This window comes from Amphiura filiformis, chromosome 15, assembly GCF_039555335.1.
Source record: "Amphiura filiformis chromosome 15, Afil_fr2py, whole genome shotgun sequence".
NCBI lineage: Eukaryota > Metazoa > Echinodermata > Ophiuroidea > Amphilepidida > Amphiuridae > Amphiura > Amphiura filiformis.
The window spans coordinates 30,132,608-30,193,555 of NC_092642.1; the positions used below are offsets into that span (position 1 = coordinate 30,132,608).

Consider the following 60,948-nt stretch of genomic DNA (forward strand, 5'->3'; position numbering starts at 1 on the left):
AGTTTTTATAGTACTTCAAATCTCGGACAATACTCAATAAAATGCAAATCCATTCGAACTAATCACAAAGGCAGCTATTTTCAGACATATTTGACGTTATAATAATAGCTGCCATGTGCATGTTTCTCTATTTACAGCCATTTCTGCATGGAAAATGGGTCCATCGCGCACTACAAGCTTGAAGTTTGTGCATGGAGGTGTTTTTAACTTAATGACAAATAAATCAGGCAGCTATTTAGTTTTCATTACGTTATACTGCACATCACTGTGGCTGCCTTATGAATAACAATGTAATAAATGTACTTTTACCATTGCTTTTTATTTATCAGTCCATATATGGTACAAGTTTGGTAAATTAGGTAGTATCATTCAGTTTATGCTTTCTCAGGTTAGGGGTGGTGCAATAATTATGTGTACCGGGGTGAATTCTCAAAATGGTCTGCCAAAAATCTTGCCCCCCCCCTTTGGCCGTGCTAAAAACCTTTGCCCCCCTTCGACGTGCCAAAAACCTTTGCCCCCCCTTTTGACGTGCCAAAAATCTTTGCCCCCCCTTATACACATACAAGATTTTTGGGACCATGAATTTAAAACCTTAAATTGTCTTAACATATAATGCGAATAGCAATGCTGGAAATTTTGCATATTTGAACGTGTTCTTATGTTTCCCTCACGCCTTTTTAGGGCGTAATATAGAAACGGTGCCCAAAATATCTGTGCCAAAAATTGCTTGCCCCCCTTTCGACCTGCCAAAAATGCTTGCCCCCCCTTTTGGCCTGTTAAAAATCTTTGCCCCCCCTATAATTCATTTATATCAAAATGTCTTGATAGTGATGGAGCAAGATAGAAAATGGACACCTAATCTGAGAAAGCGTAAACTGAATGACACTATCTAATTTACCAAACTTGTTTCATATGGACTGATAAATATTAATTAGCAATGGTAAGATAAGTACATTTATTGCATTGTTATTCATTGAAGTATTACGGCACGGTAACGCATACGCACTGCATATATTTATGCAGGTTTCCTTGAAAAATCTTTTCTTTTAATTTTCTATGTATACCCGTGCTGTATGTAAAATTTGTATTGTATTTTTGGACCAATTTGGCTGCATGAGTATAGCAAATGTGTTAACTAAGGTTTGCCTATCATACCTTTAATAGAAATAGTTACGGTACTTGAGAACTAGGCATGCTTGAGAGCTTCGAAAATCCGTTTGGGTCAATCTGGGAGAAAAAAATCCCAGGTAATGGATTCTTCCCTGATGGATTATAATTTAAAAAAAAGTAATGTGGAAATACCTGCCCAACCATATACTCTTGATGATCCTGAATTTCTTGTTGATGACACCAAATATTTTTTTCAGTTGTTTCAGAAAACTACCAAATGTGTAAGCTTATTTAATTTGTAATTTTATGTTCAATTTGCTATTTCAGATGCTATTGAAAAGGGATCCGAATGCGGCAGGAATAGCAACTCATCAATGGCGACTCATCAAGAAGAAAATGCTGTACATATCAGTTATGCAAAATGAGGAGTTCAGAATTCAGATTTTACGCAAAGAAGAATGTGAAAAAGAACCTTGCTAATTTTGACTCGGACTGTTAAAGATCATGCAGATCTGGATCATGCACATAAAACTTAACTTTAAAGACCATTTTTCTGATTCATGATTTCAAATGGATCCGTCAAAACTTCGCACTAATTATGTGTCGTACTAATTATTGTTTAGAATACATGAGTGGCAAACTTAAGACTATTTTTCTCACTATTTGGCCCCAAAAAGTCAGATTGCTCTTTCCGACCGATCAACAACTTAATGTGAAATAATCTGTATTAAGGTCACAACAACTTTATGTGAAATAATCTGTATTAAGGTCACATGTGTTTGTTTTTGCATACCGTATTTGAATTTGAATTTGGTATTAAATTACTCGCAAAATATTTTACAGGTCAAGCTACAAGTTTAAAAATATTGGTTGAGAGGTAGTCGGGTAAATAGTATATCAATAAATATTGGGCGTAAAGCATCCAATTCTGTCATTAATATGTTTTCATCAATATTTTCAGTGATTTTTGGTTTTCATTGGGCAAAACTTAAGCTTAATGGAAAATTAAGCCTCTCCGTGCCCCTCACCTTTGTGGTGCAGCCATGTGATCACATTCTGGCATACTTTTGACATAACCAAGAACTACATGTCAAATATGTATCAAATTTATTTTGACACAAATTTGACATATCAAAAGTACCGGGTATGTCAAATATGATCCTGTTTGACACAATTTTGCACAAATCTGAATATTTGGTGGCATTTTTTTGCCCTCAAGTGGGATTTCCAATAACTTGGCACTGACTGGAAGCTGTGCATGCACCTGGGCAACAGGGTAGAAAAGGATTCCCTGTGCTGGCTCACCTCGACGGCAGCTCCACCACTGCATTCACATCAGTGTGTCAAATATGATCACGATTTGATACAATTTTAACATAACCAAGTACTATGTCAAATATGTATCAAATATATTTTGACACATATTTGACATATCAAAAGTATGTCAAATATGATCCTGTTTGACATAATTTTGACACAAAATAATATTTGACATGATTTTGACACAAATGTGATTTGACACACTTTTGACATAGAACTATGTCAAAAATATGTCAAATTTTTATACAAATTTGACATATGTCAAATTTATGTCAAATTTGTGTCAAATAAATGTCCCAATTCTTATCGTTTTTGTTTGACATAATTTTGACATATGTCAAAATTGTGTCAAATTTCGGTCAGGGCAGACTCTGGTTATACGTACGGAGGGTAGACTTCCGTCTAGCCCCGGCGATGAGAAAAACAGCTTCTGATGAAAAGTATCCCTCCGCTGCGTGTTCCCTGGTAAGGGCCATGCAGCTAACTGCAGGTGCTCTAGTGATAGACTGGTACCTCCGCTCCGGGCATCCGGAGTAGATCTGGTACTGGGAGTGCCAGCGGTCTTGCCGCTAGCAGAATGACAATGCAGTCTTCCCACCCGATCTTGGCCACCACCCTCATGAGTAGTGAGATCGGAGGGACTGCATAAGCTGTCATCCTCCCCAGTCTATGGACAGAGCGCCCACGGTGAATGCTTGGGGTCCGCGACCCTTGAGCAGTACACCGGCAGTGGATGATTGCGATGAGATGCGAACAGATCTTTCGAGGGTGGTACATCCCTTGAAGATCGTCTGAGCGACTCTGCGGAGCAAGGGACCATTCTGCTGGTCCCGACACCCTTCCTCGTGACAGATTGTGCGCGAGGATGCTGGTGACGCCCGCGATGTGTATCGCTCTCATCGTAATCTGCCTGAACTTGCACCACCCTATCAGGTGTCGTGCATGCAGGCTCAATCGTGGTGGCCCGGAGTCCCCTTGTCTGTTGGGGTAGGCTACCACGGTTGTGTTATCCGTCAGGACAACGGTATGTGATTCCACGATCACCTCCTCGTAAGCGAGGGAGGTTGAGGTGAAACTCTGTCTCTATGGCCCCATAGGCCCGAGACGGAGTCTCGTGGATGTGGACCCCCAGCCCGCTTTGACGCTATGGTCGTCACTACGTGACATACCGGGGTGCAGGAAACCTGACACCCTGGGTCAAATTGGGCTGATGGGTCCACCACCAGAGTTCTCTCGCGCGATCTCCGACAACGGAACCGCGAGGGATATTGGTGACGACTGGGCCTGCAAGCAGGCTAGAAGGTGTAGTTGGGTAAGCCTAACGTAGAAACGGCAGTACAGTACGAGGTCTACCATACTGGCCATTAGGCCTACCACCTTCATCCATGCCACAGCGGGTTTTGCCCGAGACTCGGCCAAGAGTCATGCACACCGCACCATGTTCGCGTCACCCGCCGGGTGAGAGCACATGAACCCCTCCGTGAGGGTGATCTGGGCCCCTACAAATAGTGGTGTTCTGCGTCGGGACCACGCTGGACTTTTTGAGCTGATCAAAAATCCAGGGTCCCGCACCCACGGACTATCAACCCCATGAGACCCGTAGTCTTCAGTGGAGTGCGTCCGTGATATGAGCCAAACGTCCAGGTAGCAACTGATGTTGACACCCCTGTGCTTCAGGTACGCTGCCACCGCTCTGACCAAGAGTGTTAACACCCTGGGAGAGATGGACAGGCCGGATGGCCGGTATCAAAACTGGTAATTTTGATCCTGTACCTAGAAGCGCAGATGCCTCCGATCTTGAGAGGCGATTGGCATATGCAGATAGGCGTCCGAGAGATCTAGCGATGCGGTTCCCATGCCCCTGATGGGGCAGGCTAGCACCGAGGCGAGAGTCCCCATTCTGAACCTCTTGGGCCTGAAGAACGTGTTCAACAGCCTGCGGTTCCGGATGGGGCTCCCGTCGCCGGTCTTCCTTGGAGCCAATGGCTCCAAGATCACCCGTAGAACGGGGGTAGACAGGACAATCGCCCGCCGTGAGAAGCTGTGTGATCCCTGTCAGTAGTGCCCGACGCTGGGGGCCGTCTGACGGCACTACTGTGGACCTCTGAAATGTGCAGACGAATGTGGGGAGACTGGGTTGCCAGTCTGTAACCCCCACTCACCACTGACCATACCCAGGCGTTCAAAGAGATGGTTTCCCACCTCTGGGTGAAAGCCATAAGCGGTCGCCCACTGGGAGATCCCCTGTGGAAAAAACCGCTGAGCCCCCAGGAATGCTCTGCCTAGCTTCCCATGGAAGAGCGCTTGCTCTTCTTCGGGCTTGCCAGCTGTTCCTGTGCTACCCTTGCGCCTCCCAGAAATGGGTGCTGCAGAGGTAGTGGGCTCGGGTACTGTTGGTGGTGCACGGCCTGCTGAAGTCGGAGCTCCTACCCATGGTAAGGGCAGTTTCCGACCTCTTCAGAGTGCTCCGTTGGTAGCTTCTTTGCACGGTCCTCCACCGTAGCGCAGAAGCATCCAAAGAGAAAAAGGACCCTGCCTTTCCATCGCGTTGAGCGATTGGAGTGGCAGGCCCCTCCCCCGACGCTGAGTGGACACCCTATGGGCTAGGCCCATGGAGCTCTCGTTGAGGCTAGCTGTTAGCACCGCTAATAGGCTCACCTCGCTGAAGAGCTCAGATGTTGTCTGAGCGTGATACGCTTGCGACATCTGGGTCCTTCTCGGATCCCCTCAGGTAGGTCCGTGGTCCTCCCGCGTTACGCGCAGAGGAAGCGTGCAAGCACGCGGCGCCATAGCTCTACTGAGCTCGACAGCCCTCACGATATCTACCCGTGAGGTTTGCCGGGAATGAGAGTACAGGCGTCCCCTGTGAGGAAGCAGCAGCTGAGCATCCTACTGAAAGGATCCCCTGGTCCTCCTCCATGGACTCCCCCTTAGGGGGTGTCCGGAGGAAGATCAGTGCTGTTGCTCCCCTTGCGGGGCAGCGGGGAAGGAGATTGTAGTGATGTCACTACCGGACTCAGCTTCCGACTCCTTTCCCTCGCCCCAAGTCTCCGTATCATACTCCGCTCTTGACGGTAACTGAGGACGGGCATCTGAAAGCGGGTAAGAAGGCATAACCACTGTGTGGCTCGCCGACTACCTGTCAGCAGAAGAGGGAGTACTCCCGCAAGACCCTGAGGTATCCGCCATGGCACCACTGGGTCCGCACGCTCTCGCAGCCGTCGTCCTAGCGCTTAGCAGCACGGGCCTACCCTGATCAAGATCTGGGTTAGCCCCATGCCGGCTGGCCTGGTCAACAGCTGATGTTGGTACTGCGTGGCCATCGCTGGCGACACTTGCCACGGTGCTAGGCCGCGGAAGAAACACCCTGCGGCCGGTACCACGGGGCATACCCAGCCGGCAGCTGACCCTGAAAGGATCCGCCACCAGGGTAACCCCATGGTACTGCAGTACCAGCACCGCCTCCCCCCTTGTTGCCACAGAGACTGTGGCGACTAAGGCGGGTGCTGCGGTACCGGTGCGGTATCAGCGTGGGTACCCGTGAGGGTTCCCAACTGTGGACCGCTGTACCCTCGCCACACCGCGTTCCCTGTTTGGGGATCAAGCTGTGTGCTGGCGTGGTACCGGCGCTGTACTAGCATGGGTACCCGTGAGGGTTCCCGGTTGTGTACCGCTGTATGCGTGGTTCCAGCGTAGGTGCCCGTGAGGGCTCCCGGCTGTGTACCACTGTACCCATGCCTCACTGCGTTCCCCGCAAGGGGATCAAGCTGTGTATGGGTACCCGCTATACCGGCTGTCCCTTGGCTAGAGGGAGCTTGCCTAGTACCACGGGTAGCTGAGCGTGCAGATACCCCGATCAATCACCTCGCCACCTGAATAGGCAGCGTCAATCAATGGAGCTATGCCCTGTTGATTTGACAGTGATCGATCAAGAGAGGGTAATTGACCCATTGACGGTAATGGATCACCCACGCTCCGCTGGCTCTCGAGGACATAAGTGGGTTGTTGATCAGCTAGGCTGTTCAAGCTACTTACTGTACCCTCTAGAGCTTCGCCTAAGGTCGCTGTGTGTGGCGGACCACTCACGGCAGCTATGGGCGGGTGCATAGCGGCTACCACTGAAGTCAAGCCGTAGCTCGCCTTTGTAGCTGCCACCGAATGCACCTGGGTCGCTGTCCCGTGAGAGACTGCGAGCCCAACCCCTGAATAATCGCCAGCCAGTCCCTGTGGACAGCCAGCAGCTATTCTAGGGCCCAGGGTATCACTCGGCGGTCCCGCCATGGAACGCTGCCGTGTGACAACCCCAGTTGGTTCTGCTAAGACTACACCCACAGCGTTAGCCGCGGTATCGTCTCTGTTGAACCCATGCATGCTAGGGTTCAACCCAGGCAAGCCCGGGTACCCTTGCATGCTGCCCGTCGCTGGCTACTACTGTGGCTGTTTGAGCCCGTAGATATGCCTGCAACAGACGGGTGTCCTCCTGCTAAAAACCCGTGAGGATTTTCGCTAGAGGACTGGTATCCTCCTGCTACAAAACCCGCTAGGGTTTTCGCTGGTGGTTACCGCTCTGCTGCCTGCTACTTTGCTCCGACGTATAGTCAGTGCTTTCGCTGGCTGCTGAGCCTTTGGACGCGCTTAGCAGTCCCGAAGGAACCGCTTGCTTGTCCGGGACCGGAGCCCCTTAAGCAGACCTGCCATGACCCATAGGGGCTGTCACAGCAGAATCTACCGTGATCGACTGGTATCCTCCTGCTGCAAAACCCGCTAGGGTTTTCGCTGGTGGTTACCGCTCTGCTGCCTGCTACTTTGCTCCGACGTATAGTCAGTGCTTTCGCTGGCTGCTGAGCCTTTGGACGCGCTTAGCAGTCCCCGAAGGAACCGCCTGCTTGTCCGGGGACCGGAGCCCCTTAAGCAGACCTGCCATGACCCATAGGGGCTGTCACAGCAGAATCCACCGATCGACCTTACCAGTGCCCTTGGTAGATTTCTTCTTCGCCTCTTATGGCGATGACGGAGCCTATCCCAATCGTCAAGCTGGAACTCGGAGAGTCCTAAGCAAAAGAAAGACATCTAGAAGATCGTGAGCACTCCCTGTGGGTGAAACAGAGCAGGTGTGGGTCCCGCCCGTCACCAGGGAAGGGTAAGCCCGACAGGGCCGAGGCGTAAGCGAGGAGAAAGGGGGGGGCACTACCCCCCCACACGCGACTCAAGCCCAGTAAGCAAACCTGAGCACGGAGGCTGGTCGCTAACGTTAGTGGTAAAGTAAGGACTGGCTAACTTTATTACTAAAATGTCAGACGGGTCCCTACCAATCCCCACCGTATGAATATCTGATTAACTCGTCTTTATTGGACGGTAATGAAGACATAACGATAGAGTAATCACCCTAACATAGCAACAATAACCTACCGTACATGAAATACAATGTGTATGTACAAACATCTATTGTAACTTACAGGCTGCAATGGTTGTTTTACGTGGGAAACAAAATGAATGGCGCCAACGAGCGGCCATTTTGAATTGCTCGTGTGTCCCGTGATACAAACGGAGGCACGATATGTAGCTAAGTTTTGGATCGTTTTTGTCACTTTTTCGCCAGAAAATGCTGTCAAAACTATCCTCACCGAACAATACCGGTTTGGTTTTACCTAAGGTGTGAAACTACAACCGTATATCCCGCCTTGGTCGAGAAATTGATACACAGTGCTATGAACAATCGATAGGCACGTCTGTGTCAGTCGGAGACCAAGGAGGATAAGGACGATCATATGGTGTGACGTCACCTTTTGGGTGAGTCCACCGGGGATCGGGGGTTTTGTTATTTATTCATTTATGTGGGACAAAATGACTATTGGTTTTTTCCGCATCTCGGGATCGATGCAAGAAGTATCTTAATCAACATCGGAAACGGTAAGATCGACCGGTGTACTGAGTCTGGTGCATTCATGTATTTTGTTGCACTTGTACTTGCAGCGTATCGATTAAGTATCCAAATCGCCAGAAATTTCCTAGATATATTAATATTTTGATAATTGTGTACAATCGGTGCTTTTTGTACAAGTCCTGAAAAGGTCTGTTATTCGTCAATCGCACGGTCATCTCAAAACGAGGTTCTACCCGCAAAAGCGCATGCTGTGTGTGTGGATAACATGTAAGAGCACATTTTTGCTCATGCGTTTGCAGAGAGAATCTCGATTTGGTAGCATGATGGTGGATTGGTACGATGGGCGAATATAGAGCAAGCAGAGGTGTATCCACTGTTCATGAAGGCAACAAGGATGGGGGACATGCAGGGCTAGAAGTTTGGCAAGACTCCCAAGAATTGATTCTCACAAAGATTCTCCCAAGTAGAAGATTCTTGTAAAATTAAGCGAGAAGGATTCTCAAAGTATGAATAAACTTCTAGCCCTGCAGTGTTTGAGATGGGGGGATTCTCATCTCTGTAGATAACTTAGTAGCACAAAAAAGACACACAAAGAAAGACAAATCACTCCATGTCAATTATCACATTATATTTCACAATTTCATTGCATAATTATCATCATTAAAGGTTGCGTATTCCAGCTACCAACATCCCTACATATTTTACACATAATAGCAAAATGCACTTTCAGCCCGAAAGTTGATCCATTTTTATATTTAACGATCAAAATTACATCATAATGATTCATGTTCATTATTAAGTGTACAATTACAAATAAAAACACATGCTGCAATTTAATATATATTTGTGACCCAACACAAATACATCGTCCGCCTGCTACGTTCATTGCTTAAGTCATTTTTTGTAATTTTGAGAACAAAGAATAAAATGTGGTTCAAGCATGCATCAGTTACGTTCACCCTAATTAATTCGGAGTATTCTGTTTCATTTGTATCACTGTCATTTGTTCTTGTGCAAAGATTGGTGAATAATGTTTAAATGCATGCTTGAACCATATTTTGTACTTTCTTCTCAAAATTACAAAAAAATGACTTGGGCAATTAGTGTAGCAGGCTGACGACATGAGACTTTGCAGGTATGCAACCAGTAAGGGAGCAACATCCTGGCTTTTGATCAAGCAGGATCTGAAAATCTTGAGCGGATTCTACATGACATGTAATTTTGCATTTTTACCACAAAGTAATTTTCTGAGGGGCTAGTCTGATTCTTTGGTGAACCCAAAAGTACTATTCCATCTACAATTTCAGCTCATTATAAATTATTGAGCAATTTTGCCAATATGCAATAACAACCCTGAAATTGTAGATGGAACTGTACTTGTATCATTCATGTCATCTATCATACCTTGTCCATGTTTTATATCATGAAGAATACATTAGGCTGCGATCACATATATATAGAAGTATACTATTCAGGTATACAGCGCACGTTTTGCAGGTGCACACGTATAGATTAAATCAAGCAAGGTAATTTCATAGTACCGGGTTACATAAGATTAAGAGGGCACTATTCGAAAGGGCAGTATACTTGCATAGTACAGTATAGTATACGATTCTAATTTTAAAACTCAAACATATGTGGGTAAATTAATTGTTTTTAATAGATGCACTATCTAATTCTGCACATTATGACACCTCATTGAATGCAATATGACCTCAAGAAGTAAAGTTACAAGCATTTGATAATAGACGAAGGTTCAGTTTTAAAATTGGCAAACTGACCTATACTGGCCTGATCGAATAGCGTATCTAGCGAATACTGTATACTTCTATGTGATCGCAGCCTTACTGTGCATACAAATTACAAAGGTGTACATATTGTAACACAACAATTTGAACTGCCCATAAACATGATAAAGCCATAATATTGTGTTGGATCACTAAAGTTACAATTCTCTGCAAACAATTTACAAAATATATTTTTGTAATTATTACATTTAATATTAGATCTATAGATAAAATAATGTATCCTTAAACCAGTCAAAGCAAAAGGGAAAATAATAATAAAATTGATAAAGCCCAATGAATAATACCACGAAATGGCACAAATTATAGGCATCAATCCTGGGTGGGGGGGGGGGACATGTCCCCACGTTTTGGCAAAATGACCTATTTTTTGTTCTTTTCAGCCACTTTTGGATAATTCAGGCCAAATGATCCCCACCACATTTCAAAATGGATTTACACTAAAATGCCACTAATTTTGTTAAGGAGAGATCATTCTAAGATTAAACTACTCAGTATCAATTATATTTCTTTTATGTGGAGGTAGGGGTCTGATTTGCAGCAAAATATATCTAGTTTACTTTCTTCACAAGTAATCTCACACACTAGTTAAAATTGTGCGACATTTTATGCTCTCAAAATAATTAATAATTATTATTGATTTCCTTCCTCTGACATCACTTGGCTACATTACTATTCAGCCTCAATGCAACAATGTTTGCAAAGGTTGCATTGCAAACTGTGCCAAGGTCTACTGAATAGCAATTAATTAATTAAAAATTACTAACTGTTGCTATAACTTCCCCCAGAATCAAACTGAATTTACAGTGATTCATGTTTTTAAGATAAACATTAATATCGTGTAAAGCAGATTTTCCCTTGGAAATTTTACTCCAGAACAATAAATGAATCCATCAAGAGCTTGGTTATCCAAATGATGTTGAAATGGTTACAGTGGTAGTACATTTTGTTAGAAGAGGAAGCCCTGCCAGAGCATATTTTTTAGTAAACCAAACCAGTTTGGTTATCAAATTAATCAGTGACAAAGTTATCTCTGAATTTGACTGGTGCTTATTAAAATACAATAACATATCAATTAGCACCTGTCAAATTTATAGATAGCCTTGTTACTGATTAATTTGATAACCATGCAGGTTTGGTTCACCCCAGAAGAACTGCTGTGGCGGGGCTTCCTCTTTAAATGCAAGTGCATGAAACAATGAATTTCTGTGCAATAGTTGCCTTTCGTACATTTGTGTGGACCTACATTCAGAAATGTAAGCAATTGGCAATATAGAACATTTTCAATTTAAAAAGACATTTCAAACATTTTTTATTTTTTTGTACCACTCACTTATAGACCATTCTTATAATTGGCATGTTCCTGCAGTTGATAAGGTGAACAATGAACATCGATATAATCATGTAGAATGTGATACACTTCTTGACTTTGCTAGTTTAATTATTTTTATAATACATGTGATATTGATGTTCACCCCATCCCCATCAACAGCAGGGACATGTCAAATTATAAGATGGTCTATTGTGCAAAGCATTTTGATCAACCATCAAATATCATACTAACCAAAGGGGGTTATTTTGCATACAGTATGGTAGATTTACTGTAACCCAGGTGCTTGCACCTGGGTTACTAAAGTATGTTAGTGTATACGTTATAGACGTACATGTGCTATATATTCTTTTACATATTTATCAATTTTAAAGTTACAATCACAGATTTCACAAGGTTTCATTCATAGATCATGACTAGATTTTTTTGTGATTTTGTAGAAAACAATAGAGAGCAGCCATACATATTGTATTCTGTAGGTCTTCCTGTTATTGAGGAAACCACTGACAAGACAAAAACAAAACTGATATTTAGGTTTGATATGATTGTGGTAATTTTGTGGTTTACAGTTACACTGCAAATTTATCACCATAAAATGCCAAACATTACTTCACCAAATAAAATCTATTGTTACTTTAATACCGGGTACTGTTTTTTGTCTTGATCAAAATACATACTGGTACCTATCAAAAACTAACTTAACATGCCATTGAAGATGCGGTGGGTATCTACCCCAATCTACATAAAATATGCTTGCACAATAGCCTTTCGTAAAATGAGATTTAGAAACCACTGCAGCTGTGTGTAATATTATCATTATTTTTCTCAAGGTGAAAATTTATAGGTCAAGTTCAGAGCTTTTAAAACAGGTACATGTATTCACTGTATTTGTCACTGGTATATAGCTAGATACATGGCTAACTCCAGCGTGACAGACGGGACATTTAGATAGACCTTTTTTTTTCAAATGCCTCAACAAAAAAATCTACAACACATATCCCAAACTTTTATACTCCAAGTCAAAGAGAACATGTCATAATTTAATTTAAAACACACAAGATGAAACCAAGTGATTCAATGGCTGTATGGTTGCAAATTGAAATACAGCGTGACAGACGGGACGGAAAAAACATCATTTTTTTAGAAAAGTACCTTCTTGCAAAACTCTATCTGTTCTCAAGTGAGATTTATTGAAAAATGCTGTCAAAATTAAATATTGGTACATAAACTCTCAGTAAACATCATACTCAAAAAATACAAAGCTGAGATTTTTATACCTGGGCTCGCCAAAGTCGTGACAGATGGGACGTGACAGACGGGACCATTTTGTAACATTTTTTACAGTGTTCTTTAGAGCAATGGCGAAGTTGCTCAAATATACTTTTGTGGGATTTATTTTCACACAGATATTACAAACAACATCTAATCATGATAAAATATTACCTTAAACATCATTTGAGGCCTCTCATGCGAAGGGAGTCAACCTCAAACAGCCAGTACCCATAAAAATGATCAAATTTTAGAGTTTACAATGGTTTGACTGCCAGATGGAATTTTAATTGTCAAAATGAGCATTAAATCATTTTTTATTGGCCAAAATTTAGTGCAGAATATGAATCTCAAGTAAAAATCTAAAAATGTCTGACTTGAAAATTTCCCCCCATTTGATTGTACATGGTAAGATGCTAAAATGTGACAGACGGGACACATTTTGAGATGGAATATCTTCTATACTAAATGTCAGTGAACAATTTTACTTTTTTTTTTATATGAGGCCTACTTGATAGGAGATAGGAATTAAGTTTTGAATAAAAAATATATTAAAATATAGAAAATAAACAACTTTTTGATGTTTTTCTGTGACAGACGGGACATTTTAATACCCATATTTGAAGGCAGTAGTATACATTTGTAATGTTACTGATGGGTTTAAATTTTGTTCTGGAATTGCAGTAAAGATATCAAAGCTGATATTAAACCACTAATACATATCTTTTGTGCATGTACACTAGGATCTGCAATACTCATAAGATCAGCAATTTCCTGCAAAATTAGGGATACACGAACCTGTTCCAATTCCCCAAACTTCAAATTGTCATAAAAATGTATAAAATTATGCGAGGCAAAAAACAAGATTGGTTTCTGAAAGCTTTGTTAGTCTACTTTACAGGAAACAATAACTTGGAAGCATTGAATGAACTTTTAAAATTCATGCAAATGTACCATTTCTGTGGAGTTAGCCACATGTAGTTGTCCACTGCCATCTGATCGTAGTGAAAAGTCAACAAATAATTAATCTCATTACCGGTAAGGATTTCAGAAGTTTGCTCAAATTTGAGGATTGTTTTACAAAAACGACTATAATTTAAAAAAGAAATTGTTCACTGAGACCACTTTTTGAATTGTTTATAGCAAAAATGATTAGCATTGCTAATTTGACCCAGTTTTACTATAGGCCTATGCAGCATGGTTTGTAGCTTGCAAGTTATTTTGTATATTCTTATCACTTTTAATTAATTTCATCATTATATTTCAGATTCATGTTAACACTTTTCTAGTGACCATAAAGGCATTAGTCAGAGGGGTGTCTTTAGGGTGTCCAAAAACGGTCAAAAATACCTGATTCTACAAAATCAGGGTGTCCACTTCAAAATCAGAATTTTAGGGTGTCCAAATTGAAAACACTAACAGGGTGTCCAAATGACACCTGGACACCCCTCTGGCTAATGCCTTGGAAAGTAGATAACATTAGATTTCCAATAACATTTACTTTAACATTTGTCCAGTGATCATCAACTAGAAAAAACAGTTTTTTCTATTTGTAGAAAATTTACAAGTCAATATTTCATTAACATTTTTGAACATGTCTGTCAACTTGTTGACGTTCTTGTACCCATGTTTTACAAAAAAAAATCCATCTAATCATATTTATCGCATGATTGAGTTTGGTTTCCATACACTATGCAGGCATAAAAGGCAGTATATTTGTCCATCTTATGTATGCATAATTTGTCTGTTGCAACATCTTGGACTCTTCCACTCGAAAAGGAAAACAATACATCAAACAAAGCTAATCATAATTGAGCAGAAAGGTCCTAACAGAACCAAAAATCAATATGGATAAATGCTTGAAAACTTTTGGCAAACAAACATGCATGTATGATGATGTAATTTGTAAACATTACAATTTCATTTTGAATGGATTTTTCAACCTTAATGTAGTTAATGTGTACCGGTATACACAATCTTATAGAATTTCACACACAAGTTGCACCAAAATATAGTAATAATTTGACCCAATTAGTCACTGGTAACCAGGGTTCGAATTCGTTTAAAACTTTTGCGTAGCAGTTTTTGGCTAATTCATCATAACCCGGATACTTCCATATACTTAAGCACTATAAAAAGTGCTATACAAATGCAAAATTGGGTAGCAGTTACTTCAAAATGTGGAGCAAACTGCTATGCGATACAGCCGAATTCGAACCCTGCTGGTAACTGAAGTGCTCCATGTACAAATAAATTCTATCAAAAAAATGTCTTAATAAATTGACCTTTAAAACTGTTCAGTTTAGGATTATGTACATGTAGTTTGAATGTTCATAATTTTCAATTATAACTTTACTTGAGCATTATGCAGAATCAGAGTATTAGACGTACAATATTGTATGCAACATATCTACGTTATTTAATCTATTGCTATTCTATTTCCAGTAATGTTGAAGTTCTAACGAATGTTTGATGACGTACAATCAATAATATGTTACGTATAATATCTGGTAGAAATATATTATCGATTTGACGTCATCAAACATTCGTTAGAACTTAAACATTACTGGATATAGAATGGCAATAGATTAAATAATGTAGATATGTTACATACAATATTGTACGTCTAATAAAAAGTCTGCATACTGCTTTATAATGTTCCCCCTCCCGCAATAAGTGCCTGGGTGTTAATTTGGTCAAAGAGTGTACACATAATTGACACATTTAATTGATTTAAAAATCTTACTTTCTCTCCAAGTGATTTAACATCATGTGCATGGGGCGTCACTCAGTGTGTAGTGAGGAAAAAAACTTACAACATTGTCACATTTCAATGCAGCTCTGACAGTTCCTTGAAAGATGCGGGCTGCAGGGGGAAAAATGGATGATTCAGTGATCACCTACATGTAGGACCTTCAACAATGCCCAGAAATAGGTGACACTGTACAAAGCAAAACCAACCAACTAAAAAGATTCATCTAATGGTGCACTTGGGATCCTTTGCCTTGGGGTAAATTTCATGTACAAATAGAGAGCTCCCTCCTCTGAAATCCAAACGGCCATCAGGCGAGTCTTTGATTAAGGTACCAGTACGGGTATGGTCTCTCAGAAAAATGTGTTTTTTTTACGAGTGGGGTCTTTGAGATCAAGAGTGCACTAAAATGGGAAAATTGATGAAACAGTGTCATTGGGTGACAGAGGGATAAATCCATGGCGTCTTTGAATAAACTGTAGCAAGGATATGTAAATTGCTGTACACACTTAATTACAAAATAGGGCATCCATGTAGAAAAATCAGATTATGCATTTTACACAAATTAACTAAACAAACATCTTTGAAAATAGGTGACAAAACAGTATGCACAGAAACTGTGCATGTTAAAATTGAATAGCATGATACTACCTAGGGAAGTTCAACTCTATTTAGGTTAATTCATATAAATGCGCAAAGACATGTTTCATAACACATACCGTAAATAGTCTATAACCTTCTAAAATTGAAAACAGGAAGTCAATAACATAACAATTATTGTACTAATTATAGAACAGGCTCAAGCTATGTTGCTTTTTGCCAAGTGCCTTCATTAAAAGTTGAACACCCTATAATCACATCCTAGTGTATTAAAATTGAAATAAGTTTGTTGTTGTATGAGTAATATGACACCCAATAACTGCCACAACTGGTTCTCACCATTGGTACATGTATGTAAACTTGCGATCTTTTTTGTAAAATATAAACATTAAATTATATTAAAGAATTTCTATGGTACGGTATAATATAATGATCCTACTGTGTCAGTTCGGTCCACTTTTTGCGTCACTTTCAATTAAATAGATTCTTATTTCTTATGGTCTTGTTCCCAGTGAAACACTTCAGTGAGCTCCACCAGCAATCATAGCTCAAAACTTTTTCAGAACAATCTCATGGTTTTGTACCCAGTGATACTGTTCAGTGAGCTTCATTCTGCAATCATAACTCAAAATTTGACCTCAAGCTGTGGAGTTACATTATAGCTATTTGTACCCCACTACATCCAAAGGTCATTCTAGGAATGGAGAAACATATAGGATGAAAGAACTGTGTCCTGGCAGATGAGTTTGTTTTAAAATTAATTTAAAATCCAATATATGTAAAGTCTGGGTTAAAATGCATACAAATATGAAGATATATACGGTATATTTGTTCCCCCAAACCAAATTTAGGTCTTTTGGGAAAAAAAGCTATGTAGGCCTATCGTCAATATAAAATGTCCAAATTTTCAATTGATCACCGGCTTTTCATCCCAGCTACATAAACTTTTAAGTACATCATTAGAAGTACAATTTACTTTTAAAACATTTGCCATAAAATGTGTATTATATCGGCAATATTGCAAATTTAAAAATAAAATGAAAATATTTGATATCATCAGGACATTCCTCGTTTTAAAAATGCTATCCCAGCCCTTAAGTTTCTTCTTGAAAATTTGAAGGAAAATTGATTATCATAATTAACCAATTTATTCTTGGCAAAACAATATCTAGGCAAATTGCCAGTAAAGTGTGCAATGGCCTTGTTGGTTTGGCATAGCCCACTATATGTAATGTATTCAGGTGTTTATAATGTTTATTAATTTCTTTTTATGTGAAGTTAACTTTGTTTTTTACAGTACATGAGCAAACTGGGAAAATTATTAACTCCCCCCCCAAACAATAATAATAACAACATAATTGGCAGTTGGCTAAATTATAAAGATATATACCAGTATAGTACATTGTATATACACAATCTTCATGATGCTACTGGGGAAAGATTGCCAGATAATGTGGTTTACTTTACCGGTTAATATGCTCAGTAAAAACGGATCAGTTTGGGGCAATACATTTAACCACCTCATATTATAAGGTAGACCACACAAACCAGACAGTTTCATTTATGTACAGTTTTTTGTATCCCATCATGACCTGAAGAGTAGCTTGGATTCTGTCAATCAATTTCAGTATGGTACTTCAATTCCGGCATACACCACACACAACCCGAATTCTAAGCATTAGTAGAAACATGCCAGTTGGTGCTGATTTGATTGTGGGTTACCACAGGTAAAACAATGGCTAAATCAATAATGCATTGCCAATTTTTTAAGAAGTTGATTTTGAGAGGCACTGGGAGGCTGATCCATTTCAAACTAGACTATATAATAAAGATATCTGAAAATGACTTCAATTCAAATGATCCACCAGTCACCCCCGGATATCATAGTGAAAATAGGTACCAGTACCTTGTATTGGACAAACCACCTCATTTTTAATCCCTTGTAACAAGTGAGAAATTATCTTTTGTCTCTTCTGGTTACACAATCCACTTCAAAACAAGCAGCAATTCAAGACATTGCACTTCAAAAACGAGTATATTATGAGTACTAGTACATCATACATTATGTACATGTATGTAATTCAAGATCTTCACCCTGACCACTATTTGCATGGAGGATTATACAAATACAACATGTTCATTGAGGGGAAGTAGTCAAAACTACTGGTCCCTCGGTGTTGGATGATTTGACTACTTCCCGACGCCAGCGGAGGGAAGTAGTCAAATCATCCAACACCGAGGGACCAGTAGTTTTGACTACTTCCAAATGAAAACATGTTGTATTTGTTTTACTATACCTCATAAATATTTTCACTATCACGGTAAAATCGTCAAAAAAAGTTAAAACACACACCAGTCAACGTGCCGGCCGGCATGTTAAATAAGTTTAATATTTTAGGATTTCTGTTCAATTAATATTTACATTTTGACCTAGGCCTACATTATTTTAATTTTCTTTTTAACTTTCCATAAATAACATTTTGTTTCATAAAACGTCTAATTCGTGTGTTATTATCCCTCGGTAATCTCAGCAAAATAACTGCAGCAGACGCCATTTTAACGATAAACGCATCTGCAGAATCGCCGTTGTGTAGCATAACGCCACGCCTGAAGGAACGGTGTGGTAGTAGGGTGCGGAAGTTTTACTACTTCGCGTGCGGCGTAATTGCACAGGCGCGGGAAGTAGTCAAAATACCGCACTCGGACGCCATGCGTTATTAACCAATAAGATGTCTGGATTACCTCATTAATATTTATGAGGTATAGTAATATCTTCTTGCTTATTGATGAGTGGCAACATACCATAACATTGGGTGGAATTAGTACTTGTTTTGTAGTACCTGGTTTTGCTACTTGTGTTGTGTTGCTAAGATTTACAAAACTAATCCATCATTGACTCATTGTTCAGGGAAACATTTAAAACGAGGTGGTTTGTCCAATACAAGGTACCGGTAAGTTTCCTTTCACAGTGAATGTGGCTTACTTGTGGGGATTTTTAGCTGGAAATGGATTACACACGTATGCTCCTGGGTAGGGCATGCAGAATTTTATAACATGTTTGTTTTTCAATCTCACAGCTCTGCAACCCGGGAGGAATGGAATGGTACAAACAAAAACAAATAATGGGATAGCGGTAGCATGTATGCCTTCAGGGATCATTCCCATAGACTGGGGAATGTACTTTGTAATCTGAAACTTACTTGGGGTGGGGATGTGGGTGGGGGAAGTACTCGAACATATCAAGTACCAATCCCACTTCAGTCTTCAACAAGTTGAGTTATTATACCCTATAACATGCAACAGGTTGGATATAAATTTCCACTATGTTGCAAGTCTTACAAGTGCTAGATAAATTTAACAAATAAACACCAGAATGCATTGTTCGCAGCCAGCACACTAGACAAATCATAATATTCACTCTAGGAACAAAATTTGCAATTTTTCAAATCACTAAAACAAAATAGAATGTCAGTGTGCTGACAAAAACTCTTCTAGTTTCCTAGGTATTGTGTTCTTATACGGGATTTGGTACTGGACGATTATTCTGGCTGCAAGACACTGCAAAGTTGTATAGTTTATTGGCGATATATCACACTCTCCTTTAACTAGTTCCATTGGAACTTTACCAGCAGTGTTACGAGCATCTATATGCCCTCCGTGTTTGAGCAACACTTTCATAATGTCGCCTCTTTCAGTCTTTGTCGTGTTCACTGCTGCTATGTGAAGAGGGGTATTCCCATCAAAGTCTTTATCCGAGACATTTGCACCACATTCCAGCAGGAGTTGTACGACGTGTACATCTGGGAAAGAACACACTGGATAGCGCCCCACCGAGGATGTGCTTTTGTCAACAGCAAGATGAAGCGGACCAAAGCCCCGATTTCCGTAAGGCTTCAGTTTGAGGAACCTGTAAGTGGCACATTTGACCTCATCTTCTTCCTCTTCACTCCCACCTTCCAAGCGAGCTATTAGGCACATGAGATGCATGATTATCAACAATGCTCTATTGAAGTTAATCACCTCTTTCTCTGCCAATGGGCCATACACTTGATTGGCAAGACCACGCTCAATCTCGTTGATCCCTTTCAGATACACAACAGACACAGTACTATATGGGACTTTGTCATCATAGACCCGTGTACCATTGCGCTCTGACAACATGTACGCGAATAACTCTGCAAAGGACAGTAGACTGCTCTGTGTCATCGGGTTAAGAGGTTCTAATGCTTGCTGCTGCATATCCAGAGCATACATCCATAGCAAGATACAACGATCAAAATTGCCTGAATCGGCATAGACGGCTCCTCGATATCTGATGTAGTATGTGGTATCTGGATGTGACGGCCCAAGGATTCTCTCCCGTATTAGAAGCGCTTGCATTCGCATCTCGTCTGGATCGCCTATCAAATTATCTAAGTCCTTGGAATTTTCCACTTCTGTTGAAAATTCGTAAGCTGCAACTGGGTCATCCGTTCTCTTTTTCCGGACAACATTGCACGGATCCCTATAACGTTCTTCCATTGCTTTTGTCCAGTATTTTAGAGCGAGGTGTGTATCTCGTCTCTTATCTACAAAGGTTGCACCAATTAATTCTAATGCATCAATTTTCTCAAACCTAGGTATGTCTGGTTGTGTTATAAGATAGTCAACTATGTTTGTGTGTCCTGCAACCGCTGCTGCTTTCAGGGGGGTCATTCCATATGCATCAACATCCATTTTGGCACCATTTTTCAACAGTAATTTCATTATTTCTAAACTCCCTGATTCGGCACAATCATGAAGAGCGGTATTTCCTCGTATACTTTTTCTGTTCACATCTGCCCCTAACTGAAGAAGATATTCTGCAATTTTGTAATGCCCCTTGTAACACGAAATCATAAGGCACGTGTGGCCATGGCGATTGGCCAATTCAATGTCCGCTCCATGGTTAACGAGATACTTGACAATCTCAAAATGACCATCAAAACAAGCCGTCAAGTGGCGTTGAATTGGAAAATGTGGTATGGTTTACTCTAGCCCCATGCTTGATAAGTGTCTGCACTGTCATGAAATGTCCCGCAGCTGCTGCACACCACAATGGCGGAGCACCATCTATTGTTTCACCATCAAAAGTTACTGAACCAACCTGTTCTACATCAGCTTTGCATTGCTCAATAAAATAATTCACAATTTCTACATGTCCATGACGGCATGCTGCTATCAATGCTGTTGTATTTTCTACTGTTTGTGATAGTAGCCAACTCACTTCCTCCTTTGAAAAAGACGATAGGCATTCTTTTATACGGGGCAATTTACCTTCACGAGCAGCGTTAAAAACATGAGTTTTGTAATACTCAGGCGCTTTAACAGATGACGACCATGGTGGTATTATTGCTGTAGGCTTTGCCATTATGATCTCATCTACTACTATATCTGAGTTTAAATCAAAACATGCCCATCGTAAGGAGATATATACACTTTTGTTCAGCGAAATTTCTGCGACGTAGTTGATTTGTCATTCGGAGAATTCAATATGGACGACAATTTAACTAATGTGACCTATGAACTATTGATCCGGTTTATACGAATGTAATATTTTGATGTATTGTTTTAATTTTTGCTGAAAACGTATCATTATATCACCTTTTTTGTGTTAAATTATTATTTATGGTGTAAAAAATTAATTATTTTATATCTGTATGTAATAGTAATCACGAATACTTCATTATTTAGCAATAATTACGGAATAAACTAACCCGGTTTGTACTCGTCTACGCCAGTAATTTAGGTCAAAGTTCAACGCAAAGACAACGACAAACCGCGAAAGAAGATATCGGAACAGATTTTGTGCTACATTTGATCCAAAATGGCCAGTGAAAAGGAAGAAGGGGAACTGTCAGATGGAGAAATTGATGAAGAAGTTGAACGACAAACGGCAGAGGTAAAATAATGTTTTTGCAAAGAAGTAAAACTAATTAAAATTGGGATTATGTATGCCGGAAAGCATCGGAAGTGTCGAATTCGGCAGTCCAGTCATGCCAGTGTCTGTCATTATCCTGCATGCATGTAACTTTTTTTTTTTTGGTGGGGGGCTGGGAGTTTTGGTCAGGCGGAATTCTTTTTTAGCTGCCGGAGGCGACAAAATGTTTTGTTTTCAATTTTAATGAATGTATACAAATGTTCATGACATGAATCATGTGTTTATCGCGTGACGTCGCGTGTGGACATGGACTCACATGTCATGGAATGTATGCCTGGTCGAGCACCCTCACAGACCCGAACGTAGTGAGGGTGTTTGGTATATCCGCCATGTTTCAAATACATGGATGGCCAGCATAATGTCCTGCAAATTTAAGCTATATGATATGAGAAGCCTATTTTGGTTGCAAAATGAGAACACAGAGTGGCTTATCTTTAACCCACATTCTCAATCTCTCATGCCAGAGGTTAAAATAAACGGTCCCCAACTAATTATCAAAAGATCGTAAATTTAATTTCTTGAAACGTGCCGGCGAAACGATTTGTATACAAGTAACAATCCTTGTACCGATTAATCGATACCGATCATTCGGCTTCATTCGGTTTCATTCGGCAAACCACGTGATCACTCAGGTGAACTAGGATTGGACGATCGATTGCGTTAAATTTTATCCAGGTTACCGGGCCATGCCTAATGGCGATACTCGCGATGGAAATATTTTTCAACCATGTTGCAAAATGATCGGAAATACACCATCAAGGCGACTCGATCGGTAAGCATCATTGAAACTAAGCAATATTTAGTATTTCTTCTTTTGATTTTTTCGATAAAATTGTAGTTTACAGTTTTGATTAGTTTGATGAGAGTGGATTTCAAAACCAGTCCACTAGTAGACGCGTTGTAATTGACAGTTTGACATTTCCGCCGGAGAATAATGTGAATCCATAAGATGTGGCGATCAATTTCACAATTAAAATCTTTCCTTTGGGGCGATTTCCATTTCTTGCTATCATTTAAAGCCTGAAAGCATCAATACTAAAGATAGGCTATCAGTCGCTTGTGCAGATATATGACATTGGATTCCATTTCTTGTTATTGTTCACTGTATGGAAAAGCCTGTTCTGTTGTATCTTGTATTGGTTGTATTTCCGACGCATACATGGAATGATGGACATAGTCATGGACGGTCACATGGTCATGAAATGATGAATGATGGTGTAGAGTCGAGTTGAGTGCATTTTTTTATCAAGGCCATGGCCGCCATGGGAATTAAAGTAGTAGATTTGCGCCCACCGCCCGTATGCTCCAGACCAAAACCTACCGCATATTTTTTCATTATTTACAAAAAATTTCATTATTTACCAGAAACAAGAAAAAATGGCTTTCAAACATAAAATCAGCAAGTTTGAAGTTGGTAAAACAGTCGTAAAAAACGTGAAAATGAGTCTGCAATGATGTTGTTCACCCGTGTTGGTTGTTCACCGCGAGTCCCGGGCGTGTAGTTCAGTACAACAAGCATGACAGGCCAGGCAACGCCGGTAGCCAGCAGCCATCTTGGAAAAAAACCACCACATGAATATATGGTATTTTGATCCATAGTGTTCTAATAAAGCCACAGAATTCCATGATTTTTGGCCACATAAGTCATCTAGTTAGCAGCTACCTTGGGTAGCATAATCATCTTTGGGAGTTACTGCGTTCAGTTTTAGCAGGCTTAAATGTACATAATATTGCCATTTTGAAAAACTATAAAAAACAGTAACATTTTTGTAAACCCTGTGTTTTCTTCAGTTAGTTCATGGATAATTTTTCTTATCCTGAAAGTACGGTCAAATGTTCAGTAAACACTGCCACATTAGATTTAATTTTGAACAGCCCTGTATTTTTGAGAACCGGACTTCGATATTTGTCGTTTCGGAGGCTTCATTTTCCGTTAACAATTGTTAACAAACTTTGTGGGTATAGCTTTGGTTCATAATTCTTGGTTATTTCTTCACTTCTTCTTGATTCATAGCAGTTGATATCTTAACTTGAAATGTGTAACAAAAATTAGTCGATTTGCAAGCTTTTAAATTTTTATAAAATCTTGACTTCAAAGAGCCGATTTTCCGTTAACTTTTTTGAAGCCTCCGAAACAAACTGTTCAGCAAGCTTGGGCAAATATAAATAAAAGAGCTCATCCAATCTATTTATCAAAATGTAGCAAAGTAGATCCTCAAGTCACTTGTTTTTAAATCGTGGAGATATATATCACCGTTTGAAAATGGGACCCAATACAAACTTTCCGTTAACAATTGAAGCCTCCGAAACAACAAGAAGATTAATTATCATCTATGCATATCTAAATTGGTGTGTTTCATACTGATATCTGCATTGTAATTGTTACTTGATATGTGCAGAATGTCATAAATTAAAAAAAATGTTGATATTATGGTTAATGTTTGAAAAATGTACTGATACCCGAAAAAGCCTGTTTCGGAGGCTTCACATGCAAGTTAACACCATAGGCCTACTTAACAAATGGGTGAAACAATTAACATGTGATAAATCTACAATATCTGCCGCATAGAATCATTGATTTAATACACACAAGAAAATAACAGCTTAGATGATCCCAACAGTGTTGTTTTCAAAAAAACTACTTCTGCAATGTTTAACCATTGTTAACATGAAGCCTCCGAAACAAAAAAAATGACTTGCTGTGATAATTTAATTTTTGTCACAACTGAAATTCAATAGGGGCCTACTTAGAAGCAAAGCATGAAAATTGGTAATTGAGTGTGATCGGAATCCGTCCCTCACGTGAGGGACGGATATCAATAGATTAATTGCTGTGTTTAATTAACCCTTGTTAAAATTTATTCCTTTAAGTTAGGTTAATAATATAACCCTTCAACCAATAGTTATTTCATGCATGAAAATGTTGCCACATGTGTATCAATTATTTCACTATACAAAATTTTCACGTGTGAGGGACGGAAATCAATAGAATAAGCAATCACCACCAAGAGTAATGTTCCATCTCTCCAAAAATTAAGAAATTTGACTCAGTTTGTTTTCAAGGCGTCTATGAAGCGGGTCCAAAGTTTATGTGAGGGACAGACAGTTTCTATGTGAGGGACGGACAAATGTTACAAAATTTCAAATTTGGCAAGATTTCTCCAAATCCACCACTAATGCTATCCTTGACATCTAAATGAAATGCAGTTGTCAAAATAATGCAAGTTCAGGTGAAATAAGATATGATTATTCCCGCTAAATACTTGTGTGAGGGACGGACAGCTTGTCTGTGAGGGACGGACATATGATGGCCTAAATATCTTATTCAGTGTGTATTTCACTTTTAATTTCAAATTACACAGAAGTTTTACTTCATGCTGTTTGTTTTCAATACCCAATTGTAGTTTTACTGATAAAGAAGCAGTAATTTACAATAATATTAATCTTAATAAGTTGGTGTGAGGGACGGACAGACCCTCTTTTTTAGCAACAGGACCTTCAATTCCAAATATTTGGGAGCATGACCTTCTGGGATTGGCCTGAATTTGTTTTAGACAGACTCTCTGACTGGGTAGAAGAATTGGGTTTAATATTTAGTGGCCAAATCTTTTCACTCAACATACATTGGGACCTGTACATCCAAAATAAGTTGGTGTGAGGGACGGACATGTCGGTCCCTTAATTAATTAAGGACTAATAACTCTCAGATTTAAAGATTGGTAATTTTAGCTTCTTTATCTCTAGTAAGGTGAGCACTAATATTGATAGATAGGGTGTATGCTATTTTAATTCCTTAGAATATTTCTCAGAGAAACAACTTTTTGGATTTTTATCCGTGAGGGACGGACAAAATTTCTAGCATTCGCTTTCCATGACTTCCAACTCTCTTCTGAAAGACATCTAATTAAAAATCTCATTGATATTTCATGTGGCAGGGGTTGCACTATTGATATGCAAACAAAAATATTTTCACTCAACATACATTGGTACCTGTACATCCAAAATAAGTAAGTGTGAGGGACGGACATGTCCGTTCCTCACATTAATTAAGGACTAATAACTCTTAGATTTAAAGATTGGGAATTTTAGTTTCTTTATCTCTAGTAAGGTGAGCACTAATATTGATAGATAGGGTATATGCTAATTTAATTCCTTGAAATGTTTCTCAGAGAAAAACTTTTTTGGATTTTTATCCGTGAGGGACGGACAAAATTTCTAGGGTTCACCTTCCATGACCCCTCCTATCTTCTGGAAGACATCCAATTAAAAATCTCATTGATATTTCCTGTAGCAAGGGTTGTACTAATAATCTGTAAACAAAAATTGACAATAGCATATAATCTCTTCAGTAAGAGAAGTATTTTCATAATAATGCAACATAGTGTCCGTCCCTCACGCTACAAATAATGCACGCAACTTTAGCGGCACGGAAAACACAAAATTTGCAACAAATTTTTCTTTTTTCTTTTAGATTATTAAAATATAATCCTTTCCACCAAATTAAAACCATTTTTTATGGAAATTTGAATAAATCCTATTTTTTCACCAAATGTTACCCAATTTCCGATCACACTCAATTGTGATATTTTTTACCTATTTTTTCATGTCAACTTGTAGTATTTAGCCAAATATTTTACTTTTATGATCACCTGTGTTGTTAACTGAAGCCTCCGAAACACAAATTGCTTGAATTGCCAATTCTAAAAAATAACTCCAATTTCTGTGAAACTTGGCTGGGAGGTTCCTTTCATCAAGTAGTATTTGTACATGAAGTTAGACATTCAAATTATTTTAGGAACCCAATTAAAACTTTAAAAAAATGTTTAAGGTTGGGAAATTTCCATTGTAAATGACACTTGATGTTAAAAATTTTTCAAAACTGCAATTACAAACATAGCAAAACATGGTATAAAATGTAACTTATAGCTGTTGACTTACTTTGGAATGGGATTTCACATGTATTCCAGCTTTCATGTCATAATTTTCTGAGCTTATGTACAATACATTTTTTTTTTTTTTTAACCAAAATGTTATGGAAATGTCAAATTTTTTATTGGAAATGTCAAATTTTTTATTAGAAATCAAAAGGTTAAAAGCCTTGAAACAGTATTTTACTGGAATTTAAGTTGCTTCTATGCATGATTTCAGTAAACAGAAACATATTTAAGTGGTTTGAAATTTTGACCCTAAAAATCAAAAGTTACACCCTTTACTGTGAAAATGACCATATATGCCTGACCCCTATTAAGGTCACAATTTCATTCATAAAAACATGCCTGGTCAATCCCAACCACTCCGAGCTACCGATTAAGACCATGTGAATGTGACATGATTGGGTTCATGAATATTTAATGAGCAGGGCGATACTGCCTCAAACGGTAAAAAAGATGACGGGATCACCAAAATTCGATGCTATGCACTTTGCATGCTTTGTGGTGCCTGGCGTGCTAACCGGCTCCTTTACTTCTAACTGTGTACAGCGTGAATGGGGGTAGTTCGTTTGTGCCTAATAGAATAGAAATAATGAAATTTAATGAATAATGAAAAAAAGCCGCGTGGGATTTCAAAAAGTTCTGTACAAATCTACTACTTCAATTCCCAATTTAACATTTTAAGTTTAGAATAGATTAGACTATAAGGCCGTGTGTTTTGAACTCGCCACCCTTAGCGTTACATCACAAATATTATGAATTTTTACACCAATCAAGTTTCAAATTAGAATATCTACACAACTATCAACCCTAAACTAGCAAAAGTATACATTTTTGAAAAGCTGAAGGCATAAGCAATTCAAATATACACATTTCAACTCATTGTACAGGGTGACCTTGAAGTTATACAGGGTGGAATAAAAAAATTCCAAATAAAAAATGGGTCCAGGGGTGTGATTTTTCCGGATTTTTCCGGATTTCCGGATTTTTGGGATTAAAAAAAAAAAAAATCCGGATTTTCAAAAAACAAATTTTTTTTTTTTTTCCCGCTTTTGGAGTGGCCCTGGACCAAGAGCTAAATGCTTAACAGAGATGTCACATTTCCGGAATTTTCAGTTCCGGATATGAGAGAATCTCCAATTTTAAAATGAAAATTTCTTAGAACCCTGACTGGATGATTTATAGACACACTGTACTGTGCAAAAATGGTGATGCAATTTCTCATGTGTATGTGAATGATATGATACTGGAAGTATCTATTCAGATAATAAATGTTTTGATACTATAAAGTGAAGTATTTTAACAGTTTCACATTTTTGCATTTTACCCCATGAAATTGCATCTCCAGTGGTGCTCAAGTGTGTAAAACCCTCTGGCTTTGGGGCCGCCTCACCCTGATCGGGCGCTGCCCCTGATTCCCACCAGGGGCCCTTAAGCTGGCCCCTGGACCCCCCGCCGCAACAGGCGAGAGCTACGCTCGCGTCGCTTCGCAATTTCATTGCTTTGGGTTTTTTTTCAGAAAGCACCAATCACACCCCTGTGGGTCACTTAATGCATTGCTTATTACTAACTTGCAGTTATAAACTGAAAGTAAACAACATTGATTTGGTTAGAGGTTAGGGGGATCCTACTGACTGGGGAAGAAAAAAAATCACAGCTGTTTGGTAATCTCAGAATACAGGGTGTCCCAAAATATGTTCAAATTTTTTTACAATTCAACATATTTTGAACTGAAACATTTTACCCCTAACCCATACAGACAAAGTAAGTCCATATTTAGATTCCTCATCAAATTTACTCTCAGAAAATGTATACTTTGACTATGATAGGATAAGTAATTAAATATTTACAGCAACTTTTAGATTTTGAAGACATTCGCATTGCTTACTACAGTGTTTAATATGAAAACGGGTAGTTTTGTACGTAAAAGTTTGTATTTTATAGACTAAACCAATCATAAAGAGTTCAAAATGATTAAAAACAATTAGCATAATTAATAACCTTTCACAAGAGCTCTTAACCATGCCTGTAGCCCATATGGATGCAAAGATATGATCAGTTGATTCAACGTGCACACACAAAATCTATATTTCTCATAGACTTTGTACATACCGCCACCGCCACAACCGCCACCGCCACAACAACCACCTCGGCCATTCTGAACTCAAAAAATTATAACTCCACTATCTTAGCTGATAAAAAATTCTCCTTTGGAGGTCTGTTAGGTCACTCATTTAGCTACAAAATGACACCAAACACACTACAATACCTTTTGTTTAAGCAGAGATATAACAATTTGAACGAGTCTCGATTTGGAAAAGCGTAACAAAACCACCATTTTTGGGTGGCGAGTTCAAAACGCGTGGCCATAATCATGTCTGTCTGCCAGCACAGTAGTGCCGGTGTCGGCACCGTTTTTTGATGTTGACATGTCGACATATTTTGTATCTTGACGTCATAAGAGTGTCGACATACATTTGGGTTCCGAAAAAGTACCAGGACTTTTTTTTTTCATGACTTTTGGAATATTTTAAAAATTTTAACCTAAAAATATCTAGAAACACCGTCGGCAATTTCAGCAAATTTCCAAGATGGCCATCTTCATAGCGAGCATGTAGCGATGAAGTGTACAATTTACACCGGAAAACAATAATACTGCCAAAAGTATGCCCCCTGAAGGCAATCTGAAAAATCTTGGTGAAATAGTAGGTAAAAGATAAGATTTGGCATTGCATTTTGTTGAAAATACATTGGAAATGGCCAATATTTTGAGTGAAAATGAGCTTGCCTGACAAAGTTTTTAAGGAGTTTGCGCATCCAGGGACTCTTTAATTTTTGATTTTGCCCATTTTGGACTCCTTAAATCTCAAGTTGAATGTGACCAAAGGGTCCGATAAAAACTGTATGGACTCATTAATTTCACGATGCACGGAGGCATATAAATCATCAATTAAAAATAATTTTAAAAAAAGATCGGTAAATCTTTTGAATCACCATAGGCCAACAACACTAATAATTTCACTGGAATATTTGACAAGTTCTGAAGTTTAGAATTTCGGACAGATGGACTCCTTAAATTCTCATCGGACCCCTTAAATGTTGGTTTTTCAGGTACCAAAGGGTCCAGAAAAATTAAATTGGACCCCTTGATTTTTTGTGCTCGCGCTACCCCTGCTTAGCACTATGTCGCCATGGACGAAGTTCTGTCGATATGTTGACATAATTCACTTTGTTGACAGGATTACAGCACAGGCAGTCGGCACCAGTGGCAGCGTCAGGAATTCTCTTTTGGGGGGCATTAGGGGGGAAAAGTGAATTTCAGGGGGGGGAATCAACCAAGTTCGCAATTTTGGGTGTTTACTGGGGGGGCAGCAGGGGGGGCAAGAGTTCTGACTGGGGGGCATTTCTGACTATCGGTGAGCAATTTCTTAGCTAGACCAGGGACTGCCTTCTGAGGAGAGCGAGAACAATCGCTCTCTGCTCTCCTTAAATCTGATAGGAGAGTGATTTTTAGTTCTCCTTACAATGTACATTTTATTGTAAATGTTCTAAATGTTAAAAATTGAAGGCTCTAGAAGAGCTATTTTATGCTCTCCTGCAAATTCCAAAAGACAGTCCCTGCTAGACTACTCAAGCAAGTCATTGCCATTGTCTGTTATCATGGTAATTCCTGGGCATAATTCATAATCATACTGACATTTTTTTAACGGAATACTACTCTTTGCTAAGTTGGACAATTTGGAAAAGCAGTTGTGACTCGTGAAGCACATAGCGGAAAATTGTTATGGTCCACCCCAGTAAGTTAATCCGTACACTGCGCACATCATGCGAATTTGCTATGACTATCGACTATGAGCTGGAGCAGTTCCAATAATTGAAACTCACTACTCCGACCTGTGCAACGTGCAATCCTGGCTGGGATCTCTGTTTATTCTCCTTTCCTCTCCTTTTTATGCTTCTTATTGTCATGCAGTCTATAATAGTACTTCATTTTTCTATTTCCAGATGGGAGATGCAGACAATCTTCCTGAGCCAGCTGTTCCAAGACCTCATTCAGCTCCAGCCACAGCGCCCTCTATCCATGCATATCGGGAATCAAGGGAAAATGTGGCCAACAACTCGGACTTTGACAGCAGTGATAGTAATTCAGGCAGTGATTCAGATACAGACAACAGGTAATATCAAATCGATAGGCTTGGGCGATATCGCACCCTGCGATATATCGTGATATTAAATCCTTATCGCGATGACGATATGTAGAAATAGTGACAGGCGATATACTTATAATTGGTCTCCCATCCACTCAGCAGGCCACGATCAACTAAACGTTTAATGTGCATGAGGGCAGCAGTGGTCTCCCATCCACTCAGCAGGCCACGATCAACTAAATGTTCAATGCGCATGAGGGCAGCAGTGGTCTCCCATCCACTCAGCAGGCCACGATCAACTAAATGTTCAATGCGCATGAGGGCAGCAGTGGTCTCCCATCCACTCAGCAGGCCACGATCAATGGCAGCAAATGGTTTCATACTGTTTTTAATAGGTCGCATGTCATAAGTTGGGTGGTACAATTTCAATTACATGGTCAAAAATGACAAAAAATGTATTTTTTGATATGTTGTATATATATTGACAACCTCTAATAATTAACACCATTTTTAACCATAACACATGCTTAATTTATGAGATAATGCTTAATTACTAATTAATTAATACACAGGCGTCTATATAAATATCAATTTTCAAATGCATTTTTCTCAAATCGGACCTCAATTACAAAAATGACTGTAACATTTTTATTTTATGCAAGAATGTCATCAGATTTGGAGGATATGTTCTCAATACATTAATGCTTCAAATAAACTATTTAAAATAAATGTACGTATGTTAATTACATTGTGAAGGTCAGTGACCTTTTTACGAGTAATTAGCGAGACGGTTATTCTATTATTGAGGAAATGAATATCAAGAAGAGAAATGTACATTAGCATGTTGCTAAAAATACTGAAATTCAACTAGGATTTCATCAAAAATGATAAAAATGGAACATATAACCCTTTACGGTGGCGCTACACCTGTTGATAAATTTGTGACTATTTTTGCATTTTTCTCAAAAAATAATAACACACTGGTAATAAAGTTATGTATATTATAGGGGCAAGGAATCCAGTTACTACACTTGAATTCCAGTGACTCAAGACAAGCGGTATGTTATTTATGATAAGAAAAAAGGTACCGCTAGAATGTACATCATTTCTTAACATATATAATGAACCCCTTGTCTTGAATCACTGAAATTTCAGTGAAGTAATTGGAGTCCTTACCCCTATAATATACATAACTTTTGTTACCAGTGTGTAGTTACTTTTGAGAAAAATGCAAAATTAGTCAGAAAATTTATAAGGGGGGTGTAGTACCACCTTAAGTAGTCAGTAATTGTTTTAGTTGTACAAATTCAACATTCAAAGGTGTCAATACATCATATCCTCACTAGATTTGAAAGAGTAACCAGTAGTTTTGACATGCTGAAATGTGAATTTTCACATCTAGGCCCTATTGCACACTCCCGCATCCGCCTGCTCCACATCCGCCTGCTCCTCCACCCCTGGCATTTTTCGTTTCAACTGATGTGATTTTTTTATTGAATAATGTATAATTATATACTTCAGTAGACTGAAAGAGTATAAAATTAGGCTTAAAATGAGGTATCAACCACTGCTGTAGGATATGGGGTTATGGAAAGCCAATCAAATTTGTAACGCAATTTTCCGAAAAATGTAATCCCTCCACCCTTTTTGCATACCCAACTTATGACATGCGACCAATAACGTTTCTGATTATAAAGAAGCTGTTTTGAACGATGGCAGTGGATTGAATAAGTATGTTTTGTACTTGTTTATTTGTATACTAATTGCTTCACTGTTTGGCAGGCCGTTTTGCACCCATATACCAGTGAACTTCTGATATGGCATGCATGCATGTATGAATAAAAATATCGTCAGATGGCAATATCGCGATATGTTTTTGGCTGCGATATGCAAAAGACTGACGATGCCCAAGCCTACAGATCAATGTGTGTTCACTGTTCACCATGTTTACGATATATGCTGTCAATGCATGCACACCATGCAGCACAGAGGATCAGAATGTATCAACATGTCAACCCTGTTAAACCCCGATCGACAGCATCATCCCCGATATTTTTCATTGTTGATGAGGTTTTGGTATCACATGATAGATACTATTTTTCTCATTGCTATCCTGAAATTTGACGCTCCCAAGTCGATGTATTTCCAGAGAAATCATGAAGCACAGCGGCCTTTTGAGGCTACCACTTTGTAAATACTAAAAATTACGTTGGATTTCTGGACAGGGAATTAATTGCGAATCATCAGTCTCCTCAACAGCTACTTTGGTTTCGCGTAAGTGCTGAGGAGATGGCGCGCTGTATATAGTTAAAAAAATTCCTTGAAGATCTCAGTGGGCTAAATGGCTCAATTGGTTAGCGATTATGTTTTTACCGAGGGTACCCAGTTCAAAATCCGTGGTGGAAGGTTTTTTTTTCCTCTCCATTTTTAACCCAAACTTTTTTATATTCATTTGAAATGTACATGTTGCAAGGGAAATATATTTTGTTTCCTTTTTTTCTGAAACGGTACAAAAAAGAGTTAAAAACAAATATTTTCCGTTCAATATGGGCCGGGCATTGCAACATTGTCATCAGGTCTTGTTGCTTGCCTGCCCAGAATGCAATTCACGCATACCAAGGTATTGGATTGCAAATTTGGCTATTTATTCACATTTACGCTGAAAATGCTCTCGCTTTTTTTTTTCACAAAGCAGCATAAAGAAGGCGCTATTTGATATTATTATGTAATTTTAAAGACAATCCATATCCAAAACCAATAGTGTTACCCCCCTTTAATAATTAACTAAACTGTGAGACCCGATTTGCCACATGCAAAGTTATGTTGTGAGTCGTCCAAGCATCATCATCTTCAATGCAACAATCACTTATTTATCGATATGAAATTATGGTTTACATGCTGAAAATGTAGGGATTGGTGTTTTGACGGCTGTTATTCACATGCTGTCCTCTAGTGTGATACTGATGGTCCATCTTTAAATCAGAAGTTACACTTTGTATATTTCATCATTTGTAAATATTGTCATCTGTTGAACATCGTATTATAAAATAAATCTTGACAACATCAACTATATTTTGAGTTCATCTGTGGTAGAATTGAAGAACCCCATGGCCAGTGTCATACTCACCAATTGAGCCAGTGGCCAGTGGTCATACTCATCTGTTGAGCCCATAAAACTACATCGAGATATTCAAACTGTAACAAACACACAGATAATCACAAACATTCATATATGCTCACATGTATGAACCCTACTGCATATGAACCGCAACCTAAAACAACTAACTGCTGGACAGGGTTGTAGCTACGCTGGGCGGTGGCAGGCTGACCCGCCCGGCACTCTTAATTTCCACCCGGCACTCAAGTTAATTTTGAGCCCAAATGCCCGGCACTCCAGTCTCAAATGTTTCAAAATCAATGAACAATCAGTATAAAATGAACAATTCTTTCAATTTTTTCACCTTTTGGTATAGATTTCACTCGGCATTAAAATTTGCCTTGCTATAACCCTGCTGCTGGATTGGTTCCAATATATGTGCTCAAACTGTATAGATGGTAGAAAATACCACTTATGAAAAACTTGGACCACCCATCTTGGAAGTATTTAAGACTTGTTATCATTGTATTCCAAAAAAATGATTATAATGATGGTTTGTTCACAGATCCTGGAAACGACAGAGAACCATTCCTGGGATGCCCCAAGGCAGACCACAAACACATGAGAAAGTGGCTAAACCAGTGTTAACATCTTCCAGAATGCAAACAACATCAGACGTTAGAAGGGAACCACAGCAAATGGAACACGACCTAACAAGGTAACATAGTGATGATCCTCTAGCTTTAATTTTGAGGAATTATAGCCCAACATACATGGACTAAACTGAAAGCACATTGGTCAAGGAGTACTTGACCAATGGTTGGGTGTCCAGCATGTAACATGCGTACCTCATGCTTTTGCTAACCAAGTTTCAAGTTGTGCACATGTTCACATGTAACAATCTTGTATGTGGATCATGTCTGTTTGCATAGTGACCCGGAGCAAGCAGTGAAACATTAAAAAAACATACCATAAATTAATTTGTGAATATTCTCAGTCATCCAGGAGATAAACATAATAAAATGAGTATTGAATCTGTTCATCTGAACTTACTATTTTTCAGTATCGCATCTCATCCAAGACCCATCATCAGTCAGCCTGATGATGCGTCTTGGATGAGACCGGTACTGTCGCTATCAAAAATAGTATTAAAGTCCAGATGAACAGATTCAATACCCATTTTATATTGGTATAAATTGATTTTGATATAGCATTGGTAAAATTTAAGAGGTTTTTCACAAAGGTGAAGTTGAGTTTCAGGTTGCTTGTTTGGTTGTAAAGATTTAGACCTTCAACGATATTAAAATTATTGTAAAACCTCTGATCTACTACTAATGCTAGGCCTATGGTCTAACACTTTCACTTTCTGTGATGTGATTTTTGTAGAGGGCAGCAGCCATCAGGCAACACTAAACCGAGTGTCGGCACCAAACCAAAGAAACGCAAGAACAACATTTGGGGTGAAATCATCACTCAACAAACTGCTGAAAGAGTTGAAAAACAAATGACTGAGTTTGACATGGACACAGAGACGGACAGAGATGTGGAAAGCTACAATTATAGATTAGCTTTAGAGGAAGCCCCAAGACATAAACTTGGTATGTCTGCTGCAAGAATAGAGATGTCCGATGAGGATGGCCAGAGAGAACTTAAAGCTGGTCTTGGGGAGGACGATTCTGATAAATGGCTGGTGGATAAAGCAGATCAAGAGGAGCGTGGCAATGTGAAGGATAGACTCGGTCATAGAAATGTAAAAGACAGACTCGGTCTGGCTGCAGAGGTTGAAGAAGATAAGAGGGAAGAGGAGGAGAAGCTCAGACGAAGAGAATTCAAGTTTGGGAAGAGGAAAGGTGCTAAACAAAGACTGGGGAAGAAGTCAGATGGGAGCCCAGACTGCCCGACTATGAAAAATGTTACATTTAGTGATGGAGAACATCCGAAAGAGGTTGCAGGGAAGATTGCTTTTAGTTTGAATGAGCAGAAGAGACACCTGATTATGAGAGTTGTGAATATACTTGGTGTTGATAAGTCAAAGGAATTGTGGCAGCTCACTTTAGATGTGGAGGAAAGTGGAGGCATGATGGTTATGGTGAGTTAATGTTTTTAGATCAGTATGTAAAATATTTTTGTATATTTTGTACCCTCTTTTCCCCAGGGGCAAAAAAACCTCAAAATTGTGCCTTTTGTTGAACAGACTATACCATGGTATTTTTGGCTATACTTGCATTACTTAAAAGTCACAATGTAGGGGTTGATGTTGAAGTCCGCATTGAGCATGGCAGATTGAAGCCCGGCATAGGGGCTATAAATTGCCAACTTTAGTCGCATAATTTGACAGGGTAGCAATCATGTAGCATATCATTGGCAGTCCTGTAGTGAATTTCAGTAGCTTTTGGACCAAGGGCCTGTCTTATTTTACACACTGTTTAAATACAACTTGTAGTCCAGTGCCACAAGCTATTATAATGCTAGCTATTACCGTAACCATTCGGGTATAAGCCCACCCCACTAGATGGCAGATTTCACTTCTAAAATGGGGGTGGGCTTATAACCGGGGAAGGGCTAGTGCATGAATTTAAAAATAAGAACAATCTTCCCCCATTTGTACAATGTATATGGTCATTTTCACGGTAAAGGGTGTAACTTTGGATTTTTAACATTTTGATCCGTAGTTTTCTAATAAAGCCACAGAATTCCATGATTTTTGGCCACATAAGTCATCTAGTTAGCAGCTACCTTGGGTAGCATAATTATCTTCGGGAGTTACTGCGTTCAGTTTTAGCAGGCTTAAATGTACCTAATATTGCCATTTTGAAAAACTGTAAAAAACATTAACATTTTTGTAAAACCCTGTGTTTTCTTCAGTTAGTTCATGGATAATTTTTCTTATCCTGAAAGTACGGTCATATGTTCAGTAAACACTGCCACATTAGATTTAATTGTGAACAGCCCTGTATTTTTGAGAACCGGACGTCGATATTTGTCGTTTCGGAGGCTTCATTTTCCGTTAACAATTGTTAACAAACTTTGTGGGTATAGCTTTGGTTCATAATTCTTGGTTATTTCTTCACTTCTTCTTGATTCATAACAGTTGATATCTTAACTTGAAATGGGTAACAAAAATTAGTTGATTTGCAAGCTTTTAAAATTTTTATAAAATCTTGACTTCAAAGAGCCGATTTTCCGTTAACTTTTTGAAGCCTCCGAAACAAACTGTTCAGCAAGCTTGGGCAAATATAAATAAAAGAGCTCATCCAATCTATTTATCAAAATGTAGCAAAGTAGATCCTCAAGTCACTTGTTTTTAAATCATGGAGATATATATCACCGTTTGAAAATGGGACCCAATACAAACTTTCCGTTAACAATTGAAGCCTCCGAAACAAATGAAGCCTCCGAAACAACAGTAAACTTAATTATCATCTATGCATATCTAAATTGGTATGTTCCATATTGATATCTGCATTGTAATTGTTGCATGATATGTGCAGAATGTCAAAAAATAAAAAAAAATTGATATTATGGTTAATGCTTGAAAAATATACTGATATCCAAGAAAGCCCGTTTCGAGGCTTCACATGCAAATAACACCATACTTAACAAATGGGTGAAAAAATTATCATGTTATAAATCTGCAATATCTGCCGCATAGAATCATTGATTCAATACACACAAGAAAATAACAGCTTAGATGATCCCAACAGTGTTAAAATCAAAAAAACTACTTCTGCCATGTTTAACCATTGTAAACATGAAGCCTCCGAAACAAAAAAAATGACTTGCTGTGATAATTTAATTTTTGTCACAACTGAAATTCAATACTTAGAAGCAAAGCATGAAAATTGGTAATTGTGATATTTTTTACCTATTTTTTCATGTCAACTTGTAGTAGTTAGCCAAATATTTTACTTTTATGATCACCTGTGTTGTTAACTGAAGCCTCCGAAACACAAATCGCTTGAATTGCCAATTCTAAAAAATAACTCCAATTTCTGTGAAACTTGGCTGGGAGGTTCCTTTCATCAAGTAGTATTTGTACATGAAGTTAGACATTTAAATTATTTTAGGAACCCAATTAAAACTTAAAAAATATGTTTAAGGTTGGGAAATTTCCATTGCAAATGACCCTTGATGTTAAAAATTTTCAAAATTGCAATTACAAACATAGCAAAACATGGTATAAAATTTAACTTATATCTGTTGACTTACTTTGGAATGGGATTTCACATGTATTCCAGCTTTCATGTCATAATTTTCTGAGCTTATGTAAAATACATTTTTTCTTAGATTTTAACCAAAATGTTATGGAAATGTCAAATTTTTTATCAGAAATCAACAGGTTTAAGCCTTGAAACACTATTTTACTGGAATTTAAGTTGCTTCTATGCATGATTACAGTAAACAGAAACATATTTAAGTGGTTTGAAATTTTGACCCTAAAAATCAAAAGTTACACCCTTTACCGTGAAAATGACCATATGCCCAATGTACCAGTAATTTCTATCATCTATGTCAATTTCTTAAAATTATAAGTGTGGAATGTTAATTATCAACTGATATTTTTTTATATTTGTTCTTAAATATGAGACCAAAGCATTGATTTGTTTTTAGAACTTGGCCAAAATTTAGCACTGGGCTTATACCTGAGTGCACCCTTGTTCCCAGAATGTTTTGAAAAATAAGGGGTTGGCTTATAGCCGAAGGTGGGCTTATATACCCGGGTGGTTACGATATATATAATTCCTAATTCAACGCTTTTACACACTATTTCTAAACCCTAATAAAGGAACAAATAGAATACACATTTCAAGATAAAATTTTATCTTTATCTAAATCTTCCACAGGGGTAGTGTGGATTTTAAATGGAATAGCTTAATTTTTGAAAGGATTATGGTAATTTCTATAAAGAGTCCTTTGACTCAAATTATCATCCTAGATGATAATTGATTTTCAGGAGAGTGTACCAGGGTAAGAATTAATGGACAGTGTGAAAATCAATCATGATTTTTTGCACAGGAATTTCATGGGAATCAGTTTAATATTGATCCCTCAAATCATTTAGTATGAATAGAGAGAAACAACTAAAGGACTTTGAAAATTTGAGAGAATCAACTTTGATTCATGCCAGGGTTCGCAGGTTGGTTTTAACCACTTGGCAAAAACAGTTTTTGCCAGTTTTTGCCGGCAAAAATGGCAAAAACTGATTTATAGTTCAATTTTTTCATCTCAAAACAAATTACTAAGTTACAAAAATAAGTTCCCGAGTGTAACAAGGCCAGATTTTGTAATTATAAGCAATATATTAAGAAATTAAAGGCATGCGTTTTCATTGCTCAAGTGCATTTAATCGAAATGTGGCATGTATCAAATTCAAAACTTTTTCATTTTATGGACTTGATGAGACATAAAATATGTTGAATGATTCGTTGAAAGATGTGTTTTACTGTTTATGAGCTTTCTGTGTCACTTTTTAATATTTGAGTGACTATGTGTGTGTTTTTGCCATTTTTGCCGGTTTAAACCAGGCAAAAACTGGCAAAAACAGTTTTTGCCAGGTTTTTGCCACTTTGCTGGCAAAAACAGGTTTTTGCCGGCAAAAACCGAACCCTGATTCATGCAAACCTTAAAAAGAGAATGTTTGCAAGAATTGATTGTCTAAACCTGCTAACATATGGGTGAAAAGCACACACATAGATATGCCAGATATGCCATGTAGGTATTTACTATAATGGTATTTTCACATTTAGAATGGAACCAGACGACGGACACCTGGTGGCGTTTTTCTTCATATGATGAAGACGGATGAGGATGTAACAAAGAACCAGGTGGATGAGATATTTGCAGAAGAGAAGAAGCGTGAGAATAAGAGGGAGAAAGAACATCGCAAGAGGAAAAGGAAACAGGTATGTCAGCAGGATGTAATCAGGGGCATGATACTTTTTTGAACATTCTAGTTTTTAAAATAGTTTTATTCTGCTGATGTTCTCACAAGATGGTGGCACCCATCCCCACATCTTGCCATGTACATTGTATGGCAGGTGCCATATGCTTCCACTGGTCCCTTCAGTTTCTTGATATTATCAATTTAATGACTCCATGATCGGGGTTCGCAGGTTTTTGCCGCAGGTGGAAAAAAAACACGGGTTTAACCCCGGTTTTTAAAGCTTGGCAAAAATAGTTTTTGTGAGTTTTTGCCAGCAAAAATGGCAAAAACTAAAAAAGTGATAAAAAGTTCACTTTTTTCAGCTCAAAACAAGTTATAAAGTTAAAAAAATTATTTCCCGAGTATAACAAGGCCAGATTTGGTAATTATAAGTAACATTTTAAGAAATTAAAGGCATGGATTTTCATTGCTCTCTAGTGCATTTTACTGAAATGTGGAGTATCAACTTCAAAACCTTTTCATTTTAAGGACTGGATGAGACAAAAAAAATATGTTGAATGAGTTACTAAATGTTGTATGTTACTGTTTCTGAGCTTTCTGTGTTACTTTTTAATATTTGGTTGACTATAAATATGAGTTTTTGCCAGTTTTTGCCACTTTTCCGGCAAAAACTGAACCCTTTCCATGATGTTGGACATCCTCTTCTACATCCCTCCATTACTTGCAGATCAGTTTTAAAAATGCTGATTGTACTCCTTAATTGATAAATGTGACCCATCACATCAAAACCGACCACTTCGCAGCTGGCTTCATTGGCTGATAACAATGAAAGAGGATGAGAAAATATTAAGAAAGTAAAAAGAAATTTGAGCTTGTTTTGCAAAGTGATCTGTTTTGATGTGATGGGTGACAAATCTCTAACTAGTTATCTGATGCTCAAATGTTGCAAAAAACATTGGACAGGTAAATTTGTTACCAAATATGTTATATTATAAAAAAAAAAGGTTTGTGTGGCAAATGACATTTATGCAGCTGGTATGTGTAATCTATATTTTGAAACCCTCATTCAATGCAAAACAGTCTTTATATTTTGGATTTTCTTTTTACAACAAACATGCCCTTTTCAATACGCACCTTTAGGGTTTCTCCACCGGATGTCGATTTGTACCTGTATTCCTTCCCACAAGGTAATTCGCATCTTGTATAACATAACAATAGATACAGTTCAGAGGTTAATCCATCATCTTTGTTATGCAATAGAGGCCGTCAGCGTGACGTCATATCTTGTGGGTTCACGCGTGATGACGCGTGATAACAGCTAGCAGCTGCGTGGCAAGCTGCGCCCTGCGCGTAGTGTCCGACGCATGAACATGTGTAGCATTTGTACCCACAAGATGGCGAAAGGCTGATGGCCTCTATACACATATTGTATTGTGAGAAGAAATTTTGGTACAAATCAACATCCGGTCTTGGAGAAACCCTAAAGGTGCGTATTGTGAACAACAATTTGGACAGTCAACAAAAATAGAGAGTAAAAGCATTTAATTGTTGCTTCATTTATTCACAGATCAACTTTGACAGATACCTGGCTGAAACCAAAGCAATTATGGATGAGAAACGTGACAAGGAGAGCACAGCAGATATGGAAGAGGTTGATTTGGATCAAGAAGGACAGGTAGAGTTAGGCTTTATGGAAGGTAGCGATGACAGTAAAGGTGCTAATGGGAGTGCATCAATGGGAGACAAACCAACAGACCAAATGGAGAGTGGGGATGGTATGACCACGTAATGTCAGTAAGGCTGGATTGCTTTCAAGGGCAAACCCCTTATGATATATACAAGGCTCAAAAAGCGATTAGTCCATATTCCATCCCCCCCTATTTTCTATAATAGCCACCTGCAAAATGAGCAATACACAATGGACAGGGGGATAAGTTTAAAAGAGCCCCATGATATAGCAATTCTTTGAGCCTTGGTTGTATGTCATAAGTGTCAACAATCATGTACATTGGGCAATATGGGCAAATTTGTTTCACCTATCGATGCTTGGTCAATCCTTATTAGTTATGAAATTATGCGATCAGCTGAGAGTGGGCTAGTTTCACAAAGATTTGTGATAGATCTTACACTTGACTTCATACGGATTACATGTGGTAAATCAATCATAAGATTGATCGTAAAGCTTTGTGAAACATGCCCAGGTTGGATACCCATTGTATTTAGCCAAAGGGCATTTCACTGTGCCATGTTTGCAGTGTCACCATGATGGAAAAAATAATGTACCTCTGGTTATTTTTTGCCATACACCCAGCAATCTCTGTGGTATCTTTATCATACTATTTGTGTGGAACAAACTTTGCTAGCATGTGGTAAATGCTATTATGCTTATGTGTATGCCTGAAAACGACTGAAGGTACATTGTTTTAGTCCTGAAGTGTGACAATCCATTGAATTTTCCATCTACAGCTGCCTTGAAGAATGACAGTGACTGATGACTCAACAATGATATGAATATGGTAAGAATTGGTGAATCAATCCTTTCCTCTCAATATTGTGACATGTCCGCATGGAATATTGTACAATGCGAGATATTTTTTTGGGAATCCGATATGGTTCCTAGCAGGAACTTCTAACTAGGTTTCTATGAGATTGCAGCCTGTAGACTGCATACTCATGTGTGCCTCGTCTCAAGTTGAGAGTGCCTGTAGTGCTTGTATGGGGTTGTGGAGTGAGCGATAATGCGGACAAAGTACCCTTTTTTGCCCGTGTTAATGCCCCGCATGATTATGTTAGCACACTCAATTCGAAACTGCCACTGCAAAATACACACACAGCATTACTCTCAACTAGAGATGAGACACAGTCTATTATCGAGAAGAGTTGATTAATTTGCTAATTATTTAATAAAGATGATTTGGATCAAAACACCCTGCAATTATGAATAATTTTTTTAATGTCTTTTTTGGCATGTTTCGGAGATCATGCTTGCATGCTTGTATCTTTATGTTTGTTTGATTCATAAATTTATGTAGTGCAAAACAAACTGTGGTCCATACACATTCTGTAAGTAGAGAGAGAGAAATGATATGTTTATCAATTTCAGCCTAAAAGCTTAAATGTATATGTATGCAGTATCATTTTGATACATTTTATATTTTGTAAAAATTGGTTATTCCAGTTCGGCCCTGATTTGGTAAAATGATCTAACTTGAAATTAAAATCGCTGTTTCGAGAAAAAGAGCTTTAAAGTTTGAACACTTGCCGTTTTTCTTTTTGAATAAAATAAATTATTAAACAGATCTAATGTCTTAGAAAATATAAAAATCTCATTATTTGTCGGCATGGTGGTGATTTGAGGATGTCACCAATGGAAAGAGCGCCCTCACATTACCCATGATATGGATTTATCTCAAAATTTCCAAATTTCAAGTTAGATTGTTTTACCAAATCAGGGCCGAGTTGTAATCCTTACACCCCCTATGGAAGTCCTGACCTTAATCTCTCACACAGGAGATGTAGATTTCAAATGGAGTCACCCATTCAGCTAACCCCATTTGAAATTCATACTCCCTATGTGGGAGATTAAACTGATGTTTTCCATAGAGGGTGTATGGATTTCAACTGAATAGCCTAATGTGCAGCTGGTGACATTTTCATGGTGTGTTTCAGACCTGGCTGAACAGTTCAGCAAATAAGCAACAATTCAAAATAATATATGTTGTAATCATAATATAGCAATATGCATGCGAAATTAACTGAATCATGTGAGAGAATTAGTTATCTTTATGCATACATACTAAATATTAAAAATTACTGGGTATATTCATCATTGTCTCAAAATTAGGAAGTCCCTGTAGGCAGTACTGATATATAGCAGAAACATGTTTTCATTTGATTGTTAAATGCTGATCCACTCCACTATAATTTGCACTGAAATTTGGAAGTTGCCCATTTACAGTGGTGTAACATGAGTACATGAATTTTGTATTTTTTATTGTTTACAGTTATTATGCACAAATGTCTCATTGATTCTACCTTTTCTGAAGTCGATGATAAGAAGTCCACAAAGTTTACATACATATCATGCAGGCAATTGCATTCAGAATTGCAGCATAAGTAAAATTTTCAGTCATACATGCCGTTGCCTTGTTTAGTGAGTCGTGGATTACATCTGTGATGCTTATTTCTCCCTCATCCTCACATCATTCAAATCAATACTCATACCAGTGCTTTCACGTATTTCTCTATTTAAACCAGCCCTGAATTTCTTATTCACATTTGGCCTGATTGGAGTATGTTAATTTCACGTTTAGCAGATTGAGTACTGCTAGTCGCCATCTTGGATCCTGAACCAAAGAATCTGGAGAACAAACTGTGAGTTATGGGCAGTAATCACAACATTCTTGGTGGGATTCTAAATTGGAGCGATGTTTGACATCAAAGCCTCGGCAGAAAAAAAAAAAAACTGTATCGGTGTTCTGCTATTTGGTATCCTTCCTGTACAGGACTTTTGCCAACATGTGGTATACATACAATGTAGTCCTTCTCAGTAAATTGGATTGGCTATACCCACTGCTTCTAGCAATCTGTCCAGATTGGTGCATGTCAAAAGCGGGATCTATGATTTCATCTTTGATGTCGCAAAGCTCTTTCTGTGCATGTCCTTTACTGATTTTCCATCTTTTAACAGCTAGTCTTGGAAAAAACCCTTGGTACCTGTTGACTAGTGAGATAATCATTTGGACAAATAATCTTTTGGCCATGTTTGTCTAGTAAGATGCATCAGTTTTGCCACCTTCATGAAAGAACAGGGAGACATTCCAAAAGTTGGAAGAGAAAGTAATTTAATGATGGCCAAGAATATTAAGGATCCACAATGGCGTTTATTATGCTTTTCGACAGTATTTTTTGTGGGACATGAGAGCACCTCAGACCTGTCAATTGCATTCTGAATACAAAGCATGTCTTTCTGATATCAAATAATTTTCATTTTTTAAAATCACAATATAATACAAATTTTATGACAAATTATAAAATTTGATATTTTTCAAATTTTGATATATAACAGTCCTCGAAGTAATTATATAAATCTAATGATATATTTTAAAGTGTATGTAGCAGGGAGGAAAAGCCGACGGTCAATTGAAAATTTTGACCTTTCATATTGAAGATATGGATTTTTCCCAAAAAGACCTACTTTTTTTGGTGTTTTGGGGAAAAAAATCCATATCTTCAATACGAAAGGTCAAATTTTTCAATTGATCGTCGGCTTTTCATCCCACCTACATACACTTTAAGTATAAATCATCAGATTTATAAAGTTAACTTCAGTACTGTTAAATATCAAAAATATCAATTTTTAATGATTTGCCATAAAATGTGTATTAAATTGCTAATTTCAAAAATCAAAATTATTTGATATCAGAATGACATTCTTCAGTATTCAGAATGCAATTCGATATGTCTGATGTGCTATAATGTCCCAAAATAAATACTGTCCAAACGTTCATACCCCAGCCCTTAAGATAAAGGCCCATTCAGTGATTTGCTCATCTGGACGATCGTAAAATTCATCAAAATCCAGATTTTGGCAGAAGAGTACCTTCTTGATAATAACATGAACTTGCTCTTGCCAATAGGCTTTTAACTTGCCTGGTCCTCCTGGAGAGGCAGCATTGCAAATCAGTACACGGTCTCCTGGTGTCAGTAAGTTACTGTTGATTTTCCGATCATAATTGTCCTTCCCACGTCGGCCAGCCTGCTTTGCATGCTTCGAAGCAATATCAAAAAACTGTATTGGTGTTCCCTTCTGCTGGTTAGTATCCTTCCTGTACAGAACTTCTGCCTACCTGTGGTAGACATACACATGTAGTCCTTTTACGTAGATTGTCTTGGCTACCCACTGCTTCTAGCAATCTGTCCAGTTGGTGCATGTCAAAAATGGGATCTTCAATTTCATCTTTGATGTCGCAAAGCTCTTTCTGTGCATGTCCTTTACTGATTTTCCATCTTTTAACAGCTAGTCTTGGAAAAAAACCCTTGGTACCTGTTGACTAGTGAGATAATCATTTGGACAAATAATCTTTTGGCCATGTTTGTCTAGTAAGATGCATCTGTTTTGCCACCTTCATGAAAGAACAGGGAGACATTCTAAAAGTTGGAAGAGAAAGTAATTTAAAGGTGACCAAGAATATTAAGATCAAGGCCCATTCAGTGATTTGCTCATCTGGACGATCGTAAAATTCATCAAAATCCAGATTTTGATAATAACATGAACTTGCTCTTGCCAATAGGCTTTTAACTTAACTGGTCCTCCTGGAGATAGAGGCAGCATTGCGAATCAGTACACGGTCTCCTGGTGTCAGTAAGTTACTGTTGATTTTCCGATCATAATTGTCCTTCCCACGTCGGCCAGTCTGCTTTGCATGCTTTGAAGCAATGTCATAGGCTTCTGTCATTTCTTTTCTCCATCTCTCTGCATAAGAATGGTGTGTCACCTGTCCTTCTGCATCATTCTTTATGCCAAAAGCAATATCTACAGGAAGCCTTGGTGATCTTCCGAATAGCTAGAAGAAGGGTGAGTATCCAGTTGCATCGTTGCGAGTGCAGTTGTATGCGTGGACCATCTTGTTGAGTGACTCCTTCCAGGTACTCTTCTGTCGCTCTGGTAATGTACGAAGCATGGCCAACAGGGTGCGATTAAACCTTTCTGCTCTGCCATTCCCCTGTGGGTGGTATGGTGTAGTTCTGGATCCCTTGACTCCGGACATCTTCTGAAGATGAGAAAACAATTTATTTTCAAATTCGCATCCTTGGTCATGCAGAATTCATCGAGGGAATCCAAACCGCATCATGTGGTCATCCGAAAGTTTGCTTGCTGCAGTTTTGGCCGATTTATTTGTGGTGGCATATTGCAAATCGTGTAAAATGGTCAACAATGACGAGGATGTACTGGTAACCACCTTTGCTTGTTTCTAGATGAAGGAAGTCAAGGCTCACTTTCAGAACATGGTCTACAATGTCTATGATAGCATTACTAACTTGTTTTGTTGCCTCAAAAATGTGAATTATGGCCATGGTTTGAAAGTCAACTCTAATTTTCATGGTGACCACACTAATGTGCCATGAAAGACCTTGTTTGGCAAACCAATCTGTTTGACTCTCTCGGTACTTCCTCAGCAGAAACTTCATTGCCCAATCTAGTGTGATCATAACAGCTCTGTCATCCTTAGTGACCCTTTGCAGTCCATGCATTGGACCCACTCTTCACCTGGAGCAGAATTTGAGAAAAGGTCATCACATGCCAATCATCTGCAATCTTCTGCAGATGTTTTCTCTGTGTTCCCCCTTTTTTGTCTGTGTTGGTTTTGTCTTTAATAGAACATTTGGCTTGTTCCTTAACTATTCTTTCTCTGATGTGCCTTTGAGTATTGTGGAGTAGTGTTTCTTTTGCCCTCCTCACGAATGCACTTTCCTTGGTCCCGCCTTTGGGTAATGCCTTATCATCTCTGGTGACTTCGGAATTTTCCAGAGAAAGACCATTCTACTATGTTCATGATGCTCTCAGCAACTGATGATTTAGCCACTGTATCACAATTCAGCCATATAAGTTGACAATATATCAATTTCAAAGGTTTTTTAAATTAAATTCCTTGGCATCACACTGGATGGTGAAGTAAAATAAACTAAAATTAATCTTTTGAGCGTGCTTCTTGAATAGATTTATTGTCTTTCCTCTGTAGTCTTGCCCACTTCTCCTAGCCCATCTGATATCTCCTGATATATCTTCCATAGCTGTTCTGTACCTCTGTAATTGCTGGTATTAAATACTGCACAAAACCTGGCCAATTGGCCAGCCAACGATGCTAGACCTTTAAAACGGCATTCGGGGGGACACTCTTGTCCAAACCCGCATGAAATTATGTTTATTTTTATAAACAGTAATATTGTCAGTGTTGTTTTAAATTTAAAAAAAAGCTTTGGTGCTCGACACATACATGTGGTTGGAGGCAGATATGCTGAACAGCAGTACACAGATCTGATTAAATCATCATGTTTTGGCTTAGGCTGTAGTGGTATTATTACTGTAGTGCTCGACACATACATGTACACGTACATGTCCGCTGCTGTCCTTTGCTTCTCATGTGCAATGTCAGCTAGCTTTATCCAATACAGTCAAATAAGTGATCAATGTACATGAAGTATGTACATTGCCACACACAATCAGTAAAAATTGACGAGCATATCGTACTGATATAAAGAGGAAAGCACCATATATAAAAACTTGACTTTAATTTGTGTCGGAGACTTTAGGCTTCTGCGGCATGTGGAGCATTTACTGTTTGCATATCGGTTGATGTCTGCCTCCTTTGCCTTGAGGAAGGGGTGCATCTCAATGCCACAACCTCATCTTTGAATGTATTCCAGATAGCTTGGCAAGTCTCTTTCAGGATTGAGTGCAATGTAGACCGTCCTATTCGCCAGTCGAGGGCTATGAACTTTTGAGACGAGCCACTTGCAAGAAATCTGTAAAAATATAGATGGATAACTTAAAAGAAAGTATAGGTAATAAAATCAGTAAGCCTAGCTATAGATGAGGTGACCTATGATGTCACATGTTTACATTCAGACCGCCCTCTGTTGTTTCAAAGCAGGCAAAATAACACAGAAGTGTCTATGACAGACCACATAAATCTCTTTAAAACTCAACTTTCAAAAACCTTAGAAGTTTTGTGTGATATTATGTATATGGTCATTTTCACGGTAAAGGGTGTAACTTTGGATTTTTAACATTTTAATCCGTAGTGTTCTAATAAAGCCACAGAATTCCATAATTTTTGGCCACATAAGTCATCTAGTTAGCAGCTACCTTGGGTAGCATAATCAGCTTTGGGAGTTACTGCGTTCAGTTTTAGCAGGCTTAAATGTACTTAATATTGCCATTTTGAAAAACTATAAAAAACAGTAACATTTTTGTAAAACCCTGTGTTTTCTTCAGTTACATGTAGTTCATGGATAATTTTTCTTATCCTGAAAGTACAGTCATATGTTCAGTAAACACTGCCACATTAGATTTAATTGTGAACGGCCCTGTATTTTTGAGAACCGGACTTGATATTTATCGCTTCGAGGCTTCATTTTCCGTTAACAATTGTTAACAAACTTTGTGGGTGTAGCTTTGGTTCATAATTCTTGGTTATTTCTTCACTTCTTCTTGATTCATAACAGTTGTTATCTTAACTTGAAATGGGTAACAAAAATTAGCCGATTTGCAAGCTTTTAAAATTTTTATAAAATCTTGACTTCAAATAGCCGTTTTCCGTTAACTTTTTGAAGCCTCCGAAACAAACTGTTCAGCAAGCTTGTGCAAATATAAATAAAAGAGCTCATCCAATCTATTTATTAAAATGTAGCAAACTAGATCCTCAAGTCACATGTTTTTAAATCGTGGAGATATATATCACCGTTTGAAAATGGGACCCAATACAAACTTTCCGTTAACAATTGAAGCCTCCGAAACAAATGAAGCCTCTGAAACAACAGTAAACTTAATTATCATCTATAGATGCATATCTAAATTGGTGTGTTTCATACTGATATCTGCATTGTAATTATTACTTGATATGTGCAGAATGTCATAAATTAAAAAAAAAATTGAAGACATTATGGTTAATGTTTGAAAAATATACTGATACCTTAAAAAGCCTGTTTCGGAGGCTTCACATGCAAAAAACACCATACTTAACAAATGGGTGAAAAAATTAATGTGTGATAAATCTACAATATCTGCCGCATAGAATCATTGATTCAATACACACAAGAAAATAACAGCTTAGATGATCCCAACACTGTTGTTTTCAAAAAACTACTTCTGCAATGTTTAACAATTGTTAACATGAAGCCTCGAAACAAAAAAATGACTTGCTGTGATAATTTAATTTTTGTCACAACTGAAATTCAATACTTAGAAGCAAAGCATGAAAATTGGTAATTGTGATATTTTTTTACCTATTTTTTTATGTCAACTTGTAGTAGTTAGCTAAATATTTTACTTTTATGATCACCTGTGTTGTTAACTGAAGCCTCCGAAACACAAATCGCTTGAATTGCCAATTCTAAAAAATAACTCCAATTTCTGTGAAACTTGGCTGGGAGGTTCCTTTCATCAAGTAGTATAAATTTGTACATGAAGTTAGACATTCAAATTATTTTAGGAACCCAATTAAAAGTAATTAAAGGTTTGGAAATTTCCATTGTAAATGACACTTGATGTTAAAATTTTCAAAACTGCAATTACAAACATAGCAAAACATGGTATAAAATTTAACTTATATCTGTTGACTTACTTTGGAATGGAATTTCACATGTATTCCAGCTTTCATGTCAAAATTTTCTGAGGTTATGTAAAATACATTTTTTCTTAGATTTTAACCAAAATGTTATGCAAATGTCAAATTTTTATTAGAAATCAAAAGGTTTAAGCCTTGAAACATTATTTTACTTGAAATTAAGTTGCTTCTATGCATGATTTCAGTAAACAGAAATATATTTAAGTGGTTTGAAATTTTGACCCTAAAAATCAAAAGTTACACCCTTTACCGTGAAAATGACCATATAGCTTGATGCATTTATTAACAAGATTGATACCATTTTTTGTATTATTTGCTTTGAAACCAAAGTTAATGAATAAAAATCAACTTCTTCCATGTAAACTATAGTGTTTTTTGCCTGACAGTTTTGATCACAGACCAACAGAGGGTGTATCAAATGTAAACACATGTCACCTCATCTATACCACATTATGCCACTTTTCGGGTTGTAGCCTGCATGTATTTTTTGCGATTCCAAATTTATATGTGGTGGTGATTTAACTTTGCGAATGTAAGATATGGTTCTTGAAGCATTTACTCAGTGACTTTTCAACACATGAACATATATTTGGTTTTAGTTGATACCACTTGACTTTCATTTTTGAAAGGGTTGTGGATGTAGAATTTCCTTTTTTTGGAGAACATGTGAAGCGGATAGTTGCTGGAAGTTAAGTAATGACTGAGGATGTCAGGTCTTCTACCTCTCCTGGTATATCAGGAATAATGTCTTTAAGTTGGGTTTGCTCTATTTGGTGTTAGTAGATACCACTTTCATTTTTGAAAGGGCTGTGGCTGTAGAATTTCCTTTCTTTGGAGATCGTGTGAAGCGGATAGTTGCTGGAAGTTGAGTAATGATTGAGGATGTCAGGTCTTCTACCTCTCCTGGTATATCAGGAATAATGTCTTTAAGGGCTGGGGTATGAACGTTTGGACAGTATTTATTTTGGGACATTAGAGCACATCAGACATATCGAATTGCATTCTGAATATGAAGAATGTCATTCTGATATCAAATAATTTTGATTTTTTGAAATTCGCAATTTAATACACATTTTATGGCAAATCATTAAAAATTGATATTTTTGATATTTAACAGTACTTGAAGTAAATTATATAAATCTAATGATATATTCTTAAAGTGTATGTAGCAGGGAGGAAAAGCCGCGGTCAATTGAAAATTTTGACCTTTCATATTGAAGATATGGATTTTTTTTCCCAAAACACCAAAAAAAATTAGGTCTTTTGGGAAAAAATCCATATCTTCAATATGAAAGGTCAAAATTTTCAATTGACCGTCGGCTTTTCCTCCCTGCTACATACACTTTAAGAATATATCATTAGATTTATATAATTTACTTTATTTGTATTATATTGTGATTTTTAAAAAATGAAAATTATTTGATATCAGAAAGACATGCTTCGTATTCAGAATGCAATTCGATAGGTCTCATGTGCTCTCATGTCCCACAAAAAATACTGTCGAAATGCAATAAACGCTCATTTTGGATCCCTTAAGTTGGGTTTGAAAAAGTGTGACTGATGTGTGGACATCATTTTGCTTGACCAGAACTTCCCATCTGGGCATTTTAATTGGTGTTAATGCCGAGTTGCAACGGAAGCAGAATTCCCCTTCTTTTGTTGACGTTTTGCATTCAGCACTGCTTCAATCACACGATGTTGGTGGTATGATCATCCTTATCAGTTTGTGTTCCAATTGTAAGCTTTGGTGCTCAACACATACATGCAGTTGGAGTTGGATATGCTGAACAGCAACTACAGTAGTACCTATGGTGCAGTTCTCATCAAATTCATCAGTGCATTTGCATCAGCTAGTTGTTGCTGAAAGAAAAAATGTGACACTGAAAGTATATTATTTGCTGTACGTAAAAAAAACAAAGAGAACAAAATATGCAGAAATTTACTACTTTGTTGACATCTACAAAGTTGTATTGTTACCTGTGGTGGGCGGCGCATGACTAAATTAAGAGGATTTGCCACTGCTTGCTGAAAGCTAACGTGTGACACTGAAAGTATATTATTTGCTGTACGTACAAAATCTTGTGCACATGAGAACAAAATATGCAGAAATGACTATGCACAGAAATTGCACTTTTCCTTCCAGTTTTGCCAGATGCACAAGTTTTCACCTTTGTGGTACTATAACTGCTCTACTTACATTTGATCAACCTGTTTTGTCCTTTTTGAACAGTACCAAACCAACAAAATAAAGTATAGAGTGTAATTTACTACTTTGTTGACATCTACAAGGTTATATTGTTACCTGTGGTTGGGGAGGCATGGGTACATTGACTACATTTAGAGGATTTCCAGCTGCTTGCTGCAAGATAAAATATGACACTGAAAGTATATTATTTGCTGTACGTAAAAAAAAACCATGTGCACCAATGAGAACAAAATAAGAAAATATGACTAAAGATGCACAGAAATTGCACTTTTCCTTCCAGTTTTACCAAATGCACAAGTTTTCACCTTTGTGGTACTATAACTGCTCTACTTACATTTGATCAACCTGTTTTGTCCTTTTTGAACAGTACCAAATCAACAAAGTAAAGTATAGAGTGTAATTTACTACTTTGTTGACATCTACAAGGCTATATTGTTACCTGTGGTTGGGGAGGCATGGTTACATTGACTACATTTTGAGGATTTCCAGCTGCTTGCTGAAAGATAAAATATGACACTAAAAGTATATTATTTGCTGTATGTAAAAAAAACTTGTGCACCAAAGAGAACAAAATATGCAGAAATGACTAAAGATGCACGCAAATTGTACTTTTCCTTCCAGTTTTGCCAGATGCACAAGTTTTCACCTTTGTGGTACTATAACTGCTCTACTTACATTTGATCAACCTGTTTTGCCCTTTTTGAACAGTACCAAACCAACAAAATAAAGTATAGAGTGTAATTTATTACTTAGTTGACATCTACATGGTTATATTGTTACCTGTGGTTGGGGAGGCATGGGCACATTGACTACATTTAGAGGATTTCAAGCTGCTTGCTGAAAGATAAAATATGACACTAAAAGGATATTATTTGCTGTATGTAAAAAAAACTTGTGCACCAAAGAGAACAAAATAATTATGCAGAAATGACTGAAGATCCATGAACATGCAGTTTTCCTTCAAATCTGCATGTTTTGAAAATTGCTCAACTTTTACTATTAACCCTAACTCTCAAAGTGCTCTTTGGTGAATGGGAGGGAAAGAAGGTAGGAATAAAGTAAGCACTGGGAGAATATGTGATGCAAAAAAAACACGCCAAAATTTGCAAATTTTGGGTATGATCGCGAATTTTAGGTTCAGCCACAAATTTTACAGATTTTTCAAAGCTACCCATTTTAAAAGTATTCATTTTCCAAAAAACGCAAGTTTTCACTAAAATTACATCCATACAGAAAAAAGTAAATAGAAAATAGACTGCAGGACTTAGATTATAATGAAATCAACTCTGCACCGCTTTATTTAGAATTAAAGCATAGATTAAATTACAGTTTTGACATTAGATGCAAGTTTTCTTCTTACAGCCTTTTTTGGTCCATCACTCTTTACTTTGTACTTAAAATAGCAGGAGAAACAGTTTACATGATACCTCTTGCAACTACTTCCTCTGATGGTCTGTTAGGTCAGTGCCAATGTCCATCCTAGAAGTTGGTCTTCCGCAGGATCTTCTCCTTTTGCCTGCCTCTGTTTTGCCATTGAAAAACAGATTTAATTTAATATATCCAAGAAAATACTATTTGTAATTTGGAAATGGTAACCTTACCTTGTCTGGCGTCAGCATCTTCTCTTTCCACCTCCCTAGGCCTGCTCTCTTCCCCATCCATAGCTGTGATTATTAAAAAAATAAAAATATTTAATCAATATCGAATATGTTGAACTGTTGCATCTTGTTGAAGCTGCTGCACAATGAGTTGGACTATGTGTGAATGCAATGAAGATCAAGGTAATTTTGTATGAGGGCAATTGTACACATAATTATTGCCAACCCCTTAGTGCATTGCAATTTTAAAAAAACACAAACACTCAAAAATCTTCACAACTTTAACCAAAGTTTTTCTGGCCACATTTCATACCCATAGGTGGCTCCACAGAATATAATGCTGGAAACACCGCCCACACTAACTTTGACCTTCAAAGGTTACAGGTGCTGCATGCCTCAGCAGCCATGCACGCTTCATGTGCACCCCCTCTCAAGGAACTAGAACCAGTTCTAATTTACCTTTGTGACTCCTTTCATCAAGTCCCTGCTGTAGATGATACTACAAAGGGCCTCATATGCCTCGGATCCTTCTTCAATCCACTTCTTGGCCTTCCTTTCTTCAGGTGGAAGTTGTGCATGGGGCACTCATGGTATTTCATGCTATTATCAGTAATATGGTAGACACCAATCTCCATCTCTCAACAAGTTCAATTACATCTCTGCTACAAAAGGAAGATACCTACCCCATGCACAGGTGGTTGCGGATGGATGGGATCCGTGGACCAATCACCTGGCAGTCTTTCTGTGTGGCCTTAGCATGTTATCTCTTTGTTGCCAACTTGCCAACTGCCAAAGGTCGATTTGATGGTCTATCCTGCATGCGGATCAGTGCAAAGCACTTCAACCTCAAGAAACTCCTGTTACAATTGTTGCAGTAACCGATGGCAAGAATCCTTTTCCATTGCATTGCTGCTAGGTGTCTCAATTTTAATCACTTTCTCAGAGTCCATGTTCATCATTACGTAAGTGCAATTAGCCGGAGCTATCACACCGTTCATCAGCACTAAGTCTGACAGGTGTACCCTCCAGGCTACTCCACCACGAAGTTGGTTTCTCATGGTACCATGTGTCATGGACTACTGGGAAAATGAAAATCCTCTCGTGGCCAGTTATACAAATGTCGGAAATAAATTCTAAGTGAATAAAACTGGTCATGTGAGACATCTCTTCTTTATTGTTATCTTTTATTTTATATTTATTATTATTTTTATTTTACTTCTAATACTCATAAATCTTAAACAGTACAACTTTTGTGTCATACTACTCTTGACTTTAGTCATTTGATGGGTGGATGATGAATACTATTCATATTGATATTGAAATAAGTTGAACCTTTTTTCAGCTGCTAAATTGTGCTCCAAGGAACGCTTTTTTATAAGTTGTCTTTCTCTTCCTGCTTGGGGTTCTCAAAGCTGCAAGGCAGCAATACAATTGACTCGCATATATAAATGACACAGAAATTGTGTCATGAAGATGAGCTGTAATATGGAAGAAAAACCTGCCAGGTCACAAATGAAATTATTTCAAATCATGGTATATGGAGCCAATAATGACCTGACAGAATACTTGAAATGTAATGAGGAGGTCTCCTTCACGTATCTCCTCTATAATGTTCAAAGGAAACATGGTCTGAAGTAAATCCAAAATTATAGCTGGGTATGCGTAATAAGCGTTCACCTCACCAATGAAATGAGGAGGGGTCCTTCACGGATCTACCCCACAATGTTCACATGAAACATGGCCCTCAGCAAATGCAAAATGATAGCCGGGTATGCGTAATAAGCGTTCACCTCACCAATGAAATGAAGAGGGGTCCTTCACGGATCTACCCCACAATGTTCAAATGAAACATGGCCCTCAGCAAATCCAAAATGATAGCCGGGTATGCGTAATAAGCGTTCACCTCACCAATGAAATGAGGAGGGGTCCTTCACGGATCTACCCCACAATGTTCAAATGAAACATGGCCCTCAGCAAATCCAAAATGATAGCCGGGTATGCGTAATAAGCGTTCACCTCACCAATGAAATGAGGGCTCCTTCACGGATCTCCCCCACAATGTTCAAATGAAACATGGCCCTCAGCAAATCCAAAATGATAGCCGGGTATGCGTAATAAGCGTTCACCTCACCAATGAAATGAGGAGGGCTCCTTCACGGATCTACCCCACAATGTTCACATGAAACATGGCCCTCAGCAAATCCAAAATGATAGCCGGGTATGCGTAATAAGCGTTCACCTCACCAATGAAATGAGGGCTCCTTCACGGATCTCCCCCACAATGTTCAAATGAAACATGGCCCTCAGCAAATCCAAAATGATAGCGGGTATGCGTAATAAGCGTTCACCTCACCAATGAAATGAGGAGGGCTCCTTCACGGATCTACCCCACAATGTTCACATGAAACATGGCCCTAAGCAAATCCAAAATGATAGCAGCGTATGCGTAATAAGCGTTCACCTCACCAATGAAATGAGGAGGGGTCCTTCACGGATCTCCCCCACAATGTTCACATGAAACATGGCCCTCAGCAAATCCAAAATGATAGCCGGGTATGCGTAATAAGCGTTCACCTCACCAATGAAATGAGGAGGGCTCCTTCACGGATCTCCCCCACAATGTTCAAATGAAACATGGCCCTCAGCAAATGCAAAATGATAGCCGGGTATGCGTAATAAGTGTTCACCTCACCAATGAAATGAAGAGGGGTCCTTCACGGATCTACCCCACAATGTTCAAATGAAACATGGCCCTCAGCCTTAGACTGGTACTCGCCTGTTAGGGCAAGTACCGCCCTGCTGCCTGCTACTTGCTTAGACGTTTTGTCAATGCTTTCGCTGGCTGCTAGGCCTTCGGCTCGCTAGCAGTCCCGGAGGGTCCGCCTGCTTGCCCGGGACCGGAGCCCCAGAGGTTACCTTAGCGTGGCCCTTAGAGGCGGCCACGCTAGCACCTACCAGATCAACCTTACCTGTAGCCTTCTGTTTCTTGGTCTTTGTTTTCTGTCTGTGTCGAAGTCCCAAACGAGCGCTACTTTCTAGATCTTCAAAATGTACATCCGATAAGCCTATGCAAAAAGATGCACACTTGTTAAATTTAGAACAATCCCTATGGATGTAGCAGAGTGGGTGTGGGTCCCACTCTGCCACAAGGGAAGGGCAGGATTGACAGGGCCTGGACATGTTGTAGGAACTCGGGGAGCGTAAACACTACCCCCCCCCCGAACACAAGACTCAGGCCCAATAAGCAGACACACACGCACGGTGGCTGTCGCAGATGTAGTGGTATGATAATATAAAAATATATATACAAAGGGCTGAAAACCTTTTTCTATAGATTTGTCAGGCTGGTCCTTCGAAACCCACCGAACTCTTAGCAGTTACTCGTCATCGGACGCTGCACTGAAAGATATAACAATAGAGCACACCATAAACATAGCGATAATCACTCACCATACATGTATACACAGTACTGTACAAACATCTATTGTAACTTACTAGTCTGCTATAGTTGTTTTATGTGAGAACAAAATAAAATGGTGCCCTAAGGGCGGCCATTTTGAAAGCACATGTGTCCCGTATACGAACGGAAACACTCATACAAGCTAAGTTTTTGGATCGTTTTTGTCACTTTTCCAGCTGGAAAATATCGTCAAAACTATCTCCCTAGCGTACTATACCGGTTGGTTTTTACCTCAGGTGTAACAAACAACTGTATATCTCGTCCTGGTTTGGTAATGATACTTAGCGTTGGAAATATAGCATTCACACGTCTATCTCATGCAAAACCAAGGAGGATAAGGGGTGATTATCGGGTGTGACGTCACCGAATGGGTGAGTCCACTCGGGGGATCGTTTTTTTTTTGTTATTTATTCATTTATGTGGGACAAAATGACTATTTTTTATAATAAAGCATCTGGGATCGATGCAAGAAGTATCTTAATCAACATCGGAAACGGTAAGATCGACCGGTGTACTGAGTCTGGCCATTGTATGACATAAAATTTGAAAAATATAGTAAGGAGCACTTGAGGTTGTGACTGTTAAAACCTACATTTTGGTTAAAAATGTGATAAGAATCCATAATGATCTGCACCCCATGTTGAATAAGTATAGAAAAACGGCCATCATAAAAATAATTGTAAGAAAAAAAGTAAAATTTAAAAAATATTGCAAATCCAAACTTTTTGGGGAGAAAATTCATGCATTTTGGGAAAAAGTGCAAATTACGCATTTTCAAAAACTGGTGCGTATTTTGCTTTCAAAAATCGCACATTTTCCCTATGCTTATCTATGGGTGGGTTTTCAGTGGAGACCCAATGCCCCTAAAAGTGCCCAATTAGAGCAAATTTGGGTGCTTTTTGTGAAATATTGGTACACTGATAACAGCAAAGAGTAGGCATAGAGATAGTCAGCATCCAAAGTCTCTGTGGCACATCCCCGTACAAAAGAACCACCCCCATAGATTTGTACATGATTATGTGCTCATGCCTCATAGACCATGATATAGTCTGCATATGGTCTACAATGTATGATGTGCTGAATGACACTCTAGGACTAGAGAACAAGAAAAAGAATACTATTTTAATATTTCCAGTGAACATTGAAGTGATATTAAATGTTAAAACTTAAAAAAGCATCAGAATTATTCAAAATTCATAATTAACCTATTTTACCACCGGTTAAATATGATGCGGTTAATTAACCGGTTAATTAACCGGTAAGATTGAGGTTAATTAACCGACTAAGAACACTGTCTACAAGGTTATAGTGTTACCTTTGGTTGGGGAGGCATGGTTACATTGACTACATTTAGAGGATTTCAAGCTGCTTGCTGAAAGATAAAATAAGACACTGAAAGTATATTATTTGCTGTACATGTACGTAAAAAAAAACTTGTGCACCAATGAGAACAAAATAAGAAGATATGACTAAAGATGCACAGAAATTGCACTTTTCCTTCCAGTTTTGCCAGATGCACAAGTTTTCACCTTTGTGGTACTATAAATGCTCTACTTACATATGATCAACCTGCTTTGTCCTTTTTGAACAATACCAAACCAACAAAATAAAGTATAGAGTGTAATTTATTACTTTGTTGACGTCTACAAGGTTATATTGTTACCTGTGGTTGGGGAGGCATGGTTACATTGACTACATTCTGAGGATTTCCAGCTGCTTGCTGAAAGATAAAATATGACACTGAAAGTATATTATTTGCTGTATGTAAAAAAAACTTATGCACCAAAGAGAACAAAACATGCAGAAATGACTAAAGATGCACAGAAATTGCACTTTTCCTTCCAGTTTTACCAGATGCACAAGTTTTCCCCTTTGTGGTACTATAACTGCTCTATACTTATATTTGATCAACCTGCTTTGTCCTTTCTGAACAGTACCAAACCAACAAAATAAAGTATAGAGTATAATTTATTACTTAGTTGACATCTACAAGGTTATATTGTTACCTGTGGTTGGGGAGGCATGGTTACATTGACTACATTTTGAGGATTTCCAGCTGCTTGCTGAAAGATAAAATATGACACTAAAAGGATATTATTTGCTGTATGTAAAAAAACTTGTGCACCAAAGAGAACAAAATAATTATGCAGAAATGACTGAAGATCCATGAACATGCAGTTTTCCTTCAAATCTGCATGTTTTGAAAATTGCTCAACTTTTACTATTAACCCTAACTCTCAAAGTGCTCTTTGGTGAATGGGAGGGAAAGAAGGTAGGAAAGAAGGTAGGAATAAAGTAAGCACTGGGAGAATTCGTGATGCAAAAAAAAACACGCCAAAATTTGCAAATTTTACAGATTTTTCAAAGCTACCCATTTTAAAAGTGTTCATTTTCCAAAAAACATAAGTTTTCACTAAAATTACATCCATGTAGAAAAAAGGAAATAGAAAATAGACTGTAGGACTTAAATTATAATGAAATCAACTCTGCGCCACTTTATTCAGAATTAAAGCAAAGATTAAATTGGAGTAGTGACATTGGATGCAAGTTTTCTTCAAACAGCCTTTTTAGGTCCATCAGTCACTCTTTAACTTTGTACTTAAATAATAGCAGGAGAAACAGTTTACATGATACCTCTTGCAACTACTTCCTCTGATGGTCTGTTAGGTCAGTGCCAGTGTCCATCCTAGAAGTTGGTCTTCCGCAGGATCTTCTCCTCTCGCCAGCTTAATGTTAGGAATTTTGCAATTTGGAAATGGTAACCTTATCTTGCTTGGCATTATCCTCACTCTGATCTGTTTCGGATCCTTCTTCAATCCACTTCAACCTGTTCAATGTTATCAAAGTACTTTTAAAATATTGCAACCAAGAATTAACTTATTGGTTTCAGTTAACCTTGCCAAACTGCAACCTGCTTGTACCTGTAGATGTAAATATTTCACACATTTATATTTTCACACATAAGCACTCAATATGTAATATCAAGTTCTGTCCAACTATGGTTATTGTGAGTTCATCAAAGTTCAAACAAGTCTGTTGCTCACTCCAATGATACCCACCACATGCTCAGGTGGTTGTGGATGGATGGGATCCATCGACCAATCTCCTGGCAGTCTTTCTGTGTGGCTTTAGCATATTATCTTTTCGTTGCCGACTTAGCCAACTGCCAAAGGTCGGATTGGTGGTCTATGTTAGGAAACTCCTGCCTTAACAATTTTGCGATTCTTGCATGCCGATCAGTGCAAA

General features: G+C 38.3%; 2 protein-coding genes across 2 annotated transcripts; one reads left to right on the forward strand and one right to left on the reverse strand.

The window, feature by feature from the left end:
- Positions 1-19,131: 19,131 nt before the first annotated feature.
- LOC140171500 (protein fem-1 homolog C-like) lies at positions 19,132-21,576 on the reverse strand. The gene is given in 2 exon segments (XM_072194769.1): positions 19,132-21,045; positions 21,047-21,576. Coding segments are annotated over 2 exon segments (1,920 nt in total). The 5' UTR covers positions 21,460-21,576; the 3' UTR covers positions 19,132-19,538.
- Positions 21,577-21,855: 279 nt separating this feature from the next.
- On the forward strand, positions 21,856-42,963 carry LOC140171501 (uncharacterized). Its single transcript, XM_072194770.1, has 6 exons — positions 21,856-21,990; positions 30,966-31,135; positions 34,771-34,923; positions 35,592-36,294; positions 39,953-40,108; positions 41,657-42,963. Exons 1-6 carry the CDS (start codon positions 21,916-21,918, stop codon positions 41,876-41,878), a joined length of 1,479 nt encoding a protein of 492 aa, XP_072050871.1. The 5' UTR covers positions 21,856-21,915; the 3' UTR covers positions 41,879-42,963.
- The last annotated feature ends 17,985 nt before the right edge of the window (positions 42,964-60,948 follow it).

Excerpts from the sequence above, each read along its gene's own strand:
- LOC140171501 (XM_072194770.1), top strand. The coding sequence starts at position 21,916 with ATGGCCAGTGAAAAGGAAGAAGGGGAACTGTCAGATGGAGAAATTGAT. Across the intron at positions 21,991-30,965 it reads TTGAACGACAAACGGCAGAG|ATGGGAGATGCAGACAATCT; the intron begins GTAAAATAATGT and ends TTCTATTTCCAG. Across the intron at positions 40,109-41,656 it reads GCAAGAGGAAAAGGAAACAG|ATCAACTTTGACAGATACCT; the intron begins GTATGTCAGCAG and ends ATTTATTCACAG.